The 72,089-nt window shown below is 34.7% G+C and overlaps 4 protein-coding genes across 11 annotated transcripts; all 4 read right to left on the bottom strand.

Moving 5' to 3' along the window:
- Positions 1-7,571: 7,571 nt before the first annotated feature.
- LOC120335558 (uncharacterized) lies at positions 7,572-19,652 on the bottom strand. Its single transcript, XM_039403086.2, has 10 exons — positions 19,356-19,652; positions 18,512-18,617; positions 16,119-16,213; positions 15,042-15,110; positions 13,617-13,731; positions 12,346-12,482; positions 11,318-11,914; positions 10,917-11,027; positions 10,620-10,685; positions 7,572-10,143 (listed from the first exon to the last, which is right to left on the bottom strand). The coding sequence occupies exons 1-10, from the start codon at positions 19,483-19,485 to the stop codon at positions 8,879-8,881; spliced, it is 2,691 nt and encodes an 896-aa protein (XP_039259020.2). The 5' UTR covers positions 19,486-19,652; the 3' UTR covers positions 7,572-8,878.
- Positions 19,653-33,180: 13,528 nt separating this feature from the next.
- Positions 33,181-35,768, bottom strand: LOC120335669 (armadillo-like helical domain-containing protein 3). Its single transcript, XM_039403239.2, has one exon. It carries the CDS (start codon positions 35,703-35,705, stop codon positions 33,672-33,674), a length of 2,034 nt encoding a protein of 677 aa, XP_039259173.2. The 5' UTR covers positions 35,706-35,768; the 3' UTR covers positions 33,181-33,671.
- A 3,258-nt stretch (positions 35,769-39,026) lies between these two features.
- Positions 39,027-54,086, bottom strand: LOC120335667 (ATP-binding cassette sub-family C member 4-like). Of its 7 annotated transcripts, none has more exons than XM_039403233.2 (30): positions 53,610-54,086; positions 53,194-53,304; positions 52,726-52,843; positions 52,097-52,312; positions 51,648-51,737; positions 51,130-51,293; positions 50,518-50,643; positions 49,367-49,505; positions 48,966-49,076; positions 48,455-48,562; positions 48,183-48,278; positions 47,905-48,096; positions 47,139-47,351; positions 46,995-47,063; positions 46,813-46,927; positions 46,407-46,510; positions 46,130-46,311; positions 45,868-46,061; positions 45,262-45,408; positions 44,722-44,801; positions 44,501-44,651; positions 44,273-44,392; positions 43,974-44,191; positions 43,707-43,901; positions 43,460-43,618; positions 43,112-43,201; positions 42,189-42,361; positions 40,447-40,552; positions 39,776-39,910; positions 39,027-39,312 (listed from the first exon to the last, which is right to left on the bottom strand). In XM_039403233.2, exons 1-30 carry the CDS (start codon positions 53,666-53,668, stop codon positions 39,274-39,276), a joined length of 4,020 nt encoding a protein of 1,339 aa, XP_039259167.2. In that variant the 5' UTR covers positions 53,669-54,086; the 3' UTR covers positions 39,027-39,273. The 7 variants fall into 7 exon arrangements, 6 of the variants coding, with proteins under 6 accessions (XP_039259167.2, XP_077966366.1, XP_039259171.2 ...); XM_078110240.1 differs by having other exon boundaries at positions 43,974-44,166; positions 44,515-44,651; XR_013474398.1 differs by lacking the exon at positions 39,027-39,312 and adding an exon at positions 40,133-40,289 and having other exon boundaries at positions 39,785-39,910.
- A 3,235-nt stretch (positions 54,087-57,321) lies between these two features.
- LOC120331376 (uncharacterized) lies at positions 57,322-71,855 on the bottom strand. Of its 2 annotated transcripts, none has more exons than XM_078109638.1 (30): positions 71,692-71,855; positions 68,724-68,921; positions 67,853-68,056; positions 67,389-67,616; positions 66,713-66,949; positions 66,520-66,624; positions 65,893-66,012; positions 65,636-65,819; positions 65,439-65,554; positions 65,234-65,363; positions 65,080-65,146; positions 64,843-65,016; positions 64,552-64,774; positions 64,146-64,251; positions 63,718-63,852; positions 63,358-63,626; positions 62,931-63,164; positions 62,467-62,574; positions 62,174-62,310; positions 61,829-62,041; positions 61,418-61,577; positions 60,981-61,147; positions 60,486-60,576; positions 60,110-60,205; positions 59,851-60,023; positions 59,394-59,537; positions 59,120-59,194; positions 58,713-58,913; positions 58,313-58,424; positions 57,322-57,847 (listed from the first exon to the last, which is right to left on the bottom strand). In XM_078109638.1, exons 1-30 carry the CDS (start codon positions 71,792-71,794, stop codon positions 57,816-57,818), a joined length of 4,542 nt encoding a protein of 1,513 aa, XP_077965764.1. In that variant the 5' UTR covers positions 71,795-71,855; the 3' UTR covers positions 57,322-57,815. The 2 variants fall into 2 exon arrangements, with proteins under 2 accessions (XP_077965764.1, XP_077965765.1); XM_078109639.1 differs by lacking the exon at positions 71,692-71,855 and adding an exon at positions 69,040-69,373.
- Positions 71,856-72,089: the final 234 nt, after the last annotated feature.

Raw genomic sequence — 72,089 nt, 5'->3', positions numbered from 1 at the left:
AATAATAAAATCAACCCCCTCTTGACCGGAAACACATGCTGCTGGGCTTCGAAAATCACCAAAATCGCCATATATGAGTTACGTCAATTTTGCGTCAGATTATCAAAAGTCAATCGGAAAATTCACACAATTCCAAGTTTTTGTTGAAATTCATTAAACTTTGCTTACAATTTGTATGACTTTATCTTTAATTTAAAATAAGAAAATCAACCCTCCTCTTGATCGGAAACACATGCTGCTGGGCTTCGAAAATCACCAAAATCGCCATATATGAGTTACGTCAATTTTGCGTCAGATTATCAAAAGTCAATCGGAAAATTCACATAATTCCAAGTTTTTGTTGAAATTCATTAAACTTTGCTTACAATTTGTATGACTTTATCTTGAATTTAAAATAATAAAATCAACCCCCTCTTGACCGGAAACACATGCTGCTGGGCTTCGAAAATCACCAAAATCGCCATATATGAGTTATGTCAATTTTGCGTCAGATTATCAAAATTCAATCGGAAAATTCACATAATTCTAAGTTTTTGTTGAAATTCATTAAACTTTGCTTACAATTTGTATGACTTTATCTTTAATTTAAAATAATAAAATCAACCCCCTCTTGACCGGAAACACATGCTGCTGGGCTTCGAAAATCGCCATATATGAGTTATGTCAATTTTGCGTCAGATTATCAAAATTCAATCGGAAAATTCAAATAATTCTAAGTCTTTGTTGAAATTCATTAAACTTTGCTTACAATTTGTATGACTTTATCTTTAATTTAAAATAATAAAATCAACCCCCTCTTGACCGGAAACACATGCTGCTGGGCTTCGAAAATCACCAAAATCGCCATATATGAGTTACGTCAATTTTGCGTCAGATTATCAAAAGTCAATCGGAAAATTCACACAATTCCAAGTTTTTGTTGAAATTCATTAAACTTTGCTTACAATTTGTATGACTATATCTTTAATTTAAAATAAAAAAATCAACCCTCCTCTTGACCGGAAACACATGCTGCTGGGCTTCGAAAATCACCAAAATCGCCATATATGAGTTACGTCAATTTTGCGTCAGATTATCAAAAGTCAATCGGAAAATTCACATAATTCCAAGTTTTTGTTGAAATTCATTAAACTTTGCTTACAATTTGTATGACTTTATCTTGAATTTAAAATAATAAAATCAACCCCCTCTTGACCGGAAACACATGCTGCTGGGCTTCGAAAATCACCAAAATCGCCATATATGAGTCATGTCAATTTTGCGTCAGATTATCAAAACTCAATCAAAAAATTCAAATGTTTATAAGTTTTTGTTGAAATTCATTCGACTCTGCTTACAATCTATATGACTATATCTTTAATTTAAAATAATAAAATCAACCGCCTCTTGACCGGGACAACTTGCTGCTGGGCTTTGAAAATCACCAAAATCGCTAAATACGAGTTACGTCAATTTTGCGTCAGATTAACTCAATCGAAAAATTCAAAAGTTTATAAGTTTTTGTTGAAGTTCATTCGACTTTGCTTACAATCCATATGACTATATCTTTAATTTAAAATAATAAAATCAACCGCCTCTTTACCGATACAACATGCTGCTGGGCTTTGAAAATCACCAAAATCGCTAAATACGAGTTTCGTCAATTTTGCGTCAGATTATCAAAACTCAATCAAAAAATTCAAAAGTTTATAAGTTTTTGTTGAAATTCATTCGACTCTGCTTACAATCTATATGACTATATCTTTAATTTAAAATAATAAAATCAACCGCCTCTTGACCGGGACAACTTGCTGCTGGGCTTTGAAAATCACCAAAATCGCTAAATACGAGTTACGTCAATTTTGCGTCAGATTAACTCAATCGAAAAATTCGAAAGTTTATAAGTTTTTGTTGAAGTTCATTCGACTTCGCTTACAATCTATAGGACTATATCTTTAATTTAAAATAATAAAATCAACCGCCTCTTGACCGGGACAACTTGCTGCTGGGCTTTGAAAATCACCAAAATCGCTAAATACGAGTTACGTCAATTTTGCGTCAGATTAACTCAATCGAAAAATTCGAAAGTTTATAAGTTTTTGTTGAAGTTCATTCGACTTTGCTTACAATCTATAGGACTATATCTTTAATTTAAAATAATAAAATCAACCCCCTCTTGACCGGAAACACATGCTGCTGGGCTTCGAAAATCACCAAAATCGCCATATATGAGTTACGTCAATTTTGCGTCAGATTATCAAAAGTCAATCGGAAAATTCACATAATTCCAAGTTTTTGTTGAAATTTATTAAACTTTGCTTACAATTTGTATGACTATATCTTTAATTTAAAATAATAAAATCAACCCCCTCTTGACCGGAAACACATGCTGCTGGGCTTCTAAAATCACCAAAATCGCTTTATATGAGTTTCGTCAATTTTGCGTCAGATTATCAAAGGTCAATCGGAAAATTCACATAATTCCAAGTTATTGTTGAAATTCATTAAACTTTGCTTACAATCTGTATGACTATATCTTTAATTTAAAATAATAAAATCAACCCCTTCTTGACCGGAAACACATGCTCTTGGGCTTTGGAAATCACCAAAATTGGCATATATGAGTTATGTAAATTTTACTGCAGATTATCAAAATTCAAAAATTTATAAGTCTTTGTTGAAATTCATTAAACTTTGCTGATAATCTTTATAAATATATCTTTAATTTAAAATAATAAAATCAACCCCCTCTTGACCGGAAACACATGCTGCTGGGTTTTGAAAATCACCAAAATTGCCATATATGAGTTACGTCAATTTTGCGTCAGATTATCAAAAGTCAATCGGAAAATTCACATAATTCCAAGTTTTTGTTGAAATTCATTAAACTTTGCTTACAATCTGTATGACTATATCTTTAAGTTAAAATAATAAAATCAACCCCCTCTTGACCGGGACAACTTGCTGCTGGGCTTTGAAAATCACCGAAATCGCAAAATACGAGTTTCGTCAATTTTGCGTCAGATTATCAAAACTCAATCAAAAAATTCAAAAGTTTATAAGTTTTTGTTGAAATTCATTCGACTCTGCTTACAATCTATATGACTATATCTTTAATTTAAAATAATAAAATCAACCGCCTCTTGACCGGGACAACTTGCTGCTGGGCTTTGGAAATCACCAAAATCGCTAAATACGAGTTACGTCAATTTTGCGTCAGATTAACTCAATCGAAAAATTCAAAAGTTTATAAGTTTTTGTTGAAGTTCATTCGACTTTGCTTACAATCTATATGACTATATCTTTAATTTAAAATAATAAAATCAACCGCCTCTTGACCGATACAACATGCTGCTGGGCTTTGAAAGTCCCCAAAATCGCTAAATACGAGTTACGTCAATTTTGCGTCAGATTATCAAAACTCAATCAAAAAATTCAAAAGCTTAATAAGTTTTTGTTGAAATTTATTCGACTTTGCTTACAATCTATATGACTATATCTTTAATTTAAAATAATAAAATCAACCGCCTCTTGACCGATACAACATGCTGCTGGGCTTTGAAAATCACCAAAATCGCTAAATACGAGTTACGTCAATTTTGCGACAGATCATCAAAATTCAATCAAATAATTCACATAATTCCAAGGTTTTGTTGAAATTCATTTGACTTTGCTCACAACTGTATCTTTAATTTAAAATAACTAAATCAACTCCCTCTTCTCCGGATTGTAATGTTCGTCTGACGTCATTGTTGCTTTAGATTTCTTACCGTAGCTGATTTAGTTGAAATACAAATCCATTTTATGATGTCCACATTGTTTATAAAATTGAATAATATACGCTATGTTTGGTATTATATATGGCCAAGTCAAAACGTGCTGCTACTGTTCTGGTATAGTGAAGTCGAATCTATAAGGTATCTGCTTTTCTCCGAATGTATCATGGGGCTGTCCTTATTGGCCGTTTTTGAGAAATCGACGTTCCAAAAACGATAATAATCTTGTATACCTGAAAAATAATTTTTAAATCACTTAGTCTTTTTTAAAACACTATTTTGCAGTCAAATTCGTTGTATTCAAGTAGTTTAGAGATTTTTCCATGTATTTCCGTGGTCAAATTTTACTTTATCAACCTTTTCAATCTTTATATGTAACTATAAGTGAACTTATATGCGCGTGGAAACTATATTCAATATGTAAAAATATTCTGGCTGAAAATGCTGCTAGCTTCACAGTGGTCACCAACTGCTAGCATACTACGCTCCCTATTGCCAAGTAGCGGTAACATTGGTGAAAGAGTACCGTATACTTTTGCTCAAAGCAAGGTCCTGAACCCCGAACTAAAAAGCAAAATCAGTCCTGATAGAATGGTTTCAAGAGACCCATGAAGCGTTAAGAGCTATTGTTATACCGCCAAATCTTCCCTCTCGGCAACGCAGTGAAAATATATATCCTCATCGGACCATGGTGCCAACAGACACCGTGGTGGTAAGTTGGCAACATGGATAGTGGCACCGTCGTGGCCTGGCTTAAATGCTTCAAGTTCCTAATTACGGATCTGTATATACTTATTATTATACTGTGTTATAGACAGGGTTGCCATCTACCCAGAGCCAAAAATAAGCACGGCCGTCAAAATGTTACTTTTTCAAGGGGAGGGGACTTAACAACGGCAGAAACGCAGAATAAGAATGAAAAGGAGATCATACACGAGTCTCCCACTTTTTATCATTAAAAGTCGCTTCGAACATGGTTGTACGCATCTCCAAAATTGCAAAGAGCTATGGAAAGACACTGCCACACGCAATCTCTAAGACAAGGGTCGGCAACTTTTGTCGCTCCCGGGCCAAAACCAAGTGTTACGAATCTTGGCGTGCTGCACTTTTTTTTTCAAGAAAGTTAAAAACTGAACGGGTGGCTGATGAACCACATTATTTATACAGATTAGAAATTCAAATTTCGGACTTCAAGAGCGAGCGAACACTGCGACAACTCGTGGGCTCAAGTCGTCTTATTATACAAAATATTTACAAATAACATTTAATCGTGGTAGTATAGGGCAACGAAGATTCGACCCTATCTGCGTGTCCACACTCCCGTGTTATTGAACACACGTTAACAGAGTGTAACTCCGATCTTGACTCTTTCAGAGGTCAAAAAGCACACAATGTATTGAATGCCAATTGTTATATTGTAAAGTTGCACAATCGAATTGATCCAAATAACGAATTACACTTGAAACCTTAAAGCAAGTATATGTGATGAAACCAAATTTCTAACTAACAAAGAACAGCAAAGACAAGCTACACTGAGCGAGAAAAATATATCATAAAGGAAATGAATTGGGACAACGACCTTGTTTCAGGCAAATAACATGCACTACTAACAATAAGCGGTGAAAATATTAAAATACACAGTAACTATCCTTATGTACTTGCTACACAATTCCCCCCGACAATAAAAAAAATCAGTTTGCTAATTTTTAAATTTTGTAAGACTAGCTAATAACGGTTTCTGATTGAATAATATGTCGTAAAATTTGACATGTATTGGTGTATTTAATTCTGCATCAAAGTCGCTGATGACAAACTAATGCAACGACACAGGAAAACCAATTTGATTGAGATACCTCCGGTTGAAGGATCTTTTGCGGTGAAATCTACAGATTTTCACGAAATCTTCGATAACACCCAGAACTAAGCCATTGCGTTTGGACAATCGACTTCTTTCTGTTTTGTAAAATAATGAGCGTAATAGTTGATTTGAAGAACAATGTTGACGTTAAAATTTCGTTCGTTGAGAGCAAGTTTCGAAACTGTGAAAGCTTTGTCCAACTCTCGGTAGTTCCAATCGATAAAGATTGCCCGAGGAATTGAAATGTAACAAGAGTGTGGTAGCGTTGAATTTCGGAGAGTCGACGGCCGTGCAAACTTTCGTATCATCAACGTTCCAGACAAATGTAAACGCACCTTTCCGGCAAAACCCGGAATTGGGTGAGCATTGGCTTAAATCAGCTAGGGGAGAGTGAAGTTTTCGTGTCATGTGATTGAAGGTTAAAGTTGAAGTTAAGATCGCGATGTTGTTGATTTGGCCAGACTTTTCAGTGGGCCATGACTCATGAGTATTGGTATTCGACTTGCTTTCCAGTGATGTTGAAATAGAGAAATAGATGGTGATCGACTTGAGAGAATAAAGTAGATGTTCGTCAAACAATAGGTCGCTAAATGCTGCTTTTTGGTGTAAAAAAAAATCGACTTGCGTATATAATATCAATGTTTTTTTTTCTACGTAGCTTGCTTTGTCGATAAACACATTTGAAAATCCAGTAATAATACGAAGTTGTCCTGATAATTTCTAATTTCTCTGAGACGGATTGATTTGCTGAAGTCCATATCTCTTGATCCGGTTGACACACAAAACATATAGTTGTAATATATAGGTTGATAATGAGACACAAATTCAAAGAATTTGGGCGTTGATGCTTGGAAAATAAAAATACACGAGCGTGAACTCGGGCGTTAAACTTGAAGAGTTGAAGTTGAGTTAGTGTTGTCTGATCGTAGGAGGTCCTGGTCCAGATTCCTCGTTTTGAGTCAAAAATCTACCGTGTTCTGGCCTTCTTGACTGCTTAATAAATTGACATACCGCCAAAGACTGCAGTTTGGTTGGCTGCTTGATTCCTGAAATGCTGACGTATGTAACTATCCTTATGTACTTGCTGCAGTAGTATATATTTACGATTTAATGCGACACACTAGATAAAATCAAAATTTTCTAAATGTCTATCACTAATCCTAATTCCTCGCAAGGAAAATTTCATTTTGGTTGAGTAATTGAAAAAGCGATTTTTTTCATAAAGAATGGAAAACGAATTATTAATGAAGAACAAGAATAACATAATAACGATCCGTAGGTTTAAGTGAAGCACTGTGAGCGGGATTATTTTACTCCGTGTGCCGGATATGGCCCGCAGGTGGCCGACCTCTAATCTAAAGTCCTCATACTTTGGTTTCCCGCAATGCTTCTTGTATTTTTATGGTAGTATTGCGGGCACCGATCTCGATGTCGCAATAGCAGTAGTTAATAGAAAATTTCTTTTCATGTTCGAAACAGAACTCATGGTTACGCTTACTCTAAATTGCAGTTTGTCCCTGAAAACAGTATTCCTAAAAACTAGCAGCAACTATTGTGTGTGTCACAGTTTGCCTGGAAATACCGCAAACCTCACCGTTGACAGAAAAAGTTCGTCCCTCGTTTCCACGCAAGCTTTGTACGCAAAATAAGTACTGGTCATTCACGTTTCTAAGACCAAATAAGAACGCGACTCAAAAATAAGCACTTTTTTTTAGAAATAAACACATCGTTACTTTATAAGACGCGGGCTAGAAAATAAGCACAAATCTTAGAAATAAGCACGGTATGGCAACCCTGGTTATAGGCTTTGGTCTATGGAACCAATGGACCCTGTCCCTTTATACATTATACACCACACATGCCCAAAGTAAGGCCCGTTATCCCCATCCTTGACGATAATATATTCACACATTTGAGTTCTCTAACGGCAACTTCCTACCACCAAAACGCCACAGCAGTGAAATTAATAATTTTTGTATTGCAAGGCTGAAAAATTAGTCGCAATTAAAATACATTGTAGTAGCGGTGCATACTGTAAATGCTATATTATACATTATAAGAGGATGCATAGTATCCAATAGGACAATTCAATTGGGCAAAAGTTAAAAGCATTATCATTCAGGATAATGTAGCTGAAGACGAGTGGCATGCATTTAAATTAAGGCACTACAAATTCAAATCTGTGCATTATCTAAATTTAAAATAATATTGTCGAAATCAGTGCAAAACTTGTTAGAGTATATAAAGTGCTCTGTTAGACTGCATAATAATTACAAATATTCACTATTAATTTAAATATTACATCTCTATGAACAAAGTATGAAAACATAGGCTTCTTTGTGGCAAGCGACTGGAGAATATACTTGACAATTTATTTATTTATATATATGTGTTGAAGAGTTAAACAATAGAAACAAAAAAAATCACCTCAACTGTATATAAACTAAATTGCAAAAAAGAAAATACATCATGCCAGTATGCTACAGATCACAAGAATATGACAATACTAAATAAGCGCTCACATATTTTTATCAGTGGCCATACGAAATTTAGTAATTGACTACATGTACAAAAACAGAGTTAGTGAGAAATAAAAGTATGGTAAACTACTTACAGAGAATGAATCAAAAAAATAATCCTAATTTTGACATTATATGTCATGAGCTGGAGGATTAGACACCCAAATCATGGGAATGAACACCTGCCACATTGTATGGCAATTAGAACTATAATATAGTTGATTTTTCATGAGGAAATGTTGACAGTGAAATATTAAATTGATGATGCATTAGATGCCCAAAGTTGGAAACCAGAGAAGATTTCACAGAAAATGATTGATCTAGAAACATGGAACTTATATCAGAAAAAATGATAAAAATTTGTATTTAAGAATGACGAGAAGGGGCACATATAGAAAAAATTTAACACAGAGACATTGATTGTGATTTTGAATTGTTATATCCCTTGTTAAGAGATGGAAAACACAATCGATAATCATGTCATGTCGTACAAACAATATGAAGTCTATGGAAGATAATAATATTTATAATAAAATTTTTCCATTTATATCAATTGCGTTTGGCTTATACTCAGCTACCTGTTGTACAATATATAAACAATGTAAATTTAATAAACATGATTCCTGAAACATCGCATGATTTTCAATCACCAATAGAAGCAAATAGCACAAGCAATAATATGATGAATGGAAAAAGGTCGAATAAGGTAAAAAAAATAGCACAAGTTTCAAATACAATATGTGCATTCACTGATTGAATCTTTCACGCATTGCTGCAACACCGGACATTTGTTTAGTATCTGGTTTTGGTTTTATTGGTGGTGGGGGTTTACTTACACCATGTGAAAAATCCTTGAGCTTTGGTGTTAAATTAGGTTTGGGTGTCTTAGGCATAGGTGGTGGAATTCCCTTATTATCTGTTGACTTTGAATTTGGTTCATATGAATGGTGGTTCCATTTAGAATTATTGGCTTGCTTTTGTTGCGACAAAAATGTTTTTGGTGGAGACCGAGGATTAGACATACCTTTAACTGGTTCCTGTTGTTGCCAAGCAGGCGTTACCTTCGTGGGTGTATCAGCCTGTGTAGGCTTGAGTTTGGTTTGCAACCATGCTGGTTTGTTACCATCAGCAATATCTAATGTAGTTTTTTGTGGGCTATTCGTTGTTGATGTTGGAAAGCGCGGATTTGACTTCCAGGAATTGACTGGATTTTGATCTGGTTTGTTGGATGTAGACATGACAGTGCTTTTACTCTCAATTGAAGCAGAGGATGGTTTTCCGATCGGAACTTTTGGTTTCAATGCAGGGACCTTCGGAACAACTGGACCCCTGAACACAGCTGCGCCAGGACTATTTGGCACAGGCTTGGGTGATATTCCAGGACGATCCTGGGACATTGGTACAACTTCTTCATCTTGATAAACTATTTCTGTGATGGCATCAGAATCTGAGTATGGAGACTCATATGACTGATCAGGATCATCTTCTAATGGAATATCATAAGGTCCCTCAGGCTCTGGCAAAAGATTATCATCATATTGTTCAGATGCTGGTTGATTGCCAGTCGAAAGAGATGTGTTATTGTACAAAAATTTACTATTAGGCTTACTAGGAAGAGCAGGTGGCATTGGGAATATTGTACCTGGCTGAGGAGGAGGGGAATAAAACTGTTTTGGAGGTGACATAGGCGAGAGGTGGGATGTTTTATTAGGCGATAAGTGGGATGTTTTATCTATAGCAAATGGAGGACCATGGGCATTATTAAAATCATGTGGTCGATATTGTTGTCCTGAAAATACATTATCTTTTGGGCTTGTAACAACAGGCCAGCCACTGCGTTTATTCTCAGGTGGTAATGGAGGCGCCCTATCTGGCCAATCAATAGGATTTTCATGAAACTCAGTGAAACTGTTCCTTTCATCTTGGGGTTCTGGAAGTGGAGGGAGAGGCTTGGTGGAAGGTGATTGTAACGGTCTGTATCCACCTGGTCTTTGAAAATTGTCTTCATTGGCTGAAAGCAATAATAGATACATTCAATTATAAGTACTAGCGTCTATGTTTATAAGAATATCCACAGAATTTTGCACTGAAATTGGATAAAGTGGAAACTGGCTTCAATTTTATGCACAATTTTTATGAGCAGCTAAAATTGAAAAGAAAAACGCATTTACTGGTGCTGGTGGAATTCTGCAAAAATAATTGAGTACCATTGCTCTTAAAAATATACAACCCTAGATTTCCTTGGACAGCGGTTCCCAAACTTTGCTCGTGCGACGCCAAATTATCAAGGAAAAAACCTTGTGGCGCAATTACACGAAAAAAATGGTGCTTGTAAATAAAACTCAATTTTGTGATCGTTATTGTGCACTTTATGCCTTTTAAAGTTGTAAACATGTAGGCCTAAGAAATATGGCAAAAGGTCAATTCTTCCTTCTCAACTTCGCCTGATCTTGGGTAATTAAACAATAACTATAAAGAACAAACAACCTGTATTTGCTATACTCTTTGGTCTTTGAGGCTTGGGACCAGGTTGAGGAGCCTTAAGATCTGTACCTGATTATTTCAAAATAAACAACAAAATAATCACAAGCAAACAAATAATATCACATAAAGCATGCAATGAAATCATGCACAAAACCAATGCCAAAATACTTTATAAAAACAAGAAGTTTACTCTCAAAATAAACAAAAAATTCCCATAAATTGACCACAATGTTTTCCTAAATCACTGTAAATTTAAGAATTTATATAAAAGAGAAGAGGAGACTAATAATAGTATCTAACCAAGCTTAGCTGACAGTTGCTCATTGAGTTGTGCTTGGATTGTTAAACATGGCATAGAATGACGTTTGAATTCAGGTGATAAATTTTGCTGTTTCCCGTAGCCACCCACTCCTTCAAGAAATGAATAACAATGAGGTAAGTATTGATATTATTTGGGTTGAACTCAATTTTGCAAAAGCACTATGGAGGTGGTGTATTGTAGTAGAGCTTTTAAAATAAATTTGAATGCCTCCTGAGATAAATTATGTTATATAAGAATAAAATTAGACATATAATCTCCAACAAAATTAGAAAAAATGTATTTTTATATCTCCATTGATCATATTCATTTAATTGCATTGAAATTCGCTAAATTGGGCCATGGTGTTTGGAACCAAGAGGACAATACAAATCATACACACCTTCAGATCTCATTCGATTGTGATGTGGATTTGTTGAAGAATGAATTGGAAGGTTTTCTTTGGGGGAAAAGCGAGATGGGAGAATACTTGATTTCGGCATGTCAGTTACTCTGGGTGTCCAGTTCTGTTTGGTATCAGCGCGTTGGCGCAGTGCTGGAGGACTATGAGTTGGAGGACTATATTTTGGTATGTTAGAAATTGGACGAGATGGAGGCTGCAATTGACTTGAAACTCTGCCAGGAAACATTTTTTTATTCAATTCATCAGCCAATGAATTAAAACCGAATTCTCCCACAGCAACTGAATGAGGCCGAGGAAAAGAATGTTTTGGAGAGATCATTGGACTTTTTTGTGGAAAGTGAAATGGCTCGTGGCTTCTCTCAGTCGGAGGTGATGTATGACTATAACTTCTGATATTCCTATTAGTATGCGTAAAATGTGGGACACTTGAAGTGGGGCTTTGAAATTTTGGTGTGAGAGTAGGAGAATGAATCATAGCCGAGTGTTGAGCTATATTGCCATGGTGTGCTGTTGATGTAGACACGAAGTTGGGGGTTTCATAGTCAGAATCTGGGTCAGAATCCCATTCGTCAGATCCTTTGAACCAGAATCATTAATAAATCATTAACTTACAACAAAATATTGAAGCATCAAAAAAAATAAAGAAATATAACTAAACAAAAGACAAGCTGCATGCATTTTTTTTAACTAGAAATGAGTTAATTCTGCAATGAGTATATTTTGTAGAGTAACACATAAAAACAACTAGATGTTGCAGTTTTATTACGTCCAAATTGGCCAATTTATTAGAACTTTAATGACCAGTAATCAGTTTTTGGGGTATTGAGAATGAATAAATAAAGTTGATAGAAAATAAAGTAATTTTAATACATAATTATTTACTATTCAGCTATCCTACCGATCACATCTAGCAGAAATGAAATTTCAACCCAGGTAACGCAAGCAGATAATGAACAAAAATTCAATGTTGATTAAAACATGGAATAATGATAAATTTAAATTATTACCACTGGGTTCAAACGGTTCATATAGATCATCTGGTTGTTCCGTCATAGAGGATGTAGAACTACCAATCCCACTTGTAATTGTTACATTGGTGCATGATGACACATTGCTATGCGGTTGTTGTTTAAGTCTCTGTGGGCTGAAATATTGTTTTAGTAAGTCCGCAAGTAAAGCAAAACAAATAAAAAAAGTCAGCACAGCAGTGCAATGAAATTGTTTCAAATGTTATGACTATGATAAATCGTAAATCCCATCAAACTATTAAATGACTACCATTATCAACTATGGAATCTCCAACAGAAGGTGATGAAAATATGCAAAATATAGACAAAGCCACGTATGGCCAATCTTTTCTACCGAATGGGTCAAATATTATTATTTTAATACTACAAAGAAGAAAGTGAGGCATAGATTACAGTGACTAATGAGTTGTTCAGCATGGTTTGCCGCCTTTTTTAACGATAATAGGATTTTTTTGTGCAGAATACTTTATTCCCCATGAGTACCGGTATGCTTTTTTCCAAAATTACCACAATATGGTTGCAACAGGCTTTGTTATTGGAAATATGACTGATGTATGTGAAAAGTATAATAACATATCGATCAATGCATTTTGACATTTTCTTACAATAATACCCAATATGTAGCCCCAATTTTTTAAATGAAATTCAGATTGGATGTGCGTTTTATGCATAAAAAAATATGGTAATCAGTGAGGAACTGGCTGTTGCATTCAGGTGACAAAACAAAGTCTAATTTCGAGAATGTAGTATATAATCTAGATTTATTGCAGCAAAAACATTAAGAACCTGAATTGTAAGGTAAATAATATAAAACTGTTATATTTAACATGAAGTGAACTATAAATTTAAAAGTTGAGGTCTGACAATGAAAGACATGTACGAAAAGCTTCAGCACAAACATTGTCCAAGTGCTCCATAATCTTTCATTTAATGAACAGCATTATCACAAAAAATGGTGAACTCAGAAACTCGCTAGATAACTGAGTCAATCAATCAGGAGTTATTATTAGCCACGTAAGCAATGATTGACTGGTAAGTGTGTGGCTGTATTGTATACATTTATCTTAATAACTACTCCATGAGTCGTTTAACACTGAAAATAAATACTAAATGTAGCAACTATACTTCCTTTTTAAAGCAATGTTTGCAGAACACCTCCAACAATTTACATTGTTTCGAAGTTTGTGAATATGATATGAAATAGTCATGTGGATTTTCATATCTATGAACAATATATAATAGATACTCACAATGGAACAGCATTGTCATGGACACTATGTGATCTGCCATTGCTTGCCTCCAGATGAGGATGTGGTTTTTTAATAGGATTAGGACATGATTGACTATGACGAATATCTGAGAAGCCTGCAATACATAAATAATTTTTATTAAAACAAAAAATAGGTAATAATAGATAATATTCTGAAAACATAATCCAGAAAAAGGATGCTCGCCATTCTGATATAATAAAGAAGTTGATATAATAAAGCTGATATAATAAAGAAGAAATTGTATATCAGAATTATCACTGTCAAGATTTCATATGAATTTATTTGGAAAAGCTAAAAACTAGGCGACAAGCGTTCTTAGCAGTCCAGTGAAAAGGCTTACACACGCCATAGTTTTTTTAGCAAAATTTGATTTTCACAGAGCTTGGGAGTGAAATTCTTGCTTAGGGAGTCTGAGCAAAATTTTTTAAACATGAAAAAGGAATTCCATTGTGAAATCTCTCCGGCGCCACAGCCCCGAACGCTTTTTAGACCCTCAAGACTCTTGAAAACTTGTGTTTTTAGACCCCCCCTTTGAAAATTCCTGTCTACGCCGTATATCCAGTTAATTAATTTCGCTGCTTATGAAACATTGTAAGGCTAACTTGCTATAGTTGCTAAGGTTCATCATAGTTCTTGTGAAAATCTTGGACAATATTATAAAAATGATGAGTCAAAAATAGCATCAACTATGTATTTACACAGTGAAATAGAAATTGTTAAGTCATTCCTGAATGAATCACATAATTTCTAAATTTAAAGCGATGCCTCAATAACCTTTCAAAATGTACGTCTGCACTATTATTAACCTTAATAAAGTGGATCAATATCGAACTTGGATAATTGTCAAAATTAAGACTTGCTGAAGCTTCCAACCATTTGCCTTTATACATTCAGAAATAATACTAGTTGTAATTTGTTAAATACAAAATAGATACAACTTATAATAGCAATTTACAAGCAATGTAGATCTGCGATCGAGCATTGACTAGATCAGTGTTTCCCAAACCGTAGCCAGCGGGCCAATTACGACCTGTGTAACGATGTATTATGGCTCGCAGAACTTGAGTGAAAATAGTATACCACTCTGTTTTCACCTTTTTGCGTTCTAGACACCGCCAATTGATACGTCATTATCACAGTTGATGCACATGTATATTTGTAACAATTCAATCATACCGGTAATTAATTATACGTAACGATACCGTCACCAGCCCCTTGCAGGCGCTCCCCTCTCTCCACATATGAATATTTCTCTGCCTCTAATTTTGGCCTCCGGTCAATCAACTTTGGGAACAACTACACTAGATTGAATAATAAAATTCTATTGTAGACTGATACCGTATTTTATATACATCCATTCAAACAAAATAATAAATTCCCTAAAATATGCAAATAGGAACATACCTTTAACATTATATTGTTCAATCTCTAGACGAAAAGCTTCCATCCATTCATGCATGTCTGAGGTGTTTTCTGAACATATTAAAATAAGTTGAATAACATTCAAACAAAATAGGTTATGATAATGAGTAATAGGACATTAATACAAATGAAAAACAAAGAGGAACTATAACAATACGACATTCATTATCTTCACTCCTAAAATGATTGTGTTTCTTCTTAGATATAACCACTTATCATTCAACATAGTGTCACTGTCGATATTATTAAGCATTTTACGGTTTACCTATATGTAAGTATAAGTTCGATATTAATAAGCGCATGTATCATTCATTATGTCTATAATAGGATAAGAATTTCATATTTATCCCTGCTGAATAGACGACTAAATCATAGGGCAAACCGACCTCTTGACCAGTTACTAGTCCATGTCCGGTATTGGAATAGTTAACAAGTTATTTGTTTCAGTATCAAAATGACGGTGGAGCAAGTCGTTACAGACTTATTGAAAGCTTAAGCGTCAATAATATAATACATATAAATCTGGAGTTTCCCATCTTATAAAACTGCATTCTCATATATTTTGGCTCACATAGAATAGAATTCAAAAGACATGACTCCTCGAAGAGTCAAAGATTAAAGAGTATCACTTCCTGCCATTCATAATTTTTTTGAACCAAAGTGTACGTGTGAGAACGAAACTGCATATTACGTTACAATTAATATGACTTCATTTTCGACCGGTGATCACCGTCAAAAACGATAGGGAATTCAGTTGCGCAGTGGAAATAAAATGACAAATTTTGCAAAGTACACTACACTTTTAAGTCGATGGCGAAAAAGTAATAGTAATAATTAATTACAAAATTCTCTGATAAAAGTGCATTCATTATTCCATGGCAATCTCATTGTTAACATTCACACTTCTCAGAACATATTCAGAATGAATGTTAAAGTTATATGTTTCAATTTAAATTATATGTGCATTACTACACAGTCATTTACTAATGTGACCATTTTTGTAGTGTAATAAGAAATTACAAATCTGCAATAAAAAATAAATTTTTTAGTCATTTATACCTGTAGAAAAGAACCATGTTCTTTCATTTGCTTTCTTGCTGTATATTTTGAATACAAAGGGCATACTTGACTGTTCTTCCTCTGCATTGATGACTCTGAAAATTAAAATAGGTTAAACCCTGACCTTAAAATAGCTACACCCTGGTTTCTTGTTTACTGAAAGTATTTGCAAACTAAATAAAAGCAGTGTTGAAAGTTCGCAGGTTATAGTTGTAAAGTCTTTTATTATACTGTGTCATGTGACAGACGCACTTTACTGGTGCATAACAAGAGCGTGACCATGAATTTGTGATACTTCAATGTAAAAAAAGAATATTACTTGAACATACACATAAGCATTGATATACAAAATGTGTTGATTATATAAATGCACGATAAAATGATAAATGTTGTTAACCCACTAACTTTGATGTAATCAATCTGGTCTTACTCATATAGCAACTGATTCTTCTTGTGAGGGATTATTGTATGATAAAGCATAAAGCACCCAGAAATTCCCATGTAATATTACAGAAATTGAAACGAAAGTGGCTTCGTCATGTTATAGGAATAGAAATACAAGTAGGCCCTAGTCAATTTTTATTAATATTTACTCAAGGCAATTTCACACTCACAATGAAAATGGACAGTAATGAAGAAAACTCATATAAAAGTCAAAAGTAAAGTTGCACGTGACCACAGACATACCAAAGGCTATAAAAAACATATCAAGTATTTGCCAAGATTGTTATAATATTTCACAGAAGCAAAAAATTGTAATATTACATATGCTATTGCTACTATTTTTCGAAATATGTTCTGTGTGTGATCTTCTTGAAGTATAATATTTCATGACTTTTTGCTATGCTTGAAATAGAAAATCTAGAGTACTTCATTGAGTTGCGAGTAGAGTGGTGTACCCAAACTTGTTTTAGCCTCGTGATTAAACAGCTGCTGGTTTATCTCAAATTTCTTTGATAAATTAATCATGATGGGTAAAACAACAATGCTCTGATAATTTTGGGTGATTCGAAAAATTTAAGATCACATGATCACCCTTCCGTTCAACAGGTCAGTCGTCTTAACAAACTGTACAGGTCATATTATAAAGATATTAAAATATAAAATTTTGATGTTAAGTTGAACAATTTTGAAAGTGCGATCCTAGTTTCCACCATCATATTCAAAATACACATTAATTTAATACATAATAAGTCTTTTTATTTGTCAACATAATCAATATTTTGATATTTGAGGTTTTTAACACAAGTATTTGTAAACAGCATTTTGATTTAAAAACAAACCACGAAACCTCAAACACACCCGGTTTCACTACTTCTCTTTAAAATGTCAATTATCATTATCCTAATTTTTTTCTCCAAATAAAATCAAGTGTTGATCAAATTTTAACCAGCACACATTAAACAAATTTGCATATCGACTCAAATGTGATTAAATATAGGTATGACCCATGTTTGAGAATTTATTAATTCCATTTACCTTCATTCATTCGAACTACTTGAATAACCATTAACTACACATATTAGTTTCACTCTTTTGTTGATATAGTTGACAATGTAACACATTCATTGCTTATGATGGAGAACTGATAACGAAAATAGTTCATGAAGGCTAAAAGATCATCATTAGATTGATATCAAGAAACCATGGAGCCGCTCCCATGAAAATACACCGCTCTTTTGTGTACATAAAATTTATGAAATTCATTGGGGTAAATATAGGGCATCATATTAATAAATCATTTAAATGCAAACATCTGGCCAAAATAGGCTTCCGAATTGCAAAAGTTCGATTTGACAAAATTTGGCTTTACTCAGTTGTAATTTATATGCAATGGTCTGTATTATTTTCTTCTAAGCTTGTGACTCCCCCTCCCCCAGAAAAAATAAATGAAGAAATAAATTGTGAGCAGTCTAGTTTTTTTAAAAACCTTTCAATCATTCAAGTCCATATAATGACATGGCCACAGCACAAGTTGCAAAACACGCCATATGGTCGTGGTGCTTGCAACTTGTCTAAATGTACTCACAATCTTTCTCAGAGCACAAACAAAACTTACACAAAGAAATTAGACATTGGGAATATGATAACAATTTTGACAAAAATTGACTGCGATGACAATTTGACAATTTTGACTGCCATGACTATGAGTCTTCTCTACAACAACTCACAAGCAGGCAATTACACAGAATAAACAGAATGCTTCATTTGTTCCTAAAGTCCTATTCACTTTTAACAAGAATCCACCAAAAATAATTCTGGTCAAATAGAAATAGTTCTCAATCAGATATTGGTAAATTTATTTTCTATAAGGTTCTACAACAAATTTTATATTGCCTTTTTTCAGGCCATGTAAATACAATAATAATATGTGAATCGAAAAATATAATTACGTATTGCTGAATCCTTGAAGCGAAAACTTTCCTTGTGGCTTATCAGATGATTTGTCTTTGTAATAATAAACCCAACCTCTGCTGATAATCACAAAACGTGTTTCATCTGAAAAAAATGAATGCGAATTTACACAATACAAAAGTATGTATCTGATGCTTTCAATTTATGCTTGGTATACACATCTGGTAAAATGAAGGCTACTAAACTGAAGTTGACTTCCTTTATATGAGGTCTCAACTAAGGGTAAATTCTTTCTTTCAGTGACAGATTTCCCCCTTGGGCTATTATTTATATTTGTTGAAATGAAGATTGGAGAATAAATTCTAATTTTGAAAATTGAATAGAGAATAAAAGTTAATGACCCCTGCTTTAAAGCAACTTAAACATTTCTGATTAATTCACTGGGGCTATTAGAGTAAAATTTCAATAAAGAAGAAATTTAACTGTTTGGATATAATGAGATTTCACAGAAAAGAATAAAAGAGGAAAGAAAAAGTGTAATGAAGATAACCAAACTCTGGCTTCAAATTGTCACAAGTTTGTAGGCCAAAAGCAGTATGAAAAATATGTTCATACCACAATGGCAATATCCAATATCAGAATAATGAATTTTATCTAGGTAACTTAAGTCCCAAAAGTGTCATACTTCACAAAGAAGTAACTTCTCATTTCGAAAACATGTATTGACTCACTAGAAAAGAAAATAGTTTAAATTGTAATTTTAAATGAATTTGCTGGTGCGCATATTGTTAAACAATATGACTTGGAAAAAATTTCAAAAGTATGGTGGTCAGATAATATAACATTAATTAAATATATGCAACATGAATTTTCATTACTTACATTTACTTTGTATTAATGGGATTTTTCTCCCTCCTGATTTCTTTTTAACAACACCATATTTCCGCACCTCCTTTCCCCTATATATCTGTATGGCTGGAACATCTTCGAATGCAGGTGGGTATGGCTCCATAGTTTTAGTTTTTTAACAAACCATAATTAACATCATCATAAAGGGAAGTTATGAAACCTTCAATTGATCTTGAAACTCCATATTAAAGATATTTTTAGCTTCATTGGTTTATCATTTTCTCCGGAAACAACTATTAACTATCTCTGAATATTGTAACATTGAAACATGATCAAACTAGTTAATAGTATTAGCTGATAAGGGCATTGGTATGATTTTTATATTTATCCCAGTTGAAGAGGAGAGCTGATAAGTTGGGAGTTGGATAAACCAGTTATGATAATAGTGAACAACTGAAGTCTCTAATCTAATTTGGTACCAATCATTGTCAGTCGTGTAGAATGCCATAATATACTGTTATATGGGCGCATGTTCACTAATCATCGTAAGTACTTCTATTTGGCATGGCACAACCATTTTGGCAAATGTTTTTCCTAACCCAATAAAAAAAAATAGCAAGTTGCATACAATCTTGCTGCTTCATTACAAGTTACAAGAACTTGCTTCGGAAAAAAATAATTTTCACCAGAAATAGGATAGCTTGGTGGGCCTTATTACCGTAAGTTACCATGGCGTCGTAGTGACATAATTTTTGAATGTCGTAGACTCGTTGTCAGGTGGGAGTTCAGTACGGCACACGGATACCTGGCCCATTATATGTGTATTTTATTAGGAGCTATTGAAACAGTTACAGCGTTTACTTCGCTAGCCCACAGACAGACAGACTGGACAGATGCATAGGTGCAGGAGGAAAACAACATACCAACTACTGAACTATATCAATCATTTCTTATGGTTAAGATATCAGTCATTCATAAAACCAACTATGTTCGAAATGACTATGACCATTAAAGCCTAGGCCTATACATCTAAATCAGGGGTTCCCAAACCACGGCCTGCAGGCCAAATCCGGCCCGTGTAGGTACCGTAACGATTTAAAAAGGCCCGGCAAGCTTGAGTGAAACAATGATCAACAAATTTTGTTTCTACCTTTTTGCGATTCAGATACCGCCAATTGTCTGATTGTTATGTTATTACTGTACCGGTATTATCACAGTTTAAGCACATGTTCACTGTAACAATTCAATTATACCAGTACCGGTATCTCAATTATATGTAGGATAGGATAGGATTTACATATTTATCCCGGGGGAGAGGAAAGCCGATAAGACAGCTCATCCATATGGCGAACCGCGGCCTCTCGTCCGGATACCATTCCAAGTCGGGTGTAGGATTAGTTATATTGTTTTGTTTTCGGAAGCATGGACTTGATGGTGGAGGAAGCCGTAACCGACCAGCGGTTACGTGAACCACCCAACGACGGCGAGGAGTCCAGCAATCCTCTCGCACATAATCATCCCTGCATGAGATTCGAACCTGCGAACCCACGCAGAGTAATTAGAGGTGCGGTGGCGAGCGTATTCCTAACGCTTAGCCCGTTGAGCCACACCGCCGCGCCAAACCGCACTGCCGTGTACCGGTATTAGGATTACATAGGGAAGTAATTTAGTTATCAACCACAAAATAAAGCAAGCTTAGAGATGTCAGAAAACACATGAAAATTAAGACTGAAAACAGACGTTTCTTGGATAAATAGCATACTGGTACCTATGTCCCTTACTCTGCCACTAACCAAAGTTACCCTAGCAGACATCTCCCAGCGGACATCTCTCTCATTTTCGGAACGGTAAAATAGCGTTGCCAGAAAACGATTTAACATGGCACTTAAATGCCGCGACGGAAAAAAAGGAAAGCTAGTCGCAATGTACTTGCCAGATTTACGGCGAAATTTTGCTACACTCGGAATTACACAAAACTTTTCTGTAATTTCCGATGGCCGGGCAGATTTTTGAAGTTGATATAAAAAAAGAACTTATATTGAAGTCATCCTTATTCAAGTTTTATGAAATTTATATGTTGCGAACATATAATATTACATTATCAAACATGGCCAAAAAGAAATTTCACATTAAAATTAATAAATGTCGGCATTTTAACCCCAAATTCTGTGCTTTTCGATTAGGTGCCCCACTTTTAGATAAGACATCTCAGAAAAAACATATTGTAAAGTCATTTGGAACCAAGTTTCAGAAAAATTGTATGTCGAGAACATATATTAATATCTTGTTAAACATGGCCCAAACAGGAATTTTACATCAAAATTAGTAAATATCGGCATTTTAACCAAAAATTCTGTACTATTTGATTACGTGCCCCACTTTCAGATAATATATTTCGAAAAATCATACTGTGAAGTCATTTCGAACCAAGTTCCAGAAAAATTGTATGTCGAGAACAAATATTATCTTGTCAAACAGGGCCCAAACAGGAATTTTACATCAAAATTAGTAAATATCGGCATTTTATTAACCAAAAATTCCAAGTGCAGTTTCAAGTATTTTGTGGCGTCTACAGCTGCCGCAAAACCATGGCGGGATTTCCAAACCACGGCCACTAAGACCAAACCCACGGCGACTGACTTTTTAGCTGCCACAAACCAATAGCGAGCTGCCGTGGTTACGGCAGCAAATCGAATACCACCAATTTTACTGCCGTAACCACGGCAGGTCGGCTGTAATAGCAGGGCTGCCCCTAATCTGCTGATGGTGATAAATATTTGGTGAGTTGGAATGTTTTTCTTATGGATACAGTTTGGATGGATTTGGGGTTAGGGTTAGGGTTTAAGTAGATATAATTTCGCATGATAAACTAAAATATGGTACATGAATTTGTAAATATACTGGTAATAGCGCCATAAAACCATGGCAGGAGACGGCGTGGTACGTTCGTGGCAGGAGCTGCCATGAAGTGGTAAGAACTGCGCCTCAAAAATTCTGTACTATTTGATCACATGCCCCACTTTCAGGTAATATATTTCGAAAAATCATACTGTGAAGTCATTTCGAACCAAGTTCCAGAAAAATTGTATGTCGGAAACATATATTAATATCTTGTTAAACATGGCCCAAACAGGAATTTTACATCAAAATTAGTAAATATCGGCTTTTTACCAAAAATTCTGTACTATTTGATCACATGCCCCACTTTCAGATAATATATTTCGAAAAATCATACTGTGAAGTCATTTCGAACCAAGTTCCAGAAAAATTGTATGTCGGGAACAAATATTATCTTGTCAAATAGGGCCCAAACAGGAATTTTACATCAAAATTAGTAAATATCGGCATTTTAACCAAAAATTCTGTACTATTTGATCACATGCCCCACTTTCAGATAATATATTTCGAAAAATCATACTGTGAAGTCATTTCGAACGAAGTTCCAGAAAAATTGTATGTCGGGAACATATAATATTATCTTGTCAAACAGGGCCCAAACAGGAATTTTACATCAAAATTAGTAAATATCGGCATTTTAACCAAATATTCTGTACTATTTGATTACGTGCCCCACTTTCAGATAAGATATTTCAGAAAATCATACTGTGAAGTCATCTCGAACCAAGTTCCAGAAAAATTGTATGTCGAGAATATATAATATTATCTTGTCAAACATGGTCCAAACAGAATTTTACATCAAAATGAATAAATATCAGTATTTCAACCCCAAATTTTGGACTTTTCGATTACGTGCCCCACTTTTGAATAAAATATCCTGGAAGAACATATTGTGAAGTAACCTCGGACCAAGTTTGAGAAAAAATGTATGTCGAGAACATATAATAATATCTTGTTAAACATGGCCCAAACAGGAATTTTACATCAAAAGTAATAAATATCAGTATTTCAACCCCAAATTTTGGACTTTTCGATTACGTGCCACACTTTTGAATAAAATATCCTAGAAGAACATATTGTGAAGTAACCTCGAACCAAGTTTGAGAAAAATTGTATGTCGGGAACATATAATAATATCTTGTTAAACATGGCCCAAACAAGAATTTTACATCAAAATTAGTGAATATCGGCATTTTAACCCAAAATTTGGACTTTTCGATTACGTGCCCCACTTTTGAATAAAATATCCCAAAAGAACATATTGTGAAGTAACCTCGAACCAAGTTTGAGAAAAATTGTACTTCGGGGACATATAATATTATCTTGTCAAACATGGCCCAAACAGGAATTTTACATTAAAATTAATAAAAATCAGTATTTCAACTATCGCTTTCAGACTATGATCACAGTAACCTTATCCACAATAAAAACAAAAAATTCGCTACCTAGAGACCTAGGTTACCGGTGGCGGTACCTGGGTACGGTACCGGTACTATCAAAAAACCAGATACCGGTACCGCAAGTCTATGCGCTGAAATACAGAAACAACTATGCCCATATTACTGTATTAAAATTACATGTTGCTATCACAGCATTGCAGTAAAATCTGCAGGGTACCGTACTTCACACTAAAATGTCCCTACTGACAGAACAACTAGCCATTTCAGCCAACTGCACATACTAATTATTTTTTTTTTTTTTTTTTTTTTTTTTAATTGGTTCACTCATTGAGTGATTTCAATAAATATGTAAAAAATAAATAAACAAATAAAATAAATAAAATAAATTAGTGGAGTGGGGACATCACCGTTTTCAGGTGAACAAAATCCAGTGTAACCAAATCATTTAGGGACGGGACGGACTAAAAGTAGGCACTTGCAAATTAGGCACTTTTTTGGGCACTTATTTAGACGCTTTGGAAAAAAAGTAAAAAGGGCGTAATACCTTTTAAAAACATAATTAATTAGTTAAAAATGGTCAAATTAAATGTTGAAAACGCAAATTGCAACGGGCAAACTCAATAGCAATATTTAAAACGTAGTACTAAAGGGTGACGCACGCGCTCTGTCACCACATATGCTAGGTACATATTTAGGCACTTCGAAAAATAAAGAAAATGGCAATTATCACTAATAAAAGACAGAAAAATAAACATATTACCCACACTGATTAGCCTGGGCAAATATCCAATAGATGCACTTGAGTCTAGTATTGGAATTTAGGAATAATAAATTGTTACCGGTAGGCACTTTTTAGTCACTTATTTAGACACTTCTAAAAATGCGTAAAATGGGCGTAATAACTTTTAAAATGATAATGAATTATTTTAAAATATTTAAATTAAAAAATTAATATGCAAATTGCAACAAGTAAACCCAATGATAATGTTTAAAACGTAGTATTATAAGGAGGCGCACGCGTTCTATCAACGCATATGCTAGGCACATATTAAGCACTTCGAAAAATAAAGAAAATGGGATTGATGGGACTAGTTAAACGCATTATAAAACTTTCATTATCTTTCTAGGAGTTACTACGTCCATTTCACCTTTTTTTCGAAGTGCCTAAAAAAGTGCCTACCGGTAACAATTTATTATTTCTAAATTCCAGTACTAGACTCAAGTGCATCTATTGGATATTTGCCCAGGCTAATCAGTGTGGGTAATATGTTTATTTTTCTGTCTTTTATTAGTGATAATTGCCATTTTCTTTTTTTTCGAAGTGCCCAAATATGTGCCTAGCATACGTGGTGACAGAGCGCGTGCGTCTCCCTTTAATACTACGTTTTAAAAATCGTTATTGGATTTAACTGTTGCAATTTTCGCGTTCAACATTTAATTTAAATATTTTGAACTAATTCATTACCTTTTTAGGAGTTACCACGTCCATCTCACCTTTTTTCCGAAGTGCCTAAATACGTGCCTACCGGTAACAATTTATTATTTTTAAATTCCAGTACTAGACTCAAGTGCATCTATTGGATATTTACCCAGGCTAATCAGTGTGGGTATTATGTTTATGTCTCTGTCTTTTATTAGTGATAATTGCCATTTTCTTTATTTTTCGAAGTGCCTAAATATGTGCCTAGCATATGTGGTGACCAAGAGCGTGCGACTGCCTTTAATACTACGTTTTAAATATTGTTATTGAGTTTGCCCGTTGCAATTTGCGTTTTCAACATTTAATTTGACCATTTTTAACTAATTAATTATGTTTTTAAAAGGTATTACGCCCTTTTTACTTTTTTTCCAAAGTGCCTAAAAAGTGCCTAATTTGCAAGTGCCTACTTTTAGTCCGTCCCAATCATTTATTCACAATTTTATTGTCAAATTTATTAGGTATGTTTTGTGGCGACATACTATTTAGTACAGGGGTCATCAACGCGCTGCCCGCGGGTACCAAGTCGCCCGTGAAGACCATATGAGTCGCCCGCAGGTCTGTTCCAAACTAAGCTTAATAATAATAACGGCGCTTAAAGGTAAGCTAACTCAATCAAATTTTGTCCTGCTATTCTTGTCTAAATCACATTTATATGGAAACTGGGAATGACACTATATTAATTGTTGTAACCATCAATACCGCCGCGACTCACTCCACCAGGAACAAACACGGAACACGCCTCACTGATGAAAATATGCAAAACACGCTCAGAGTTACAGTATCAAGTTACACGTCGGAGTACAACACTCTGCAACATCTGATAGTACAACTGTTGAGTCCATTTTATTTTGGACTGTGCAGAGTGTTTGTGAATAATCCAATTACATTGTGGTTTCCTAGGATATTATAGTAGTGATCACTTCAAAATCAATTTCAAAACACTCAGTTTTGAAATGCAAGTGTCATTGATAAAAATTTATTTGATATGTTGTGATAATCGTTCGATTTCCCTAAGAATCCTCCTAAAGTTTATCTGTGCTTCTACTTGACTAAATACCAGTAATTATCAATATTTGAAGCTTAATTGAGCAAACTGACTGTGTACATTAAACTGGTAGCCCGCAGCTTGATCTGCACCTAGAAAGTAGCCCTCTGCCTCGAAAAGGTTGGTGACCCCTGATTTAGTATATTTTGTTGAAGTTTCTTTTCATGTTTTTTTTTATTATTTTGCTTTGTGGTGTGCTCATATTGCGTCATGTTAGAGAAAGAGAGAGAATTTTATTGTTTCGTCAAACCAGAAAACACATAGGGGAAAGTGGGAAAGGTTGGGACACTTTTTTCTTTTGCATATTTTGAGTCATTAGTTCTGCATATTCACTTAAGTTTGCGGGACTAATGCATAGAGGGGTAAATGCAGTTTCTATTCAGCGACTAAGAAATTCCCTTGCGACACACACCTTATTACCAAAATGCTTTGAAAAACGTCTGTCAAGTGTCCCACTGTACCCCACTTGTGGGGCACATTCGGACAGACCCTGGGGCACAATGGGTCAGTCTGTCGAAATTCAACGAAGTATGCCCTTAAAAATAAGCAATTAATCAGCATAATCGTCTAAAGAACAGGGAGACTTCAAATTTAAAGATTTAATATTTTTAAAATCAATGTTCAACTGAAATAGTTCAGATATTCTGACAAAAAATTTCTCAAACAAATTTGATTAAATCCTTCCTCAAATCTAAATCTGGAAATATTATTGATTCTCAAATATATTCCATATTGGGTCATGGGTCGAAAGAATTCATAATATTACACAAAATATAACGCATCTCTAGGTCTCTAAGCACTTATTGTATCAAACACTGTCGAATTGTGCCCTCTAGGGCATGTCCCACTGAACCCCGGTCCATTGTTCCCCATAGGAAACAAATATTTTCAGACCATCCCACGGCGAAATTCGGAAGGCACATCCACTCGCCAACGTTATGAATATTTTACAATGCACTATAGCTTTAAATTATCTGACGGTGGTTTGTCATGTTGGAAAGGCTAAAGTAGAAAAAAGAAAAAAACTGGGATGGTGAAATTTTAGTTTCAACCTCCCAAAACCAATTTCACCCCATAGCATGCGCCGCTCTACCCGTCCGTTGACCGTTCGCGGGGGCGTTGTAACTCACCGAAGGGCGGATTGAAACATCGAACCGCGGACAGGATTGCGGATATAGTATCAGTGTGAGAGCTGATTTTCCACTGTGCCCCATGTCCCAACGTGCCCCACCTTCCCCTACAATATATATATGATAGCAAAATGAGAAAAATTAGGTTTCGGTAGATGACAGGGGGGTAACGATACGACCATAAACAGTCATCTGAGTCGGTTACCACCCAAAGCAAGCACATGAATAAATAAATTAATAACGCAGGTTCTGCAATATTACACTCTCTGGATATACATATGGAAAAAAAAACTATATACACTATGGAAAAAAAATGATATCTGATTAGAGATGAGATAAATTTCTAATCGGGATTAGGAAGTTATTTAAATAAATTTTAAATAGAGAAGAGCAAAAAATAATAATTCCATAGCAAATATATTATTATTTAGTATATTAATTTACACTTTCAATCTGTTCTGAATCTTCTTTTATGCTTACACATGATAAAATATAAGGGATAATATCACAGGGACATTGAAAGTTCTATAAGTGACAATGTGTTGTGTGAAGAAACCCATAGATTAAGACATGAATTATAGGCATAAAAGTAATACAATTTTATATTTTTAATTCATTAGGGTGAAGTAAAAAAGCAAAATGCATATGGAACTTCTGCGAGATTTACACATTACTACGCAGAACAAGTATTAAGATGGGAAACAATCAGATTGTCATTGCAACCCTTCACAAATAATTTGGAAATAGACAAATATGACTATGAGTTGAAATAGATATGTGATATTGAATAAATTTTGACAAGGCTGGGTCAAATTAAATCACGATAGTCCAAAATATATCGTCTCGAAGTAATTTATTGTATACACGAGGTTTAAATTATAGAGATTCTGGACAATTAGCAAATTTGTCTAATACTAATGCACATTTATTAAAAGAATATTGATCACATTAAATTCATTACCCAGTATAATACTACGTGAATATATATCGCCGGGTGAAAACAGAACAGGCCTAAGTCACAATTTTGAAGTTTTGAGAAAAACGCAAAAAATAATTTGGAATTTTTTTATTTTAGAATTTCTAGATATTCACACTTAGTAAAGACCTGAGGTCTGTTTATTTTAATGTGGATGTGAATATCTGTGTAATCAATATTTTTTGGCACTACAGCTTCAATTCCTTCCTGCTTTTTTAACCCCATAATGGACTTTGGCCCATTCTGTTCTCAACAACTTCAATTTTTTTTGTATGGGATGCAGGGTAAAACAAGGTGACTTAGGCCTAAGTTGCACTGAAAAAATTTTAGAGATGTAAGTTTCGGACATTTCATTTTTGATGTTCATGCCCATCATATTGGAACTTGGGACTATCTTTTTTCAGTATTTTGGGGTTTTGAGCCATGCTCTACAAGGTGGTGGTCTTGAAATTATGAATTTCATAATATTAAAATTTTTTAGCTGGACTTAGGCCCATTCTGTTCTTAACTTCTACAGTCCTAAGTCCAGCTAAAATTTTTATTATTGAGAAATTCAGGATTTCAAGACCACCACCTTGTAGAGCATGGCTCAAAACCCCATAATATTGAAAAAGGTGGATTTTGCAAAAATGTGACTTAGGCCCCTTCTGTTCTTATCCGGCGATATATCAGATCAAGGCCCTCCTATTCTTTGTATCTAAATTGCAATTCAATTTTAGGTTATTAGTTATACATTTACGGCAAACTATGGGCAGGGATAGTCAAACTTTTCTGTTATGTTAGGTTATTTAAGGATGTTGAGGATAACTGATATAAAGTCGTGATCATTTCCTACTACTTTATACTGTTTCCCATCAAATTGTTTAAAATTTCACCGATGCTAATAAATAATGAAAGAGAAATGTTGCGTTTGCTAGATTTATAAAGTAGGAAATCGCGATTTCTCCCTGATGTTTTATATGAGTTGTTTTATGACTTTTGAGAATGACTAATAATTTCATCTTTTTTAATCAAATGACCCGCTATATAAAATATAAATAAAATGCTTTATCATTCAAAGCCGCTTATTCGGAATTATTACTGTCGTTAAAACAAAGCACGATAAATTGTTACGGGGAAAGTCTTATGCCAGTTAGTTAGTTTTGGCAACCGATTACAACTGATAAGGTTTACAGAACAAACGATCGTAATTCAAACGTATTTATTGATATAGCTTATATATATATATATTCATATATCGAGTGTATATTTATTTATTAATATTTACCATCGTTTAATTAAGGCAGGGTCGTCCAAACCGTGACCCGCAGAAGGGTTTTGAGTGGCCCGCGCGGTATTTTTCAAAATTAAATAAACTAAACTTAACCCAATGTATCCCACAAATCTGAGCCACAATTGACACCTCGCATAAAAAATTAAGTACAATATAATTAAAAATAATATTCCTCGTCGTTCAAACGCGACTACATAAAAAATTTCGAGACATCGCTTTCAATTGACTTTGGCTGTAGTGAGCACTGATATGGAGGATTTGTCTATATCAGCCTGTTGTATTTAACCCCACTTTACAACGAGCCGTGAATTTTATATAGGGCAAGGTGTGTTTCGTGATTTTCGTTTCGGCCGTCTACATCCCACTGTCGGTTCTCTTCATCACATGTACCAAATCTTGCACTAAGGAGGTCGACATTGATGTATTTTTTATTCCGCCGAGGACTCCGCGTTTTGCTCAACAAAATCGAAAGCTATTGTGCGATCATTGGACGAAGAAAATTATGGGAATAAATTTGCAACCTAAATTTAATTCCGAAAGTAAAAACAACATGATCTTATTCAACGAAATAGTAAGTATAACAAATATACTTACTATTTCGTTGAAAGAGATCATGTTATTTTTACTTTTCACTTTTATACTATCTCGTTCAAGCATCCTTGTGGTGAGTGCCACATTTGGCTCCATTGTGCTTTTCAGTCATTATTAACGACTTTCCAAATTCTCTTCTTCACTCTGATATCATACTGTTTGCCGATGACTCAACACCATATCTTCGAGGCAAAGACTTGCCTGAACTTTTGACCAAAGCAAATACTGACTTAGAAAATATTCAAACTTGGTTGTCTGCTAACAAACTTACTATTAATGTAGACAAGACAAAATATATGGTATTTAGCGCGTCAAGGCAAAAGTGTCCAACACCGCAACAAAATCTGAAATTGAATGGAATAAATATAGGAAGGGTTAACCAGACTCGTTTTCTGGGTGTAACGATCGATGATAAATTGTCGTGGAAACAACACACAAATCTGGTGCTATCGAAAACAAGATCGTCTCTTAGTGCCATTACGAAAATAGCCAACAATTTGAACACTTCCTGTTTAATATCCCTATACCACTCTCTAATAGAAAGCCATATTCGATACTGTGCCTCAGCTTATGTTCATCGCCAATCTTCCATTCTAAAAAAAATTCAAAGTGTTTGTAATCGTTTTATTAGAAGAGTTTTCCATAGAGGAAATCGAGAAGAAGTCAATGACCTATTCAAAGAGTATGGGCTACTACGAGAAAATGTTTTAGCTAACTTCGAACTATGTACTATGATGCTCTCTTGCTACATTGGAGAACTCCCGTCCAGTCTGAACAGCTTGTTCCGAGCAAACCCAAATTCAAACAGCAGAAATAAAGATAATTTTTTTATTCCATTTGTCAGTAAAAGTATTTCACAAGAATCAATTGTAGTATGTGGGCCAAAAGCTTGGAATTCCCTACCTAATGACATCAAAAAGTCAAAATCAAACTCAGAATTTCGTTCCAAACTTAAACAATATATATTATCGTCATATTAGCAAATTTCTCTGCTTTGAACATATTACTGTCTTTGAGATTATTTTTTAAGGTGAATTCAACACTGGAAAGGAGAACCTTACATGATTTTGATTGGACAACTATCAGGAACCGGTCGAAATCTTCGCCATAGAACAGATGGCAATTTCAATAACTCCACAGGATACTTCACCCGGATTCAACATGAAACAATTGACTGATTCAATAACTAGCACACCATTCTAATTTCATCACCATGCTTAAATAATCAGACAAAGAAACAAAATTTAAATGTAGCAAACAATAGGGACAATGACCACTGTTAAAGTAGCATGCTGCTTTATTTAACTTCATTCCATTATTCTCGCCCAACACCAAATTAAACAATCCTAACCCTTTCTTCATCACAGGATACCATATTTTATTATTATTTTAATTCAATTTGGAAATTCCATGACATGGCAAAATGATATTCTTTACCCTATAATTTATTGTTCTCTATTTCAATATACATTTATACCTTTGAATTGTCTGGCTGAAATGCGATCATGATAGGTTTTATGGAAATGCAACCTGAATATCCTTTTTTTGAATCCTGATCTTTTTTTAGCGGTATTCAGAACTATAAAATACAAAGTACCTTAAAAATGCGTATAACTTGACAGAACTTATTACATTGCATTTCCCCAAGCCTGGAAGGAACGCATTTTTGCCAGATTAGCCATTTATTACTTAGGTCACTCACCCTTGAGTGGTACATACCATATATGCACATTCTCCTATAAAGTTGACTATTTCTCCCATTTATAGTATGTGGTATCATTATTCGAGGGTGCTATATGTCCAAATTTCATTCTTATGTATATATATTATGTATTATATTTCATGTTGTATTGTCTCTATTTATTGATGTTGTCTTGTCCTACCAACTCCTTTGTACAAACAGTTGGGCATACTCCACCGTTGCCCATGTTGCCTAATCCACCCTCCTCGCACAACTGTCTGTATGAAGGACCATATTATACTTATTCGATTTATTGCATTTTATGCTTATCATAAGGGGTGTATGCCGCACGTTCATGTGTTTTAGGCCAGTATGGTCTTGTGTATACATCCCGTCTTCAATGCTGATATTTACTACCTCCTGTGTTTTTGCTTTTACGAGACGAATAAACATACATACATACAAGTAGAAAGTAATCAAGGAGAAAGGACCCGCAGTTCAATACACAATATACAAGTTCCCCAAATTTAATTCATTATGATTATTATCTTCCGATCATCCTCATCGCTACTGTAAAATAAAAAGTGTACTGTACAATATATTTTCTGCTGTCTCTGGTTGTTTTTTCTGTTTATAGTTTGCTATCGTGTGTATGTTTTTTCGCAATAGCTTGTGCAATCCAAGCGTTTGATTTAGCGACGCGCAAATTCTAACGTAAATCAGAACTGGTATATAAATATAGTTTGCGGCCCGCAATGAGTTTTCTCGGGTGAAAGTGGCCCGCGGCACTAAAAAGATTGGACATGCCTGGTCTAATGCCAATAGAATTTTATTGTGCAACTGAATTCTCAAAAAATCACGAGCCCCGGGGTCTCCGGGTCGAATTTTGTTTTTGAAATGACACGTTCAACATCAAATAACTGCGATGCTGACCTGGCATATCAAACAAACTGGTTTCGAAATGGGCGAGAACAAAACATATTTTCCCGCTCAAGCACTTTGGAATGTTCGGCCCTCGTCGCAAATTTCCCTCCATTTTTAATTTCTTAATTAATATGCCTGTAATATAATCTGCCTGATCTGAAGTGGAGGGAATTGATATTTTCCAGATTCATGTCATGATGCCCAATATATTCGCTTGCGAAAAGCCATATCCAATAATATACATATATACTGGTAGATCAACTATCAAAGACCATGAGACCAGGCATGGCGAAAGCTTATCATCAGCGTGACTGAATTTAGAAAAGAGATAGCTGAATATTTTCCAGAACATACTTATTGGCAGTATAGTTTCATTCTAATTAACAAGTTTGGAAATTTAATATGTTCCGACTTTCCAGACAAGGGCAAAACTGAAAATATCACAAAACCTTCATCAGCATTTCATCTTGTCATAAATGAGTACAGATTTTAACAGTGAACATATGATTTAGATTTGCATTCCTGGTTCACAAACTTCGAAGACATGATTATCTTAATTTAGAAACCGACTAGACTGACTGGAGTGTGATGGCCTATTCGTTAAAGCATTAGACTTGTTGTTTGTTACACATTTCGATCTCACAACCTATACTCAACACCTCAACCATAGAGTAATAAATTGGGTGAGCTACGCGAACTAGGAAGATTTCAGTTAAATAAATAATGTATCCCGTGTATTCATTGGACGCTTGTCCAGGGCAAATTACACTCCAGTCTACATACAGTATATAGTAATTCAAGTCAACAAACAAATAAGAGAAGAACTAAGCAAGATCATTCGATAAAAGTTAGATAGTACTTTGCAACTACTATTTAAGTAAACAAGCATGGAATAAGGGAAATTTATAAGAAAACCAGTAACAGGTAAGACTTATTACGCTCAGAACAATTTTACGCTAAATGCATAAAATCTTGCAAGTTTATATTTGCAAAAGTGACATTCTTTTTATATTGTTCTGTTATTGAGCGCACCAGCTCGGTAAAGAAATGAGTCTCTTTTGGTCTTTCTGAATATCTTTCAAAATGGTCAAGACTATCCTGTAGCTTCAAGGTTAAATTGTCGTAATTATTTCTCACAACTTCCAGGACTTCCTCTTCCGTCAATGAAGTCAAATTATTATCCTTTGTCCACTTGTCGATTCTTGGTGTAAAATGTCGAATAATGGCTTGAAGGTTTACCATGGCACTCGCTAGTCTAGGAACAATGTCTTTGTATTCAAGATTGTTGCTGTACCGTATCACAAATGCCTGGAGATTATCAAAAACCTGATGCATTCGAATTATTTCATAGTACAGTTCATCATAACTTGTGGGAGTTGGCAAAAATGTATCACCGAATGTGATAAACATATTGAAGATGTTAACAATTTGAGTAAACAAAGCAAATATACCCTTTTTCCAATTGTTAACCATGGTACTTTCATTCGCCAAAAGGAACTTTAAAAGGTTGATCAGAGCGGTCCACAATTCCCGCCAGTTGTACATAAGTCTGATTTGACATTTCTTTTCATAACACATCAATCTATGTATAACTCCCAGGCACCTCATGTGCTGTCTGAAAGGAAAATCTTTCATCATGTGACTGACTATAAATTCGACAGTCAAATCAAGCAACCAACATGCCAAAGGAGCACCTCCCTTCTCTGGGCCAGATTTTTGTTTCCTATGTCGCATTGGCATTCTGTGAATCAAAACCTGAAACGGCATATTATCATCATGAAGAAATGAATTTGCGAATTGGTCCTCAGTGATACAAGTCAAAACAATAAAACACAACTTTGTGCTGCTGACATTTTGCTTCAGTTTCGTGTCTTGCATAACAATAGATGTATATTGCAAGAATGTAGAAAGTACATTTCTTGTTGTAGAAACCTCCTGCACAGATTCAGGTGTTGGTGTATTAGGAAGACTTGGCACAGATTCATCATCTGTTCCTCCTGGCGTTCTAGGAGGTGTCCCGATAATAGAATCTGCATGGGAGTGTGTTAAGACCGAAATAAAGTTACGATTTAGATGGATTGCTTCATAAAGAGCCAAAAGAACGGCTTCATTCGTTTTAATCATTTGTTTTTGCTCATCAGAGTCACCTATGAACATGCTTCCAACCATGTTTGTTATAGTTGAAAACAATCCAGTACTCTTTGTTTCTTCTTGCTTCGATATGAATTGTCTATTGAAACTGGCAAGAGCTGAAGATATGACAGATCCAAGGCAATTTAATGCCAGTTCATTATCCAACACAGAAAGCTTCATTATGAATGGGTTCACGCCCTCATATTTTCTATAATTTACCAAGAGTGCAAGCAGCAAAACTGTATCATTACCGAGTCTCGATCGAGCGACTGGATCAGCAAGCAGCTCAACCAAAGTGTCATAAAGGCTTTCATTTGCCATCAAGTATTCGACAAAAGTGTTCTGGCTTATGTTTTCCATGCCAGTAGCAATCACGAGCAATAATTGTAAAATAACAGATTTGATTGTAGTATTATAATGATCAGTAAGGAGGCCAGCAGTGAGGCATCGCAGTAAAACATGCATGCTAGTTTCTGCCATATCGAAGCCAATGAGAATATCAATACGATCGAAGCCATGGTCACCCAACTCACAAGCAAATATTCCACGAAATAAAGATGATAATGTCTGTAATGCATTAATAACTCTTACAGGTTGATCACATTGAATATATTCCAAACATTTATCAAACATAGAATTAAGCCTGTCCTTTAGTTGTAATACATCTTTTGGAGAAAGAACCTCGAACTTTTTCTCAATATACTCAGGATGAACCTTCAACAAAAAAAATTCATCCCAAAAGTTTGGATTTTCCGAGGTTAAATCATCATTACCAGGCTTGAAAATCATGTCATATAAAAGAAGTATCTTCTCCTTGATGGGTTTCTTGCTCTCTGTTCCTCTCCGTAACATCTTGAATAGGCCTATAGTGTAATGATATTCAAAATCTAGTCTATATGTTAATTAGTTTAGGGTTTCAGATCTAAGAAGAGAATATTTAAATGAAGTATGCTGATCTTACTGCAACTCATAATTTGATTTGCATTCAGTAACACCTGGATACTGATGTGTTGCGCAATACAAACTACCGAACTAGGAACTTTCGAATCCACATAACTAAGTACTGAGGTAATTGCTCAAAAATATTTTCAGCATTTCCAGGGATTACTATAGAACCGGGGACCGGTAGCGGCCTCGGTCGTGCATTTGCGACACTCACCCTGGAATTCAGACTGGCACCTTTCTCCACTTTAAAAATGCTGCTGAAGAGCGTTTTATAATTTTAGTGGCAGATCAGTAGGTACCGGTATGACTTAACTTTGAGACTTACAGACTTAAATAGCCCAAACCCTTCTATATTTAGCCTATAACATGCTGCCAAACCATTTTAATGTTTCTGTGTTTCAGCCATGCCCATCGGGTCATAGGGTCCCGTACATTAATACAGTTCTGCAGTTTCTACGGTCCGGCGGAGTGCACTAGGCCCACGGCTGACGGATAACTCTACTGCATACGACAGACCAGTTGATTTTTTGGTAAACAGAAAATGAGCAGGCGAGATTGTTCCAATCAAAGTGACTACCGTATAAGCTATAGTCACTTTGGTTCCACTTTCAATCAATCATTTCCTTTGCCCCCACTAGTGGCGGAGGCGGAATAGACCTCAGTCATGAAAAACCCACCCCACCCGCCGAAAATAAAAGTGGCAGGAACAAAACGATTTTAACATTAGCTCTTATGAAGAATGTGACCACCAGAGCAGAAGTTGGCATTTTTTGTAATTTTCTAATTATCTTTCATTGCAGACTTGTGCACTTTTGGAAATAGAATATTTTTTTTTATACTCTTTGATAATTTTATCATGATAAACGTATGTATGTATGTTTATTCGTCTCGTAATAGTGATAAATGAATAAATTGACAATTATTATTTTCTAAGACAGGATGCATGCACAAGACCTACTGGCCTAAAACACAAATGGGGTCAAGATTTTTGATAATCGTTCATTGAAATTATATGGATCTTTCCCCGAGCATCGACTTCCTTGTTTACTTCGTGACATTGGCCAATCAGCAAGATGCAAAAAGTAACGTAACAATGCTCCCTTTTTGCATCCGCTCAGACACTTTCTCACTCGGACAGATTTGCAAGCGTGGTCGTAAACATTACCTCGTTTTGGCGTTTTTGAACTCTACTCGTTAGTTTTCAGTTGTGTTTCGGAAACTTGAATATAAATCAGATAATTCAATGATCCCTCTGTCTTCCTAGGAATTTTAATTTAATTGCAGTAATAAAAATTATTGTAAAAATAGCTGTGATAGACTGGGCTAAAATTCTTAAGCGGTACTTTTGAAAAACAGATTGTTGTATGCGATGAATCATAAGGATGGTTTGAAACACATACCCCATTTTACAGGCGCCAACTCGCAAAAGCACTCATACAATAGCCCGAAAAAATTGTGATGGTAAAGAATTTTTCGGGGGTGAAAGGTCCATTGGGTTTGATGTTTCTGCTGTCGTCTTTCTCATTATACATGATATTCTGCCAACGCGTTGTGGTCTGTGAAATATGTGCTCCAACTGCTCATGTTTCTTATTATGTGCAAAGTGACTATAACAGTTTACAGGTTTATAGTCACTTTGATTATGTGATAACAGAATACCATGACATACCTTGTTTTAAAGAAAGAAAATTAGTAAAGTTTAGCCTGAATGGTATACAGTCAGAATCACTTTGTTATGAAAAAAATATAATCTACTCATCGAGTGTAGATTATAAAATTAATTCATCGTCAATACCGCCGTTTTGTCGCTATAATTTAGTGAAGCGTCGCGGCCGAATTATTTTAGTGCGCGGGCCGGTATTTGTTGACGTTCAACATTCCCAAGTTCTCATGCCAAAATAACGATACCAGGATACCGGTATGGTACCTCACTCAGCCACTCTAACAGCAGAACAGTCTGACAGTGTTAAGCTTCTTACCAACTTACGGTTTGTACTTTGCTCCCCCCTATGTGGATCTCACTTTGATGTTATCAGAATTCATACTTGTATATCGGAAGCTACGGTAAGAAGGTTTCAGAGGCCTTAAGCAGGTAAGACCTTGGTGCCCTTCGTATAAAAAGTAATACTAATTATATATAATAATAAAACTAGTGTCCCATGTTATCTAAAATTGAATAAGCAGTTTCAATATTCGTTACTAATTGAAAGCCAAATCATGATCAATTTACCTTATATTTTTTTGAAACAGTTCTCAGGCACACATTTATAGAGGTTTAAAATATACTCGAGAACGAAAAATAATCGATATTTATTCTAACCGAGCCAATATTGAGGTGGCCACGGAACACTTGCACTTTTTATCTCGCCTCGCGGCACACCAAAAAATGAAATAATAAAATTGATAAAGAAAAATGATGTAATGTAGCGGTTCCCATTGGGTTCTCGTGGCGAGTTGATGAATGCGCCGCGAAAACTGACATAATTGTAGTAAACATACCTAAAATATGATTGAATATTCTACATACTGCATTTATTATAAATGTTTTATTGTTTCCTAATTTAAATGCTGTGTATAAGATTCAATGCATTTATTTTATCATTGCATTTCGTTTACTTCCATTACGTAGTGTTTGCCTCTAAAGTTACGTCTAATGGGGATAAAAGTACTTGCCGCAATTTCGCGAGATGCAGACCTGCCGCTTATTTATCTACTGAATAGAGTTTAGCTAGAATGAGTAATTTTTCAGCACTTCAATATGAAACCAGGCAGTGATGGAGGAAGAAGAGTTGATCTTTTGCCTTCATTTTTTTGACCTACTTGTTTGTCTATTGCAAAATCAATAACATTGCAGTAAACGTGATAATGAACTTAACAGTCAACAAGCTAGGCCGACGGTTAACTAAAATACTACTACCCCACCTTATAGTTAGTCCACTTTAGGCCGACGGTGACGCGGTATTGGGCGACAACTTTTAGACGTATATTTGATTCCCTTTTCGCGGAACACAGTCTGGGAAACGCTGGACTATAGGAACACATAAATTATTTTGCTATGACGTAATCTAGTGATTCTCTACTTAATTATTTTCTAAGGGATTCGAACCTGCAAACATCGCATTTTAATCAACCGCGTCTTATCAACAAAACGACGCCTAATTCAATTTCATTCATATATATTCAAATTACCGTGCCTGACGCTTAGTAGCTTATGTAGGCGACTATGTAATATTTTCAGTTTTATTAAGAGTATGATGCAAAAAAATAATAAATGTACAGAAACCAGAAAACTCTACACGTGTGAATTTTTCGAAAATGTCAATATATATATATATATATACCATTAATACCAAATAATAATGTTTTGAATCAAAATTGACCCTACAAGTCAACAAACGAATACCGGTATAGCTAAATATGGACGTGAAGCTTTATTACAAGCAGCGCGGAGATTTTTGATATTGAATTGTAAAGTTTATGTATGATTATCCAGGAGATATTTTTTGTCGTATATCTGAAAACAAGAATAAAAGTTATAGTTTTTATATTGAATTATCGGCTCATAATCATGGGAATTTTTCTTCACTAGACAAATAATAAGTGGTTCAGAATAGAAAATTTGTTATCTATGCTACTATAAGTGAGTAACGAGCAAAAATGTTTGAATCACTGTATTCAAGCTTTAAGATATTTGTAGCAGAACAAAAATCAGAAAACCATGTACATGATGCAAATTTCTAACAGATTTCGTATATACATATATATTAAAAACGTATATTATATAAATATATATACTCAAAACATATGTATTTCAAAATTATTTATTTTTATATCATTTCAAATATTCTTTGGAATTACATTTTTACCGATGTTTTGATTCTCAGAGTAAACTTGCCTGAGACATATATATATATATTAATTATCATTATGCACCGTCATATGGTTAAAATTATTTATATATGTGGTATGTCCGTTACCCGTTTTGCCTCTGATTCCAATATTTTAGCTTCTTGGCACCCAATTGTTTTGATGATATTAGCAAAATACCCGTTCTTGTTTTGAAGCAGTTTATAAGGTTCGTCAAATTCTTTAACTAATCCTCCGCCCAGTACCTACAAAAATTGGTTTTGATGTTGTATGTAAGGGAACCTAAATCAGACGAGTTTATGGAAATGGGATATGCCTCATACCTTTCTGGACTCGGTGGTAGAATGTGTATTTTAGAACTATCAACGATTTTTGGACTGAGTTCGGTATACAATAATATGTAAAAAGATACTTTGCGCCGCCCCCACGAGAATTTAGAAAAATTTTCATCGTTCATCTTAGGTTACCTCTGATTACTCTGTATGGGTTCGCAGGTTCGAATCCATTGCGGGGATAAATATGTGCGAGAGGATTTCTGGACTCCTCGCCGCCCTGGGGTAGTTCACGTAACCGTTAGTCGGTTACGGCTTATTCGTCGTCGGCTTATCCGTCATCATCAAGCATCTGAAAACAAATAACTGGCTAACTAATCCCATACCCGACATGGATTCGTAACCGGACGAGAGGCCGTGGTTCTCCATACTAATAAGACGTTTTATCGTCTTTACTCTCCCCGCAAATATATATGTAAAGCATATCCTAATTATATAGCGCTACTTACTAAAATTCTATCTGAATCAATAACTGTATTGATACGATGAGCAATGGTTATCACAGTGCAGTGTTTGAATTCCTCCCGAATGGTTGACTGAATCAACTGGTCCGTCCTTAATAAAAATTAACATATATCATTATGAAAATCACCTGCGGTTAACTTATCAACGTAGCCTATATGTCGTATAAAAATAGAATCCACTTCATTTTATTCAAATAGCTATCATTTATAAATTCGATTTCACATTCTTATCGCCAATTATATTAGGGTATTTTTGTTAAAATATCGATTTAGTCATATGCAAAATATGCTTGCGAAACATTACTCTATACCAGGGGTCACCAAACTTTTTTGACCGCGGGCCGCTTTTTCGCGCCAAAAAATATGTCACTTTTTCGTGACAAAAAATATGTACGCATCACGTCCGCTATGTACCGTTACGACGCGTTGGAATACCGCTCATATAAACGACTACAGACTGCCTGCAGTACCTTGGAATTCCATGAAGTTTTGACATAAGTTAGATAAAATGAACAACTATTATCTGATATTTGATTTTTTCATTAACGCATAAATTTCAAGTTATACGTAGTGCAAATTTGATATTGTCTATGGACACCAATAAAATTTATGTGAACGAGTGTATTTCCTTCCTAACTTAATACTTACCAAATTTATAAAGTTTGTTCTATCAGAACATCTTTAATTATTACTCACAATGAACCACTGTCAAACTAACATGCACAACTCCAGCGTTTATTTGCGACGAACTTTCGGCGGTGTCAATGGCCGTTGCCAGAATAAAATCCTGAAATAGTCTCAATATTCCATAGATGTGACGCAGATCGAAAGATTAGAGATTGATATGTGTTCTTTTTTCATATTTATTACAGTTATTATCCAAAAAGTAAAATAATCCTTATGGAAAAAATCAGCATGTCGGGCGGTACTAAAATTCCGATATCTTCGTTATTTCCAGACCGTTTTTTTAAACTTGGTACTGTCTTTTTATTTTCACTCAGATCTATCCACTGGCGCAGTTTTCATTTAAATCGGGTGAACTTTAATTTGTCTGTAACATACCCACATGAATATCCGCATTTAGGCAGTACAAAAGTAAGTGTGACTTGTAAAATTGCAGCAGTACGCGAGGAATCACAGTACTGTTAGCGCAACATGCACATTCGACGTTCATTTCAGCACAAGAAACGTAAACAGTTTCGTCGAAAGCACGCGCCACAAGTATACGAGTGCATCTTTCGCGGAAAACGTTTCGCTCCGGTAGATAATTTTCGTCTATTTTGTCACAGCTCTTTCTATACTAATTTTTCATTACTACTATTCGAACTACAACTCTTAAGGAGACAAATGATGATTGACTTATTTGATTCATACTTAAATTTTCCAAACACAACCAAAAACTAACGAATAGCATTCAAAATCGCAAAAACGAAGTACTGTTTACAACCAAGACTGAAAATCTGTCAAGGTGACAAAAGTGTCTGAGCGGATGCGAAAAGGCCTATTATTACGTCACTTTTTTGCATCTTGCTGATTGGCCCCCATTATCAAATAAACAAGGAAGACAATGCTCGGGAAAATTTCCCTTGAAAAAAAATTTCGCCATTTTTGCGAGTTATTGCGGGCCGGATAAAATTACGCCGCGGGCCGGATCCGGCCCGCGGGCCGTAGTTTGATGACCCCTGCTCTATACCAATATTGGCGACAAAAACCGCATCAAAACCCACCTCATATCTACATTTGCAGTTGCTTCATCAATTACAAGTATTTTAGTTTTTGCCAAGATTGCTCTTGCAAAACAAATCAGTTGTCTCTGTCCAACACTGAAATTTGATCCTGTTTCTGCCATTTCTGTATTTAGTTGTAACGATAGAGATTTCACAAAATCTGCAAGTTGAACCTAAATTGAAATTATATAAAATGTAGGATGCTGGTGTGAGTGAGTATCACTGAAACTAAGCCGTAAAAAAATATCGATGCATTCGTGTCGGCTACTCAAAACTGCACGATATATAGATTAGGGTCAGTGACAGAATGATGGGAACAAATGTACAAGTCAATCGATGTTTTGTGCGACATAATGAATCAAATTTACAAACCCCAAAGTGATCATGCGGGAGGCTATGATTGGCGTTATGAGTTAATTATTAAAAATTGGGTTTTCCTGACACGGACTCGTTCATGTCTGTTTGAACGGTTAGATTTATCAACAATCCCGGTCTGCTGAATTGAAGTTTAAGAATTATAATTTTGAAAAGAAATTTGTAGATGTAAAAACTTCTCTCAAATATGGTACTAATTTGAAATGAACTACAGCGACATGTAGCAGTTACTTAATAGACCTATTTGACGTCATTAGCTTTAGGTGATTACCAAAGTGTCTCATCACTATACAGTTATGCGCATATTTCATTGAATTCAAATAAAATGGATTGTAAGGTATCAAACGTATATTTCTATTCGTTATACTTTTTATATAAATTAGAGATATTTTATGGTAATGAATTTCTTTTTTAGCTCATTCAAAGTGGCGGAAACTGCTCGCATATATTTTTTAATGGCACAAGATGTTAAATCCAATTGATAATATTGGTTATAACTGTTGTCACTACGGCGATGCTTGCATCTTGTTCTAGCTAATATCACTGACCTTTGCCAACGCCTCCCATAACTTGTCATCGGTATAAATATCAAAAGGATCAATATTTCTTCTCATAGTACCCGCAAATAATATAGGATCCTACGATGAAGAAGAAGAATTATGATAGAAAAAAAAAACGGCCACAATTTCATTGTTGCTCAAATCTCGTGCCAGTTTTGTATTGTAATCTATATAGAACGAATAAATTCATGCGTAGTGACTATGGTATGTTGGTTGTGGTTTGCGATTGCTATGCGAGTATTATATAGTATTATTGACACTTGGGCTGAGCTGAGCAATTTGTTTTGAGCAATGTACATAAAATCCACTGCTGTATATAATAATATAAATTCATACCTGCGGAATTACTGATATTGCAACTCGCAAATCTTTAAGTCCCAAAGTACTGATAGGGATTCCGTCAATATATATTTCTCCATTCTCTAATTCATTCAACCTGAACAAGGCGGCTACGAGAGAAGTTTTTCCTGCACCTGTGCGGCCAACCACTCCAATCTATAAATAATACTGAATCTGTTAAATGACCATATCGATGATATAATATTGGTTTATCGAATGCGCTATGTCTAGACTCTAGACCCACTTTTTCATTTGGTTTTATTCTCAAGCAGACCTCTTTGAGCACATTTGGGCCGTTTTTAAAATATGAAAATGACACTTTATTGAATTGTATCCGTCCACAAAATGGCCAGTCAGCAGGTGGCTTTGTGGCTTCGATTTCACTAGCGGCTTCAGAAGGTAATCTGTAATATTGTTGAATTCTCTCGACAGAAGTCATCTAAAAAATATGGAACTTTTTAAAATGCAAACAAAATTGTATTTCGAAAGGCTTGACTCAATATTGACTTACAAGATTTTCTACTTCAGCACTTTGTCTCACTCCCCATTGTAAGAGAGTCACCATTCCAGCTGAAAACGTTAATATCAGACCAACTTCACCTGGTGTTAGATTTAGTAGCGACGCACAAACAACACACAGAAATGCGACAGCAGAGATGAAAATCGCAGTTATGAGGTCCAACCTCAGCCCGAACCAATGTGAGCTAGTAAGAAACAAAAACCACGACGCTGTGAAATAAAAAATATTGGAAGACAAATATTGAATTAATGCGCAATTTACCCGTAAAAATATATATTAGATTACAATACCACTGTGTAAATTTTGGTTTTGATGATATTTTTCCTTGAATTGTTTCTCGACCCTGAACGCTCTCACTGTCGGTAATCCTTGTAAAGTTGAAGACAGGTGACTGAAGATCGGACTTCTTGCTAAATAATAAAAATGTTAATGTTATATAAATACACTATTGACGATTACAAATAAATATCCAAAATATCGAAAAAAAGTTTACGCCGCCAGAGCTGAATTTTACTCACTGGTTCCTTCCAACCTTTTTATATCTCTTGATGTATGCAGATAATATTTTCTCAGCCACACAAAGTATGCACCAAGTGGGATAACGATAAAAACGACAAAATAGTTTGTGACAGCTGTCAAGATGATCACGCTCACAATAAACCCAGTTATCTGGAAATAAATGTATCATTAGTGGTGATTGGTTCTTTCAATTTCACCTAATAATTTAGCTCAATCTTACAAAGAGAAAATCCCAAAATCTTGGAGGCAAGAACTCATCTATTTCACACATATCTTTGGAAAACCTGTTAAGAATTCTTCCTGAAAATAACATGCAAGCACAAGTGTTGTTGAAGTTGAAACGCTATTTGTACTATAATATTAGGCCTATGTTAATTTGTATGCAAAGAGTCATTTAGAAACACTAATAAGTTAATAACAGCACCAGGGATCGGAAGTCGACAAACGGTACGTATTTTGAAATGTTTGTCTTATACTTTACAACGGTTAGAGTTTTTTATGAATTGTATGGTAAAACGGTTTTACTAGATTCCTTAGAAAATAATCTTTAAGATGTATCCTATAATAAGAAGTAATAATCTTTAACTATACGACAGGCTGTCAATAATATAGCGGGCTTATCATAATGGTTATGAACTTGGTAGTGATATGATATAATTGAAGTTCTCTAGTATATGAACGCCATACTTATTTAAATGCTTGGAAACACTTTGTTTGAACTAACAATATTGAATATATGATTTTAAATTACATCCAGTACCTGCTGGATTGATGTCAAAAAATCTGGAAGGTGATTTCAGAATTGCATTAAACATCTTTGCATGCATGCGAATTCCGGAGGAAATGCAAAAGTAAAAATGCATGTTGGCCCGCAGTAAAATGATGATAAACATGGAAACGGTGATAACTGTAAGTGAAAATAATTATAAATGAGGGCAAGTATTCCTTTTTAGAATCAGGGAAGCGACGCGCAAGTGCACATATATGTATTATGCATTTACAAGTTGAAATTGGTTATAAATTTTAGGTAAGCAAATTTTGGGTAAGCCAACATACATACGGGAGACTAAGAAAAATTAGGATAGTTAACAGTTTCTCACTGTTGGAATATGTGAATTAATTGAGCAGTCTAAAAAAACGGTGTTTTATGTGCCGCACAAAAACAAAAGTTTGCTGATATAAATTTCTCTTAAACAGGCGTCATTTGAAATGTCGATATGTGATTTTAGGAACCAACTTGCTCGAAATATTGCTAGAAATCCCATATGCTTCCTATAATGCATTGGTATTAGTCCAATGATGACCATGGGCTGATATACAAATATTTTTGATGTGCCATTTAGGATCGCAATGTTATTATACTCACTAATGTAAATATTGCGATAAAATTTCGTATCAAATTCTGTTGATTTTTCGTCGATAGTATTGGCAGAAAATATTGTCCTGTTCAAATTTACGGATGACCCGCTGCCATCTTCTTCCAGTGTAAACAGTTCAGTAGGTTTGGGGAGTGAGTTTGAATTTGAACTTTTTTTTATGTGATTTTCAAATCCTTGTGACCTGTATAAGTGTAATAAATAGTTTTTCTTCGTCGCTCCTGCCTTCAAAGATTTATGATTACCACTCACCATTCTGCCAACCACCAATCATTCATAATGTATAACACGTGACTCGCCAAAGATACAATAATCATTGTCACCATGAAAATTGTGTTTGCTCCCAGTCTAAAATAATTTAGATAAACTCTACGTTTCACACTCCCTTGCGCGCGGACTTCTTCCTTGTTCCCAACACTCAAATATTCGTTGCTCTTAACAAAAGAATAAAAATGAATTGCATATCCAACATATACCTATAATAGTTTCCGATGACTACTTACACATTCGTGAAACAAAAGGTGCTTACCGTTGTAGATTCGGTAGATGTCGCAGTTTTCAACTTATCAATATAATACGCAGATTGCCGTGTATCTGATTCTGTATTGAATGTATGTTCAACAGTTCTACTGCCTGATCGACATGGAAAATGTGCATAAATAACTTAACGACAAAAAAAACGAATTTGGAAATAGCGATAAGCATTAAATTAACATTACAAATACCAAGGGAGCAAATATATGGATATATGGACACAAATATATGCATATTAGGCATCGTTTCCGATAGACTATTGTCACTTAAACATACAGCGGGCTCAACAGGCTCATTTGCAAAATTTGATCGGCGTCAGTGAATTTCGATTCAATATTCAACCAAGTAGTTCAGTAACTAATTAAAATACTAAGAAATGAATATCAATATCACAAACTCACCTAAACGAAAAGACTGGTCAGTCTTATTGGCTTCATCATTCTTATTAAGAAATGTTACCAAATCGAAACCACTATCAAGAAGTTCTTCATAACTTCCAAAACCAACAACCCGTCCCTTCAAAGTAAAAAGTTATAATGTTTTGTTTATTCCATAATCAATAACAAATAACTATTAAAAGTACCTCTTTCAGCGCCATAATTCGGCCACAATCCTTCAAAAATGACATTTGATTCGTAACGAGTATTCTGATCTAAAATGCATATCTGATGTTTATTTATTGCAATCGATTGATTGTCCGTTTATAATAGTTTGAACAGTCACTAACTTTTTTCAATAATAGCCCGTTTATGCAATGGTGAAATATATGATTAGCAACAGCTGTATCAACGGAACTTAATGTGTCATCCATCAGAAATATATCTGCATCTTTCCGATATACAGCTCTTGCAAGTGCAACTCGTGCTTTCTGTCCTCCACTCAGTGTCAAGCCTCGCTCCCCAACCGGTGTCAAATCGCCATCTTTTAGTACGTTCAAATCCTAAATTGCCGGATATTGATTATAATATTCATCATTGACAATTTTCAAGTGTGGAGGGTAGGTGTATGGTATACAAATCAAATTTTTAGAAGAAATGCGCCTCTTCTGCGGCCTCGCACGTATGTAATTGCTGCTAGAATTGGTCATTGCTCATTTCTTGGGCCCATATCGGGTTCACTTTTTTTGAAGAATTATCGTATAAATACGTTTACGACTTAGGCAATCTGATTTTAGGTATCATCTCGCTGAGGTGGGTCTGATTTTATATCGATTTTTTGTTATCGTGCGGCGAGGTAGTTGATGCTCATTGCTCTGAATGAATCTTTCAAGCAGTCCAGCATAGAATAGAACATTTAATAATAAACAACTCTTATATGTGATCGACTGTAGACGGGATTGTTACAGTATAAATATAAAACAATAAATGCGAAGAGATTTCGTCTTTTGAAATTCAAAAGCAAAATTTATTCAAGTGGCTTTCAATTGCAAAATTCATTCTTCTGTCGTATTTCATAAAAAAACCTTTCCTTGTCACAGGCAAATCATGACATACCTGGGATAAACTGCATGCAGTAATTACTTGAGTGTACCATTTTGAATCATATTCACTTCCGAATAAAATATTCTCTCTGATGGTTCCAGAAAATATCCAAGGCAGTTGATCGACGTACGAGATTTTTCCTTTGATCTTTTTGGTACCATCTAATGCGGATAGTTCTCCAGTCAGTGCGCTTAGCAAAGAGGACTGTGCCAATATATCATACGTGTTATCAAAATTTTAAATCTAGTATTAAGATATATTCTTGCATGTCTTTTCAAATAACAACTTACTTTACCAGACCCGACGGAACCGATTACCGCGATCAATTCACCATTCTTGATATCGGCAGATATATATTGTAACGTCTTTTTTCTATGAGGTTTATCCTGGAAAGATGAAAGTACATAGGTTTATCGTAAATCTGCCAAATTTTTTCTTATTTATAAGAACTGCACGCATGTCTTTACTCAATTACACTAGATTTATTTTCTCCAATCCAAAGTATGTTCTAAATCTAACAAGCTTTTTTGAATATGGATTTTAAAGTCATGAGGCAACTAACCGTTTCCCACATAGCAGAAAAATTCTGTAATTTAACAAATGGTTGACAACTTGATTCGTTTGCATCCTTGTTCTGCTCCGTATCATATTCTTCAAGAATCAAGTATTTCTGTAAAAAAAAACAGTAACCAGTAGTCAACCTTATCAAAAACAGCCGACTTGGCTGACCACCACGATCGCGGAACCGCCACACGGTGCGCAACTTTTACATTGATGGCGTCATTACACTAAACTTCAAAGTGAAAAACAAATTCCAAGGAGCCCATAGGAATGTTTGGTATAAACAAAAGTGATAGCCTTCTTGCGACAACAACAATCTTTAACCACTGAAAATTTTGAAAGCAACTTCGCTTCGCTCCACTTCGCTTTCAGAAAATATATAATAGATAGAGTGTAATTTTCTGATTTATTTCAGTGTAAAAATACTAGCAATATCTGAATCAATATTGTGAAAGATTTGAAATACATGGAGACTGCGGGACTTTTAAATGAAACTTAACAATACGACCCACCTGAATACGTTTACAGGATACAATGGATGAAAAAGTATGCTCAATAGCCAAAGAGATGAACATTCCGGTCGATAATCTCAAAGCGTTCAATAACCCAACAATAGAAAATACCTAAATATAGATAAAACACCACTAGCAGTGGATACTATTATTTAAATTCATCTACTGCATATTCGTGACTATATTATCAATGTTTTATTAAAAGCACTATTATGCTAGAAATTTTATATATTTTTCATTACAATTACTAATATGTCTTATTTTTGTTAAACTGCAACCAGTGAAAAGATTCTGATTTGATAGGTGATGGTTTATTTAACGTACAGTATTGTATGCTTAGAAAATGGCATACTGGTTTTCACGAAACACTTGGAAATAATAAGAAGGAAATAATAACGTACTTTTGAGGCTGTAATTGTTCCTCCCATTGCTACGAAAGTTAGTAAAATGGCAAACGTCGTTAGTTTTTCTTGACAAAAGTATATGCAGGAATTAAACGCTTTCATTGAAGAGGACTGAATTATCTTCATCACCTCGGTCCTAAAATAAAACAATATACTTAAAACTACTGCGAACGTATTGGTAGTAATGTAGCGATTGTGTATTGTGACTATGGACTTTAATATTATTATTCAACCCCTCTGTAACAATAGTATGTGTATTAGGCCAGTGCCTTATTTCCCTGGTGATGATTTATAGCGACAAGTCTTGGCAATCTTCTTTGTATCAAGCAATTTGTCACGTGTTTCGGCCATCATTAGGGAGAAGTGAATGTAGGATTTTTCATGTTCGCTGATTACTGATTTGGATTGCAACCGTTTGGCCAGTATTAAGGTTTAAATGTATATTTCAATATATCTGTTTGGATTCAATTCGATTGTGCAACTTAACAATATACGAAAATTTGGTATTACAATAATACATCGTGTGCTTATTGACCTCTGAGGAAGTGCAGATCGGGATCTCACTCTTTTAATGCGCGCTAAATTTCACGGAAGTGCGGACACGGAGTAGTATCCTTTATAGCCGGGGTTCTCAACCTGGGGTACTTGCCAGAGGTACTTGGACGGCAGTAGAGTTTTTTGTGTGTTGCTGATTTTTATTATCCATTATTACTACCGGAGGAAAATGCGTGTTGATTGAAACTAGATCCAAATTGAAACGTAGATTTTCCCTGATGTTGCGTTGTTGTAATTGTGACGCAACAATGTGAAATTCACGGTTTTGCAGGCAAATTGTGAAATCTCAAAAGACAGCGTGCTGCAACATTGGAGAAAGGGATCATGCTTATAAAAACTTGGGAGAGATTTTAAGAATTCTTCAGTTAGGCGGAGGACAAGGGCAATAACATCAACATGAAGATTTAGCTTAGTTATATCTGGTCAATAAATTGTTGTTTCAACAAATCGTTAGTCAATATATATATCACAACTTTGTTCGGTGTATGATTTCGGGGGGTTTGCGTTGATTGTTTCGTGACTCGGGGGGTACTTGAACAGAAAGATTGTTGAGAACCCCTGCTCTATAGTAATATTATAGTAGTTTTGCATACCTTCTTGCATCTTCTACAAGTTTTGCAAAAGGTTCTTCCCACGCATGCATCTTGATTGTTCTTATTCCAGTAATTACTTCATTCGTGAGTCGAATTCGTTTATCGGTCAAAACTGCTGTTGCACTCCTAGAATACAAGTTCCATAAGTGGATAGGATGAGATTCTCATATTTATATCTGGTAGAGGAAAGTGGATAAGACACTCAATTATAGTGTGTAACAGTGCGACGGGCTCTCTCAGTTACTATTTCATAACGGGTATGGGATTAGTGTTAGTCGGTCATTTGATTCAGAAGCGTAGGTGTAGGAAGCCGTAACAGAGGTAAACCACGCTTAGATGGTTAGGAGTTCAGCAATACTATCGCACATAATTATCCCTACGGGATTCGAACTAACTGACGAAAAAGATTGCATGATTTCAACGTGTCAATGATACTTCATTCATACATTTTATGACAAAAATACGCTGGCTTTTCTTGATGGAGGTTTTTGTATATACATACTTGATCACGCCTCAACTCTATCCTAACCAATTGTGTAATAACATGCTTTGCAAAGTGTTTCAATAAAAAATAAAATATTTTTACTTGCTTATTCTATGATAAACACGTACCTTAATTTACCAAACTGACGTCCAATCGAAATTTGAGTTATTGTTATCAACAAAAATACTCCTATTCCCGCTAACAACGCCATGCCTACTTCTTGCCAGAGAATGTACCATACTGCAATACATTCTAGTGGTCCCATCCATAGATAATGTAAAAATATTGGCAACTGTGTTGTATAAATTAAAATATAAAAACCTTTGGTACAATCATATTAGCAATGGATAAATTCGGATATTTTAAGTCCAGTCTGTCGAGTAAATCGAGTCCAATTAGGGCTCGCTGGATAAAAATAAAAAACTAATCGAAACAATTGATTTTCCTATGATAATTTGTTTGCTTGATAGAGGCAACCTAAAGATCGAAGGTCATTTTCACTGCCTTTATATTACATTGCCAAAACTATTTCTGACCCAAATATATTTTTTTTACATATTGCATTGTAGGGCATGTGTCGTTATTTAGATTGGCTATATAAAATCACACGAATTTATCCGAATATCATAAAATATTCTTTACTTACAAAATCAAATCGCGCGACATCAGAGGATCCAAGATTTATTATTTGACCTGTGCTCGTCTGCTGGAGGGACCGTCTACTCAAACGCAATGTCTGTATGATAGATACATCAATTGTTGCAACAAACCAAATCGTGCAATTATAGAATAGCACATTTTTTTCAAATTTGTGAATAAACAAATGTTTTGCATTTGACCAAGCATACGGAATAGACATCTGACATTGTATGGATTTAGATAATATCTATCAGATATGAAAACAAAATTTTGAACGGAGAAAATATATTTCATTATTTAAATTTTTAAGAGTATTATCCCGGAGAACGATACAACGGTTAATCATAAAACACACCATATCAGCACATTAACAAATTCACCGCTATCAAATATAAAGACAAATGTGTCCAGATGATCGGTGTTCAATTTCATTACTCTTCACTTTACGCCTATTACCTTTTTGTACATTAATGCACAAGTGGATGCCCTAATGTGCCAACCAATCCTCTGCATCTGATAAAAATACAAGTGGTAAACCAAAGGCAGTATAATAGATGAAAAAGTAATTGCCGCGGCATATGCGTATCCGTGCCATGTTGGAGATGTGTCTTTATTTTCGAAGTATCGAATGAGTTGTATAATGAAGATTGGGATTGCAATTCGTAGAATTTCCTGCAAATTTATAAACACAGTTTAATAAATAATATTGTGAGAGCGATGATCAAATAAATGTATGTACAAACATGCTAAATCGAGTAACATATATTTTCAGAGTGAAAAACAAATCCCATAATCGAAAATCAACAGAAATTTTGGGAAAGAATAAAAGAAATAGCCCTCTAGCGACAACAACAATTCCTAACCATTGAAAATGTCGAAGTAAATAGTCCAGTAGCTAAAGAAAAACGCGATTTTCCACAACAACAATAACAACAACAGGAATACAAAGGAGAGTAATAACAACAACAACAGATCCAATTTATGTATTTATTAGTATTGCTATATTCTGTAAGATCGAATGTCAACGCATTGACTGGAACTGGATAATTGGCTGGATAATCAACACCAATAGAGACATTTCTCACCGTAAATAGTCCAAGTGTTCCTAATACCATGAATTTGTTTACGTAAGTTTTCGTAATTGCGCGAAGTAAACTCGGTTTTCCTGTTTTCCCAGGTTTTTCTTTTTCTGATTCCCAGTGTCTGCATGTTTTTCAGAAATAGTTTATATTAGTAAAAGAATACAATCCAATATTTGACCGGATAACAAAATTTTCTTTGACACTGAAAGAATTTTATTTTAGTTGTCAACGCTCAATGAATCGTAGTAATTCCTTTATTAAGAATGAAAAGAAAGTTTTCGATAGTTACAGACTTAAAGCCTCCGTTTTTACAATGAAAATGAGGACATTCTATATTTCCAACTTTATTTCATCTATTTCATTGTATTCTCGACCCAACTTATAATATGATATGTAATATATTACATAATATTGAAATTGCTTGCATTATCTTGCATGCATTAGGTTCTAGATTTAGAAACATTATCTTACTTTTCCAGCTTATTACATATTTCTTCTGAGCGATCACTTGGATCTAGTTCATACATATCGGCTTCTTGTAGCGTGCGGTTGCGTCCTTCAGCAAATAAATCGTTCAACCACCTATTAAGATAATAATCAAGGTAAAGAATCTAGAGACAACATGCGCTATTTAGAACAAAACATCTCGGACATTTGATTTTCATTTGTAGTTATATGAAACTCGATTGTTGGGTATTTTTATTGCTCGTATATTCATGTTGTCTCACGAGTTACTCGGAGTAAAAACGTATATATATTTTATGTCAATTGAAAAACCTCCGCTCTCAGTGAAAACAATTTAAAACTATCACCTTAGATTCAATGCCATAATAAACAACTTCTAGTACGGTTATTCACACGTATTTACTGAACGATCAACAACTCACCAGAAAGTGATATAGGAAAATATGTTAGATTTCTTCATTGTATTCGGTTTGAGCGTCATCTTGAATAACTGCTCTATTTTGAGTGGTTTCCAACGTGGTTTCGAATATTTTCTTCGAAAATTGATTTTTAAATCAATTGGTACTATAAATTTCTATGATTCTCTTATATGTTAGACAGCAAAAAAAATTACCAAGAACCTCATATTATAGAACTATCGGGGTAGGTTTTACATTAATGGCAGATTACATACTTATAGAAAGTAAACAATCCAATATTTAATTACATGAGCCGAACTATGAATAAATTTAAATATTTTATACAAATCCCCCGCAAAAAAGCACCCCGTCAACACTCAAAATAAGAAAATTAGTAACCCCAGTTTTTAAAACGTGACGTGGCGGGGTCTTTTTCTCTCAAATCTCACATTTTGGCATAAGTGACGGGGCTTTGTACAAAAGATCCATAAATTTAAACAATGCGTTATATTTATAATTCAAAATAAACTGAAAATGAAAGAAAAAGTAAAATTAATGCTCGTTGAGTATTAGTACGCTGTAAATAAACTAAAAAACACACACTAATAAGCTAGAAAAATAAACGATTTTAAAACAACAATAAGTATATATAAAATATAAAATAATTTTAATTTCCAATTACTGACCATCGAATATTCTCCATAATAATTAATTTACACACGTTTAGAAAGCTTTTTTATTGCACACAATTTATTATCATCATGAAAATCGCAGCAGTTTATTTAAATTATACAGCACCGGTACTGCGATGTTCAGGTATAATGAGGTTAATATATATCAAGAAAACACTTCCGATCACCTGCGACAAAACTAAATCACGACGCAGCGTTCCCTCCCGTGAAAATGAAACGGGATTAAAGAAATAAACTCCTCATACGCAATAAATAACTTCATTACCAATTATCCAAATCGTATATGCATCGCATTAATCGAGTAAAACCAGTACGAAATGCGACACTTTATAATCTAAATTTTCTGCACCGTATTAATCACGAATAAATGATCTTAATCTGTTTCAATCACGAATAATATATGATTTTAAATAATTTATCGTGAATATTGTTGCATATAAGCAGAATTACCTGGAGGCGGTCGTTCCAATCACAATCGGTTGTATCATGCTTATTAATTTCAGAGCGGAATTTCAGTATACTAGTAAGGTATTCATGTACTATATTCAAAAAAACACTTTTCATCCCATGCGATCCCTCTATTCTATTGATGAGAGTAAACATCGCTGTTGTTGGTTTTTACATTTTTTAAGAAAATTTAAGAAACTAAAAAATAAATTTTCAAAAACTTTCCTGGAAAGTGAAAGTAACATGTGGTAGAAAAGCACTCGGCTGATTCATTCTCTGTGGCGTCGTTTGGCAAACTATCCACACTCTCTGACAGAATCGACAATTTTGAACATTGAATATTATAAATTTGTTGACTGAAACATAACTACGGTATCAACGCCCCGTGGATCATATTCCCCTAATCACATTGGCCTCAGGACAGTGATAGTAATAATTGGATAGTAGTAAAAATACCAAACACATCGTTCGTTTAATATCATCGAGTTCACAAAAGCATTAGTAAGTTTACATTCCACCAGGTGTATACAGTTTGAACGATCGTGACAAAGAGGCACACGCCTGGGGGAATGTCAATATATATTTGGAGGTTTGCCAAGCATTTTTCAGCCCTACGAATTTTCTCAATATTGTACGATGGATGTTATTTTCTGACGATGAATTGAGGGATCTGTAAAAACAATTAGAGTACAGAATGCAGGCTTGTCCATGGGACATACTTGCCTGTTGTTTTTTCTGTGTTTTCTTGTAACCCATTTTTTATTAATCATTGACAACAGTAAATACTAATTGTTAACTGACGCGACAAATCGTGATTTTGAACAAAACAAAACTATATGTATGTATCTATTAATCAAGTATCTCTAAAAGTATAAAAACTTTACTTAGGGTAAGGGGTATTCTGGCGTAATCAAATTGCGGTGACATGGATACTGCCTCGTAGAAATCACAAATGTATGTCTTCGCATCACAATCCAATGGTTAAGTATGACAAAACGCACCGGTATCGTTAAGCCGACAATTCGATAACAACAAATTCAGTTCATAGCTTGCAAGTGATATTTATCGTTTCGTAATCGAGAAGATTTTTCCAGCGATTAATAATGAGAGAATAGATTGCGTACATCAACGTGTCATATAAGCAGGGATTCCATACCGTCCTTATTTCTGAGGTTTGTCCTTATTTTTGACTTATTTTTAGCCTGCGTCCCTTATTTTTGGCTTGCGTTTCCTTATTTTGTCTTGTTTGGACTTTATAAAAGAAGCTTTGTGTTGTTTGTCTTATCGCCAAAGCTTTATGGTGGAATCATAAGTCTTATTTGGAACTCAAAGAAGCAAGGCACAGATAAGCATGAAGCATTGTTAATGTGGCGATTCTTGGGTTTTGTCGTGGTGGTGGTTATTTTAACTTAAATTTAAAAATGAGCAAACGTAAGAACGTTTTTCGTGATTTATACGAGAAAGAATTCAAAGTTAAACAAAGCTTGAAGAGTGAGTGCTTCGCACACTGTGACGCCTGTAATTATGACATTAACCTGAAAGCCATAGGAAAGCCAGCTATTTCTGCTCACAATGCAGAATGTTTTCTAGTCGTCCTTATTTTCGCTTCCAGATCGATGAAATCCCTGCATATAGGGCATGAATAAAAGTGGTCATGCAAATTTTCGACAGAGGAGTCATATAACTTGACCATCGATGATGAATCAGTTGGAATTGGTGTTGTGATTTGTTGCCCAAACCCACTCCCAAAAAAACACTCGCATGAAACAGTCGGATGCATGACATGTATACAAACAAATTGACAAAATTCTTTAACTCTTCTTGAATCCGACAAAGGTAAAGTTTATATAAACAACCAAATCAGGAACATTTTTATCGACCAGCCGGTAAACAGTGTTCTTGTTATGATGACATGTATGTAGGCTTTCATGCTAATGGTGGACGTCATGGACAACAAAAGTTAGAATTAGTGTATTAACGGTACGAGATGAGCTTCATTTTGGCATAGTCATGAATAGATTTTATCATGTGTGTCTCATGAAATTGTATTATATGAATATTATATTCATTCAACAGATAATTATATGATTTAGAGTGTCCATTTCAAAGAAGCAGAAGTAGGCCTTCTCGTATATTAGAATTATGTATTTCAACACGTTTTGAAATTGAAATGAAATTTTATATTTGAGTTTCTTTCTTTTTTAATTCAGTTGTATATCCATGCCATACTTATATGTCATGCAGTCTATATTTATTTCCAATTGGTTACTAACAGTCATACACATTTGCCTTAAAAAGTGTTTCGCCAAGTCTGTTCGAATAAACTCCGAGTACTGCGTTTTACAGGGTTACGACGATTCTTTCACATCCCATGGGAAGCTGTACTGTTACTGAAGCTTAAATTGGTTGCCCCAAAAGCGTAAATAAACTTATTATTTGTATTATGATAGAATTTATTTCCCCCAATTTAGATTTGAATTTAAATATCTTTAAAAAGACTTTGTAATGAAACATATGTTTAATAAAACTGGTTCGGTCAGCCCGCTATGAATGCACTACAACTGAGTTAAGTTTTTGTTTGATAATGCTGAGTGACCTGAAGCGAAGCGAACAGCTATTATAAGCTTGTAGTCAACGGACGTAAGGAATTACGTTGCAGCTCTAGGATTTATTTGTTTTTTATACTTTGCTTTAAGAACATTGCTGTGTCGTCGGGAAAATTCACAATTGACTTCTGGACTCGGGTTTGAAAAAAGGTTGACTCCGACATCACCTCTTAACTCAACGTTTGTTATCAAATTTTAATAGACTGCATAAAAGTTCCTATGTATTTGTCTTCTTTTATCCCCATTGATATACTATTTCTGCATGAATTATCGATGAGAAAAATATAATAAAAATAAATCGAGCATTATATTCATATTTGGAGAAGCTTTATTATTTCATCTTCAATCTTTATCTATCTAGTTGAAAAAAAAAATTATCATTGAACATTGTGAATACTAAATTTCGACGTCAAAAAGATTCATTGAGAATTTTTACGAAACAATTTTCAATTCTTTTTCTTCTCCATTCGCCCCAGCGTCAATGCTTAGCTGCTCTGATAATCAAATGGCAGTGTTTCTGAAAATATATATGCGAACATTTAATTCACGTCTCGCTATGCTTGTAAATTGAAGATTTATGTATTTGCTACTTCTAATTATTAGGTACATAGAGCCATTTGTCTTTGTTTGAACTATGATGGAATTCAAAATTAAATTATTATTTTGAAGTGCTGCTTTTTGGGCGCTCCAGAAGTATGTGTACCAATATAGAGGTACCTAATTTTGTTCGCCTATTTTACATAAAATTGTGTGAAGGGACTGAAACTTATGGGTAGGGTTCTATTCACTTGGCTACTACAGACAGTCCCCTAATTCGTAATATAACTAAAAGAAGAAAATCGCAATGAAATTTTGGCCCAACCCCAACCTGGTACACATACTACGGGAGCACCTCTTTTTGTACATTCGACTTGTACGGATTTGGTATAAGTATCTTGCACAGCATATTTTACAAATACGAAACTTGACTTGATTGACTCACCATTGCATCTGTACATAAGATCTGACCAAATGATGTTCTGTTGTGAATTACAGAAAACACCCAGTCTTCCGCCTTTCAACGTTCCATCGATAACTACTCCACTATCAGTCAACTAAATACATAGAAAAATATTTATAAGGTTTTTTGAATCATTATTCATTGCTGCTGGGATATTTAGACAGAACTGAGCTATATGATAAGCGCTGTTTTATATATATAATATATTTTTCAGAATAAAAATTTCGATTGTTTCATGCAGTATTCGAAATTTTTTATATGCAAAAATTTGAAAATACACGAAAAAGAAGAGTGCACGCTTCTTTAGCACTCACAAGCTCATAACTGAATTTTTCTGGTTGCACCCTGTGTGGAAATTAACTAGAACATATAGCCACCATACCAATGAGCTTCCTTGATATATTCTCAATTTGATGTATCCAACTGAAGGTCTGTGAATCAATTCCCATCGGTATGACGTTTTATCACTCCATCCCGTATTTTTTGGGTCAATATAGATGAGTTTAGCTTGGCCTTCTACACTTGAACCCGCCCACAAAGCATCAGATAATTTTTTCGAAGGACCAGTTACAGTTTCAACAACCTGTTTGTCATAGTATACAAGAAGGTGTTATTAATGCGCCGTCGATCGGGTAATTATTTTTAAACCTACAACGAATTTGTAAGGAACATAAAATTTTTAATGTTTATTCATTCAGAGTTCTAATAAATAAGATTTATTTACAACTGTATTTGTTTTGATGTATTTGCTAAAGTGATAAAATTGAAGTGAAATATTATCAAACTGACCTTAATTTGTAAACCAGCTTTGGCAACGTCTTGGTCACCTTGTTTCCACTGGGCAACGTAAAATCTGCTGCTGTCCTGCAAAAGAAATGTTACCAACTATTTACAAATTACTATTATTTCGGACATTTGCTATTGGTGATAAATGGGAAACGGCGCAGGTGATGGAAGCTGATGAGGTGAAATGATAGAATGAATACAATTATAGTCAGAGTTGAAGATAATTGATTTACTTGCATTTTCTGTTTATCACCTCGCAAATTAATCAAAATCAAACCTGGAATCCGAAAATAAAGCCAATGAAATCGTCGTCATAATCGTCATTGACAAACAATGTCCCATTAAAATCAACTCCATTGAATGCAGTATCACCGACTGCCAACGAGGGATCACTGTTGATTGTTTCAGTAATTTCTTTACCCTAAATCAAATTGCAAATTTAAGTTCAATTCACTTTTTTCCACTAAAAGCTTCTTCGACTCTATAAAGACCGTTTCAAACTCTCTCGAATCTGAAATCTTTAGTCCAACGAAGAATAGTGAAATTTTTATTTTCAACCAGTTTCTTTCCGCATTTTCTATTGCTTATTTTTGTCTACTTCAAAGTTGTGTTAAAAAATTGTGGGAAATTAGAAGTCGTTGATTTTTGCTGCCCTTTAGAAGTATACGACTTACAATCAGAGAATTGTCGTGGACAATGCATGTTATATTTAGTGAATTGTTTTTGCTACATACATTATGTGTCACCACCCAATTTGCCGGATATAGGCCATTTGGATCAAGATTAATTTGTTGTAGTTTGCGGAAATCTGTTTTCTGAATATTAGCATTATGTGGACAAACATCATTCTCGTCTGGTACATCATCATTGTCAAAATCATCTTCACACGCGTCGCCTTTGCTGTTTTCTGCAAAAAAGGGATTGGGAAAAATTAGTATAATCATGAACAACTTTTTGTCATGTTTCATAACAAATTTAAATGAGCACACTCACTATTTTTGTCTTCCTGATCAGGGTTTGGAACCAATCTACAGTTATCGTTCTCATCAGTCTTGCCATCATTATCATCATCGTCATCGCATGCATCGCCTAAAAAATTTGAATTTTCCAGATGGTACATATGCTCTTTATCAAATCACAATTAATATTAGTAATTTTAAGGTAAATGTCTTGAACTTGACAAATATCATATTGCATCATATCATTCTCCTTTTTTAAAACAAAGCAAACGATATTAATGCAACGAAAATCTAGTATTTTAAATTGATGCCAATACATTTATTTGTTATCATTTTCTTGATGATTATGTATGTGTTAAATTTTCGGTTGTCGTCATTTGTAATTTCTCATTTCAATTTCCATTACACACCTTTTCCATCTTTGTCAGTATCGAGTTGTGCACTATTGATGACATCCGGACAATTATCTTTATCGTCTTGAACACCATCCTTATCCCGATCCTAGATGTTGCCATTTTATTTATTGGATTTAAACTTATTTACCAATGTTTTTACTAAAATTCTCTGCAATGTTTGATAGGAATAGTTTCTACAGACACTAAACTGTCTCCGAAATGTATGTTAGCGAACCTAGGTCAAATAGTAATAAACATCGCGGTCATCACAAAACATAGTATATTATTCATTATAATATATATTATTAGGTATATTATTTAATTCAGTCAATTCAGAGAATGGTAGACAATATATATATTCTATTATGATAATTGTTGCAAATAGCTATTCCTGGCTTATAAAACAACGTAGATTCGCAGTTTGCCATTTCAGTTAAATCTGTATGCCTGAACACCAAAACCAACCATAGTAATGAGCTATTCTATCTGATTACAGTACTTAAAAATTACCTGGTCGTCGTCACACACATCGCCTACAAGATCTAAATCCGAATCCTCTTGGTCTGGATTTGGGTGATTTGGACAATTATCGCAGACATCTCCTACATTATCCCTATCTCTATCAAGCTGACTGTCGTTTGGAATATTTTTACAGTTATCATCAGAGTTGTCATGGTCTAGAAAAAGGTGTAGATCAATATCAATAGATAGATGTCGAACCGGAATGTCTGTGGGAATGACCATTATAACTTGAGTTACTGGATCTGACTTGACTCGAAAATAGCCTGCATGCGATTAAGACAGCACTAGTTTTTCAAAGGTAGTTGCGTCCTTTTAACTTTTAATACGCCAAGTGGAGCTCAATGGCTTCTTCTTAATTACGACATTAGTTTCAGTATTGATCGAGGGTTTTTGTATGAGATATGAGATCTCATATTCTCACTTACTGTCCCCATCCTTATTGTCATCACACTCATCGCCTAATCCGTCTTTATCAACATCAAATTGCTGGAAATTTTCATCCGATATGCAATTATCACATGCATCACCCACACCGTCTCCATCACCATCCTCTTGCCCTGCATTCGCAATGTATCGGCAATTGTCCTAAAAAAACTCATAATTGGGTGTGTATAGCAACATGTATAGAGTATATGCAACATTACTTATGGGTTTTAGAGTTGCTATTTAATATATATTTACTTACATAATCATGTTATAAATCAGTAATCATGGGCGTTTTGCACAAAAGTTATGTTCTCCCTTGTATATGCTACAAGTGACCTGTTTTTAGGAAAGGGGTCATACTGTGCTGACCATGAGAGACCAAAAAAGTGCAATCGAAGAAACTACTTTACTTCCGCGTTTGGCTTGCCGTCATCGTCGATATCCTCATCGCAAGCATCGCCAATTCCATCTTCATCACTGTCCTCCTGTCCACTATTTGGTACATTTACACAATTGTCCTTCTGACATGAGTGCTCCTCACACGGCAATTCTTCGTCTGGTCGCCCATCAAGATCACTATCCGTTCCGCAGTGAATCCCGTTGCCGGCTTTTCCTACTGAACACTTCGTGATGAAAAAATGGAATTTTATTTCAATGTCATTGTTGCATAAACTTGTACGCAATTGACATTTTCATAAATACATAAAAATTGAAGAGGATTTTACGAACCATAGATAATAAATTCACAAACTCACGTCTTCGATAAATTTGCACGTTCTTCCATCACCCATATATCCTTCAGGACAACGACCACACTTCACGCCTCCATCTACATCAGTGCATTCAACACCCGTAAAGCAAGGGTTACTGAGATCACAATCGTCTTCTAGCTCTATTTGAAAAAATTATGTTTCTAAATTGAAAATAATCAAGCAATTTTTGTATCAAACTTTTCTACAAAAATTAGCAACAACAGGTGCCAATTATGGCTTTGCTTTATTGCGAGTATTCTACACTTCTGTAGAGGTTGAATTTAAGGACATCATACCACATGCTTTGCATTGAAGAAGTGCCTTTAGCATTTTCTGTAATACGCGTTTCAACTTTCCCATTTCTACTTCCAGTTTTAAAAAATCATCTTTTCTCGGGCTTTCACCTGTAACAAATCAACCAACTGAACTAATAAATGAATAAAAAAATAATATTGATAAAAAACTTGATAATATGTTGCATTATTAAATTATATATATATATATATACATATATATAAATTATTAGTTCTATAATTTCTTATAGAACAAAGCACAATAAAATAATTATACGTTTTTATCTTTTTCCATCATGATTCCTTCGGTTTATTTTTGTTAATCAAGTTTTGTAGTTAATTTGAAATGCTGAAAATACGAAACACTCCTCCAAAATAATGTCCTGCTGTTGCCATCGACTCAATAAATTCATTCCTTGATACTAAACTAATATTTTAGCATCACTAGGATGTCAATGACGCCTTACTTAGACATTTGACTTTCTGCCGTGTCGAACTCCAGATAGCGGTTAACCCATCTCCTCTCGCAATGCATTCGTACTCTGATGGATATATCGAGGATATTACGGGTCCAACATAAAAATTTCCTGTACATGAGGCTGTACATTTAGTTCCAATTCTTCTTGCATTTGTGTTGCATTGATATGTTATAACGTCACCTTGTTCTCTCGAAGGCATTGAAAATGCTTCACATTTCAATTCTGTGAAAGAGTAGATCGACTTTTAACTTGATTTGAGAAAATAATGCAATTAGCGCATATATTATAAGTACGAGTGAATTTTACCTTCGCACTTTTTGTAATAGCTATAACAGCACAAAACTTTATTTTTTAGTGTTGAGTAAAATGCAAAAGCCTATATTAACATATTTTTTTTATACTCATCAACACTTACCCTTTGTTACAGACCACGGCTCGGAAAAACCACTTGTCGCAATGATAGGATCACCGCCCTCTTCATCCGGCACAGAAACCAGAATATAATGTTGGTATTCGCTCGTACTGTCTAACTTCCGATTATTTCCTTCCACAACATTGTTTTTGCTAGTTGATGTCTTTTTTCTACTATTGCCGCCTTTACTCTCGCAAGTTTCATTTGATCCACCCATATCACAGCAAGTTGTTCTACCATTTCCAAGAACAATTCTTTGTGTTTCATCGAACCTGTGAAAATGAATCAGCTTCAATAAAAATGAATTGGTTACAACGGGTGACATGCATAAATGGTTACGTTGCTTCCGTTGTTCTGGCATACCTGTTTAAGGCAAACGCTACAAAACTATCGCCATCTCCTACTGTATCATTGAACTGTTTCAAAATGTCAACATCTTCTATAATTTTTGTTTCATTTCCGTCTTTTGTACGTTTATGAACCACAACAATGTAACAACTGAAAATAGCAGTTATTCATGTTAGGTAATGTTTACACAAGACTCATATGTATAAACGACTGATTGAAGGCTAGCCATCGCTATCTATGCTTGAAAACTCTCTTCCAACACAACTACAATATTTTGGTTAAATCTTGTCGGATAAATTATATGTATACTTCGTAGTAGAAAAATACATTTAAAAAAATTTGGAATAAGCCACTTTGTGAATTTTGTTTGCAACTGGCCAAATTATTCGTTCGCTGCCATTTATGGAAAATAATTTTAACAAAGCATCAGAGTCATATCCTACCTGACCGATCCATTTCTTTCGTCAACTGGACTTAGTTTTATTGCCATTGTATTGTGTTCTGGATTCTCGCTATTGTCCATCGCTGGTGTAATGACTACGGACGGAGCTGTGGAAAATGTTATTTAGAGTTATGGCAACAGAGTGTAAAGAGTTTTAGAGTGTAAAACAAACATAAATTCGTGCCAGAAAAGTTGAATTTCTACCCAACACCAAACTGGAATGGGAACGCGTCACATCGAAATTAAATTTCAGTGATGATAGAATGCGAGACAGTACAATAATTAGCTATTATAAAAGAAAATAGTTTAAAATTCTGTTAACCGATGAGTATTGACCAAATATAGAGATAAAATGCAAACATATTGCCGCTGCGCGCGCTTTACACATGAACGAAATATTTCCTCGCCTGTTCGTTTTGTTGGGCAACCAGTAGCAACATCACTCCATGCTATCGGTACTTTTCCGTGACAAACAGCTGGGGGAATGGTCCCAACTTGTACTTCATATTGTGAGTTCGGATTTGTTGAAAACTCATATTCAAAAGTCATATTCAAATGCTTTTCTGGGCAAGGGGAAGAATCGTTTGTTCTGAAAGATAATGAGTTTTTCGCCCTTTCGTCAATTCGTATCTGAAATATTATGAATATTGTGACATCAAATTAGGATTATTAAAGTAAGTATCGATCAAGACGCTCACAGCATATCCACCAATATTTCTTTTGTATTGGTGATTCCATTTAATCTTGCAACCTTTTCCAGTATTCGAAAGCATGATACTGTTTGGTGGACCAGAGGGTCCTTGGCTGGTTGTTTCAACATACTTTCGAAAATATTTTTCTTTATAAAAGCAACCTTCAATCTCTGGTATGACCTAAAATCATTAAGTAATATTTAAATATTTTCATCTTTGCAAAAACATTTAATTTTGGCATACCTTTATTTCGTACTCTGTGTTCTTTTGCAGTTTTATTGCGTCATAAGGTCCTTGTTCTTCAGATGATCTATGATTGAAGAAGATAGGTTCAAGTAGAAATTAAAAACAGTAATGAAGACAAGTCAAATAACATCGATCGACAGAAATATCTCACTTGCTCTCCCCGTTTACTTTTATTGTATATTTCAGTGATTCAGAGTTTTCGAGATTGCTCCAATCTACCGTCAACTTATTTCCGTTGCAGATATCTTTAGAAACGTTCACTGCATTTTGCTTTGTTTCACCTATGATAAAGAATTAATTAACACTAATGGCCTTTTTTGAGTCATAATCAAAACAAAAACAATTTTCTCAATTACCAGTAACGGTTATTTTTGTGCAATCAACTTGAACCACAACTGTAGAACCATAATACAGTATTCCTTTCCCACTTATGTACGTGTCTTGCGTTATGTCTTTTAGAGTGTGTCGATTTCTATGGAAAAACAAATAAACAAATGAGCCAAATGATTTTTCAACAAAAACACTGACAAAGTATATGAAGCAGGTAAAATACTTTAAAGTTGACCCATCTGTAGAATCTTCCCCATTTACGGAGAATGTTTTGTTTAGTTTCCCGTTTATGAATAGTTGAAAATCAGCTTTTCCCGCAATATTTGTTTCCACTTCAAAGTCTATTGTAATTGATCCGCCTTGCCTCGTTTGGTATTCGTCTTTAGAAAATGCAACAGTTAACAGACCTGTGAAATATTATTAGCTTTGTTGTCATATCTGATCTGAGCAGATTAATGGTAAATTTGTTTTTTCTCTCACCTTTTTGACAATGGCGTCCAAAAAAATCCGGTGGACAATTGCATTTGTAACTACAGCCGTACACTACGCAGTCCCCCCCACTGATACAAGGATTTGACAAACAAGGACTTTTATTATTTCCTGAAAATGTAAAAATTATCAATTTACTATTGCGTTTGGTTTACATACAGATTATCGGTTCGACGGTGTTCATCAAATTTCAGAATTATATGTTTTTGCAAAAGAAATGACAAGCATTTGTATTTCGTGTATACGTATATATCTTATTTAGACTCAGCTGAACTGAAAGGAAAGGGGGTACCGCACTTAATTCCTAATTGTAATTGTGAACTTACTATTCAGAGCCCAAACTCAAATATTGAATAAAAAAATTAGCAATATGCAGTTTCTAATAATTACGCATTTTTGTGCTCCGGCATTGGACCGCGTTATATTTCCAGACAAAAAAATATATTGCAATCTGTAAAATCGATAAATTGATTCCGATCTTCCAACGATTTAATGACGTAATTTATTCAAACATGAAACACATTTTTTATTTATATGTATTCAAGTTTGCAATTTCTTGTTAAAAATGACTATAAACTAAAAAAAATTGTGGATCGTATTTCATTTTATCTAACATACCGGTACCATCCCACATCTCGCATATGTAATTGTGATTACAACTGGAATATTCCCTTCTTTGATAATACTTCAGTACCGCGCAGTTCCTGGTTGTACTCGTGCTGCCTGAAATTTAAAATCCTTCAAATTAAATTATTGTAATATTCACAAATGTGCAATATAACTTTATAACAACGATCACCACTGGACTCACTGTATGGATCACCGTCGCCCCAAGTCCATTTCCTATTATTCCTCCATGCATTAATCAAAAATGTTTTGGTCGACTTCATTACACGGGAGAGAAATTGAATCTGAACGTTTGTTTTAGGCATGGCTAACTCGTATCCCGGACCAGCCCGATCTTTGCACTCAGCTGCAGCTTTTTCTGTGCCATTGACTGAATTATCTGACATCCAGTATTTACAGTTTCTATTCTTCAGTATTTTCACTAAAATTTAACATAACGATTGGGTACATATATTCATTTATATGTATTTTAGTGTTACATACTCAATGGGGAAAAATAGTAGAAAATAACTTTGTTTAATCAGCGTGCGGGAATATATTATGCCATTGTGTGAACAATTGCTTGTGAAAACAACCAGAATTATGCTCGCGTATTGGCGTTACATTTCTCAAAACCAGCTAAATTCGGGTAAAACGGGCCTAGCAAATAGAAAAATGTAACAAATGTGAAAGTAGCTTTTTGAAGACCCTTCAATTTTTTGCTATAGACAATTTGAAAGCGACCTAGTATAGACGGAAGCGTTATTTTTATTACGACAGCAACATTTACATACACATTCATATTGACAACGATTTAAAAAAAATTAATCCCAGATTTATTTTATATTTAAATATTTATAAAAATATAAAGAATGACTTGCGTTGACAACTTCCGATCGTGGATATATCAGGACTCCAGATTGCACCCTCTCCCTTTTGACGGCATTCGATAGTTTTGAAAGTTGCTCCATTTTGAAATTCATATCTATCGCTGCATTCAAGATCGCACGACGTTCCAACATTTCTTGAGCATGTTCTTGTCAAATATGTCGGTTTCTTCGAATATTTATTTATCGGTTCTGGTAATATGAACGACTCACAAGTAATATCTAGAAAAGGGAAATATTTGAATTCAGTTATATAAGGTTTTGACATATACATTATTTATTTTTTAATTAATATCACAAAAAAATTAATTGGAATGTTCTAATAAATATAAATCAACAATAAGCAAACAAAACTTTAGTGTGTCATTGTCACTTTTGCAACTTTGGGTGTTGCTTAGTGTCTACAATTAAAATTGATCGATTAAATCACTATATAAATGCATATAATAAATACTTACGGACACATCTTGCATAGTTTAGTCTTGTCCATCGAGCTGGATAAGCTGATCCGGTCTTTTCACATGTCATCTGGTTTGTATATCCTACAAATTTATATCCACTTGCACACTGTAATGTACATACTGATCCACGGGCGTTGCTTTTTGTGCATTGGTACTCCATTGTTTTTCCATTATTAAACCAATATTTTTTGCAAGTTATTTCTGCATGAACAAATATTGCACTTCATGGTAATACATTTTGATATTGTCAATACGATTTTTATCATTATTAGTGATGCTTTTATCAAAATATTACGTTTGTCTTATACTCGATGAACTAATCTCGGTGCGACAAGAAATTTATAATAATTATGTTATTTATATTTCAAAAAGTTCTGTTTAATTTTAACTTAGGCAGCTAATTTAATTAAAAAATGAATTTTTTTTAACGTAATAACTGAATCATTATATTCAGATATATTTAAAATTAGAGAAATATATAAATATTTGGTAATGTGGCATAATTAGTACTCAAATGCAACCTAATAAAATGATTGCTATTTACTGGGTATTCAATTCTTTGACCTTACTCTAGAACTACATATAAAAATATTACAAGCTACTGTTGTCTGAAATTCCGGATTCGTTTATGTCTAAGACATGGGCATGCTGACAACTATGGATAAAACGCCGCCAAGATCATGTAGTATTGATTACATGTTTGGTCATTTCCATAATACGAGCTGTCTCAAAAGTAATAACTATTATTTGCGTTAGTTGGAAAATGTTATTTGCTTTTAATGTTCATATATATATACTTCGAATATGATTTTTTGATTTGAGCATTGTTGGCGAAGTGTATTTATCACTTCTGTTTTGGAAGACTTACGGACGCATTTTGTATTCCCGATTGATGACCAGGATGCTGAATTCCCGATCATTTTGCGGCATGTTGCTGTTTTCCTTGTTCCTTCAAGTTGATATCCTTCTGCGCAATTCAGTGTACATTTCGAACTCACTGGTTTATTGACACAAAGTTCAACAAGGCGGGATCCGTCGTTAAATAGTAAACTAGGGCATGTGATTTCTGTAAGTAATGAAAAACGCTAATAATATAATATTGGTTAGGCTATTTTTAACAACAAAATGGCATCAGAAGAATTTTTTATGAAACAAAGCATAATAAAATAAATATACGTATTTACCTTTTTCCATCATCATATTCTGTTTATTTTTGTTTATCAAGCTTAGTAGTTGAAAAACTGAAAATACGAAACCCCTTCTCCAAAATAAAATCCCGCTTTTGCCATCGACTCTATAACCTTATTCTCTAATACTAAACTAATATTTCAGCATCAATAGGATGTCAATGAAGAACCTTTCCTCGACATCTGACCTACTGTCGTGTCGGATTTCAGACAGCGGTTAACCCATCCCCTGTTGCAGTGCATTCGTAGTCTGATGGATATGCCGAGGATATTACGTGTTCAACATAAAAATTCCCTGTACATGAGGCTGTACATTTAGTTCCAATTCTTCTTGCATTTGTGTTGCATTGATATGTTATAACGTCACCTGACCTCTTCGAAGGCTTCCTTATTTAAATCACATTTAAATTCTGTAGATGAGTAGTTCGATTTTCAACTTAATTATTTGTGCAAAAAATAATAAAGCAATTAGCATGCAGATATACGTTTGCACATTTCGTATTCAGTCCATCTTGCATTCAGACCATTGTCGCTTCATTGACAAGATATTTGATATGATCTAGTTTTAGCGTCCACAATAAAATTAGGTTTGCATTCTATTTGACAATAGCAACTTTGTCTCGAATTTCGACAATCTTGATCTGGCGACAAGTTGTTATAGCGGAGAATTGCAAATGACTTCTTCAAAATATGTTTTATCATTGCGAATACTACGACTTGCCAAGTTTCAGTGAGATGGTCAACCAATGGGCGCGCGGTTTACAAATCATTTAAATCAACCTCCATTAATTTTGCTTTTCACACTCTTTTGAAAACATACTTACATCGTCATCATGCTTTAGCCTTGCATAACGTGTTATATATTATATTTCATATTGGCTATATACCTTTGCAGTCCCTAATTTGTTCTAAATGTTTTAATTGACCGGTTTATAAAGAATTTAATTAGTTTTATTTTCTTTTTATCGGTTAATATGTTATATATAGACAGATAGCTTGAATGCGTATTTTATTCAAGGTGTACTGACAACAATAAACTAAAAGCATTTCCACTACAAGTCATTTACGGATTAAAATATTGATTCTTCTTATATTTCTTTCTATTAACGGAAAGCATTTTTAAAGAATCATTACATGGTCCAAACTGCTTGATTGGCTTCAACGATTACAAAATGACGCGAAGGAATACATGAGTTCTGTACCGACTGTTAGACGCCCAGTACTTATTACTTATCGATTTTAATCGGTAAGTATGTTGATAGGTATTTGTCTGTATGTTTGTCTGTTAGATGCACGCGATCACTCACGAAAGCGAGATTGAATCTGCTCCAGATTTTGCATGTGCATTCATCTTATCTCGGACCAGAAGCCTATTGATTTTGGGCGAATTATGTCGTATAATTAGCGAGTTATCAATCAATTATTGATATAGTGATCTAGATTTTTGTAAAGCGAGATAATTTTGAGACCCGCCGAGTGTGTGTGTGCGATGCGCAGTGCGAAAGTTACAAGAGCGGATGAATCAAAACTGCAGTTTCTGTTTTGGGGGATCCCCTATCTATCGATCGATAAGTCTTCGGTTTCCAACCGATATTCTCGTTTTGTACTATAGTGCCTACAAGACTTGAACAAATCACTGTGTGACTATACATGTGGTATAATTGGCACACATCCAAGTACATAAGATGGTATGACAAACATTCCGTATTGCAAATCATTTCTTATCGATGTTAATCGGTAAGTATGTTGATAGGTATTTGTATGTCTGTATGTTTGTCTGTTAGATGCACGCGATATCTCACGAAAGCAAGATTGAATCTGCTCCAGATTTTGCATGTGCATTCATCTTATCTCGGACCAGATTCCTATTGATTTCGGGCGAATTATGTCCTATAATTAGCGAGTTATCAATCAATTATTGATATAGTGATCTAGATTTTTGTAAAGCGAGTGAATTTTGAGACCCGCCGAGTGTGTGTGTGCGATGCGCAGTGCGCAAGTTACAAGAGCGGATGAATCGAAACTGCAGTTTCTGTTTTGGGGGATCCCCTAACTATCGATCGATAAGTCTTCGGTTTCCAACCGATATTCTTGTTCATATATCAGTGCCTCAGTGCCGAGGCTCGGCAATTATCAAGCTACTGATTTAATGTCTACCGCAATCCTGTTCACAATATTTATTGACCTGACATACCGTAAAATAATGAAAACTACGCGACTAAAATACTGCAATCAGCGACTTTAGTTCAATGTCTATTCGCTCTTTTTCAAAGATGAAAAATTGACTGTTCTGTCGCGGAATAAGTCACGTTAAAATATTGACTTGAGGCAATTGAATGTTGGTCGCATGACGACTTTAGTTTGTCATTTTTTAATGTTGAAGGTATGCGGTATGTAATATATACGGTAGAGAGAAAACTGAAAATGGTGTTGCTCTTTCCCCCATGACGAATGTTTGATAGTGTATTTTGCGGCGCGGCAGTTCGCTACATTAGTAGCAATTTTAAAAATGCATAATAGAATATGTCTAGCATTCGTTTTATTCGATAAAATTACTTATGGAGTGAAGATTTTTTTTTATCTATGGATCGTGTACGTAATTAATATTTGGTCAATTTGTACATTGAATTCAATACTTAATTTACAAACCTGCAGTAACACCTTGCGTGGCGACACCAGATTGTGTGGAAACTTCAGAGAAAAATTGATAAAGAAGAATAGCGACAAGTCCTCTTGCAATTTGGTTCTTCATTTAGAAGATGACGATTCAGTATCGTTGGTTTTGATTCCTGATAAATGTATTTCCCTTTGAACTATACCAACACCAGCATTTCACATTTAAAATACAATACCAGTACTTATTGTGCAACGATAGCAAGCCCAGCTACTCAACATTTAGATTTTCCCTTAACCACAATCAAAACAAAAAGAAGCCAACAATGACATAACATGTGCTATCGATTAGGTTGAACTATGAGGAAGTCTGACCTTGGTCAGACGAAACGTTACAGAAATATATTGTGTTAGTGTGCAGCGAGACTATTGAA

Source organism: Styela clava, chromosome 2, assembly GCF_964204865.1.
Source record: "Styela clava chromosome 2, kaStyClav1.hap1.2, whole genome shotgun sequence".
NCBI classification, from domain to species: Eukaryota; Metazoa; Chordata; class Ascidiacea; order Stolidobranchia; family Styelidae; genus Styela; species Styela clava.
The sequence above is the reverse complement of the archived record's forward strand: the minus strand, read 5'-3'. Positions and strand labels throughout refer to the sequence as shown.

Bases quoted from the DNA above. Each gene is read 5' to 3' on its own strand.
- LOC120331376 (XM_078109638.1), bottom strand. From the start codon at position 71,794: ATGAAGAACCAAATTGCAAGAGGACTTGTCGCTATTCTTCTTTATCAA. The intron at 64,252-64,551 runs GCGAGGAAATAT...CATTTTCCACAG, and splicing joins TTGCCCAACAAAACGAACAG to CTCCGTCCGTAGTCATTACA. The intron at 63,627-63,717 runs GTATGCCAGAAC...TCATTTTCACAG, and splicing joins GTAGCGTTTGCCTTAAACAG to GTTCGATGAAACACAAAGAA.
- LOC120335558 (XM_039403086.2), bottom strand. From the start codon at position 19,485: ATGGAGCCATACCCACCTGCATTCGAAGATGTTCCAGCCATACAGATA. The intron at 18,618-19,355 runs GTAAGTAATGAA...CATTTTTTTCAG, and splicing joins CCCATTAATACAAAGTAAAT to ATGAAACACGTTTTGTGATT. The intron at 11,915-12,345 runs GTAATAATTTAA...TCTGGTTCAAAG, and splicing joins TGAACCGTTTGAACCCAGTG to GATCTGACGAATGGGATTCT.
- LOC120335669 (XM_039403239.2), bottom strand. From the start codon at position 35,705: ATGTTACGGAGAGGAACAGAGAGCAAGAAACCCATCAAGGAGAAGATA.
- LOC120335667 (XM_039403233.2), bottom strand. From the start codon at position 53,668: ATGACGCTCAAACCGAATACAATGAAGAAATCTAACATATTTTCCTAT. The intron at 51,294-51,647 runs GTAAGTAAAGAA...TATACAACACAG, and splicing joins ATGTCGCGCGATTTGATTTT to TTGCCAATATTTTTACATTA. The intron at 43,202-43,459 runs GTATGAATTTAT...TCTTCATCGTAG, and splicing joins CAATATCAGTAATTCCGCAG to GATCCTATATTATTTGCGGG.